Source organism: Pseudophryne corroboree, chromosome 10, assembly GCF_028390025.1.
Source record: "Pseudophryne corroboree isolate aPseCor3 chromosome 10, aPseCor3.hap2, whole genome shotgun sequence".
In the NCBI taxonomy this organism is placed as follows: Eukaryota; Metazoa; Chordata; class Amphibia; order Anura; family Myobatrachidae; genus Pseudophryne; species Pseudophryne corroboree.
In genome coordinates, this window is record NC_086453.1 from 241,423,152 (window position 1) to 241,495,240 (window position 72,089).

At 41.8% G+C, this 72,089-nt stretch overlaps 1 pseudogene; it reads left to right on the top strand.

The window, feature by feature from the left end:
* Window positions 1-40,014: 40,014 nt before the first annotated feature.
* LOC134968276 (5S ribosomal RNA) lies at window positions 40,015-40,133 on the top strand (annotated as a pseudogene).
* Window positions 40,134-72,089: the final 31,956 nt, after the last annotated feature.

Sequence of the window (72,089 nt, forward strand, 5' to 3'; positions counted from 1 at the left end):
AAATTGACAAGTGATACACCTTTTTCTCCTGCATTTGTAGCACCCTATCGGTTTTTCATATTTTTGTAGCCAAGTATTCTTACTTTTAATAGCAGTATTAGAATCCAATGATTTAAAATGACTAGGTGCCGGGGGCGTGGCCTGACCGGGAAAGGGAATAGCTGTCCTTCCAGTGAGCTCCTGACCAACTACCCTTCATATAGCCACATTTACCCACTTTCCACCCTGAAACCACCCTCTACCAGGCGACCTTGTTACCTGCTGCCGCCAGCGATTCAGTGTGGTGTGAGCTGCGGCACCGAGAGACGCTATTAAGGGTCTCTCCGGGTTGCGGCCTTCCCTGCCAGAAAAGCCGAGGACTCGAGTACCCGCTCCGGCCCGCCGGCTGAGCTCCACGGCGAGGATTGCGGAAGAACGGAGCAGCGGACACCAGCTCTGATTAGAGCTCCGCCTGCACGCTGCATACCCTCTCTCCTGGCCTGACGACATCCATGGATAGGGGCCTTAATACCCCCTTGTCTGCACAACACATGAGGTGAGAGGCACAACAGACTCTGCTGTACACAGGCTGTGTATAACTGCGGTGGCCATTTTCTCCCCAGCACATTACATGGCAGCCTAGCCTGGGAACACTTTGCTGAACTGTTAACTCTATTCATACCTGCTGGATCACCTCCCTAGCCTCTTGTTTTATTACCTACTTTACTGGGGCTTATTTCTACATGTTGCTGGAGGTCATAAGCAATCCCTCAGTATAATATTTGGGTGCACCCTCTGCTGTTCCCCTATGCTCCCGGTCTGTAGCTGCATGTGAAGCTTGTCACCTTTCACATTAACCCCCCTGGTTCCTGTGATTTGCATTACCACATTTTTTGAGTTACCTACGAATTGCCTCAGAAGCTCTCTGTATTGGATGAGGACCTCGGCAGCGCTGCTGGTCAGGCTGTTACTTTGTCCATCTGCATTGTTTGTGTATTTACATATGCTTCTGGAGGCTCTCTCACAGGAATATATACTCATGTACTCTGCAATGTGATTTTATCTGCGCAATGAGCTGATAGCCTCTCTCACCGGCCTCATCTTACTTTCTTCAGTAGAGACATTTCCACTTGTCACTGTTACTACCTACTGGGTTTTTTTTTCTGAATATTATATTGTCCTGGCTGCTGCTTATATGGAAAAATATCTTACGCCTCCTGCCTCCGCACAACCTCTTCAACCACGCCAGGAAAAGAGAAGGGCGGATCCCAACATGTCTTCTGATTCTGCTATCGTTGCACTATCTCCTGCCGCCAAAAAATCGGTAGCCCCCCAGGACTCTTATGTTACGTATAATGACGTGGTGGATGCTATTAAGGCGACCATGGGGCCGCTACTCTCACAAGCAGTTTCGGATATAACTTCTCAATTGCAGCACCTCACTCACCGGGTTGCTGAAACAGAACATACGGTCGGTACCCTGTTTCAAGACGTCTCGCATCTCACACAAGTGGTTCCCAAATTGGAAAAGGACACCTACCATCTTTGGAACAAGGTAGACGACCTTGAAAATCGGTCTATGAGAAATAACATCCGATTAGTGGGGCTCCCGGAAGCAGTCAAGGGCCCGGCTCTAGCTCACTTTGTTCGTAACACTCTCCCAACCCTCTTAGGAATTGAATCTGAATGCCGTGATCTCATCATTGAAAGAGTTCACAGAGTGGGTCAACATTCCTCATCTACGTCTACCCGTCTTCGAGTTGTCCTGTTTCGATGTCTTAATTACTTGCATAAACAGTTACTCTGGTCAGCGTCCCGCAACAAGAAATTTATTCCATGGGAGTCATCGAAGTTATACCTTTTTCAAGATTTCTCAGTAGAATTGTCTCGAGCCCGTAAGGCTTTTTCCCCAGTGTGCTCCCGCTTAGTAGCAGACCAGCGTAAATTTGCCCTGATCTACCCAGCCAGGCTCAGACTGTTTGATGGTTCATCTTACAAAGATTTCAACACTCCCGCTGATGCAGAGGCTTTCTTGGCGGAGGAGAGTCGTTCTACGCCCCAAGGAGATATTGCGGATACTCCACCGGTTACTCGCTAACCTCCTCACAGTTCATGTGGACACTGCTTTGTTCTAATTCGTTTAATTATTTTCCCACTGAAAAATGCATCTCTTCGTTAAAATTTCACTACGAATTGTTATGCAAATATGTCTTATTTTATGATATTACAGGTATACTACTGATAGTATGTTTACTGCCTGAGTTCAAGGCCTAGTTACTATTTTTTCACATTGATTCAGTTTTCAGAGGCTTTTCTCGCCCATTGTGTTTTGCTATAAGATTCATCAAACATTTTCCATGATTTCAATGGCACTGGTTTTGACTTTGCAGATTTATGTTTGTTCTCATTTCATGTCGTCCCATGTTTGTGTTTGTCTCTTCCCTTTTGTCTCCTCTCCCACCCCCTCTCCCATTTTTTATTTACTTGACAGGTCAATTGGGGATGTTCGTAACCGGTTCCAACACTACTCACCTATCACTTAAATGTCTGTTCGCATAGGCACGTGGAATGTCGGAGGAAATAACTCCCCGGCTAAAAGACGCAAGATTCTTACCTATATTTCCAAACTGAAGGTAGATATCATATGTATCCAAGAAACGCATCTGACTCCGACTGAATCCCTGAAACTACAAACACTGGGTTGGAAATTATTAGCTGCTGCACCTTATAACTCTAGGCATAGCTATATTAGCCAAAAAATCCTTATCCGTCTCTATTTCTAATTCAGTTATTGACCCGGAAGGGCGGTACCTGATCACTGACATTGTAATTAACAATTCCCCATATACCCTCTGCACGATTTATGTCCCAAACGTTTATAAAAGATCCTTCTTTAGCACCTTACTGGCCAAATTATTACAACATAGCTCAAAATCCCTGATTTTATTGGGAGATTTTAATCTTATTTCCTCCCAAATTCTTGACAGGTACTCCACCTCAAAGACTCCCATCTCGCTCCCTAAATTGGGTATACCAGCGCTTTACAAGCAACTTAGCTTGATTGATGTTTGGCGAGCTATGAACCCGATAGAAAAAGAATTCACTTGCCTCTCTGCAGCTCACCAGACCCTCTCCCGCATAGATTTTATTTTACTATCTTCCTCCTTATTCCCCAGAGTGCAAGATGTTGTTATTGAACCCATAGGTTTATCTGACCATGCGTTAGTATGGTTGTCGCTTCAAACTACAATAGACAAGGGCCTTTATAGATTATGGAAATTCCCTAACTATTTGTCCCAGTCCATTTCTTTTCGGCAAAAACTAGAGTCCGCCTGGATGGACTTTAAACATGCTAATGCTGATTGTGAAGCTTCGGACCCACTACTGTTTTGGCAAACGGACAAGGCGGTCCTCCGCGGTGTCATAATCTCTTACCTGGCGGCTGAGAATAGACGCTTAGCTGCCATGTATCTTGATTTACAGTCTTAATTGACTGAATCTTATCAGTCCTTTAAGTCGGCCCCTACCCCTTCCAATAAGTCGGTTTACTGCACTGCAAAGATTCATTTTGATGAATATTTTAAAATCAAAAGTGATCGCTCCCTTTTTTCCACTAATTATAAATTTCATAGATTTGGAAACAAGACTGGCCGTCTCCTTTCCAATCTACTAAAAGGTTCACAACCACCTATGTTGGTTCACCCGTTACGTCGAAAAGACGGTTCTGTGGCGAACTCGAGTGACCAGATCACTGATATTATGAAGAATTTCTATGAAACCATATACTCTGACCCTCAAGGTATTGATTCTCCTTTTACTGATGAGGTTCCCCCCAGTTCTTGGACGTTTCCACCCCTTCCCCAATTTCCGGAAGAATTCTCCCATCTACTGGAGGCCCCTGTCTCCATCGAAGAAGTCACTAGGGTTATTCAGCAATCAAAACCATTAAAAGCCCCGGGTCCAGATAGGCTATCAGCGGAATTTTACAAAATTTTATTGCCTAGGTTTGGGGAAAGCTTGGTTGCCTTTTATAATATTATTATTTCTTCCAATTCGGTTCCACTCTACTTTAATTCGGCGATTATTAAGTTACTCCCCAAGCAGGGCAAAGATTTATCTCTACCTGGATCCTATAGACCTATTTCTTTATTAAACTTTGATTATAAATTATTTACAAAAATTCTGGCTGACAGATTGAAATTATATTTACCCCAAATTATTCATCCGGATCAGACCGGTTTCATTTTAGGTAGGCATTCAGTAGTTAATGTTCGAAAAATTTTGGCAGCTATCCACCACTCGAGCTCTTCTACCCCTCCTAGTTTGATAGTTTCTTTTGATGCCGAAAAAGCGTTTGATTTAGTTAGTTGGAAATACCTTTTCACTGCTTTACGCCGGTTTGGTTTCCCCCCCGCTTTTATTTCTATATTACAAACACTATACCATTCCCCCTTTTCACAAATTTCCTGTAACGGATCCATATCGTCTGCCTTCGCCATTTCACACGGGACACGCCAAGGCTGCCCTTTATCCCCCCTTCTTTTTGCCATCGCCATGGAACCTCTGGCGATTGCTATACGGCTTTCTGCTACGATTGAAGGTATTACTATTCGTTCCAAATTACTCAAAGTTTCCCTATATGCAGACGATATGGTGCTTTTTCTTTCCAACCCGGCATCCTCTCTTCCAGCTGTCCTAAACCTCATCTCCTCTTTTGGTTCTGTTTCTGGCTACAAAGTCATTTAGACAAATCAGCGATTCACTATCTAATGTGGGTTTTCTTAAATGGAAGGAAAAAGGTTTAGCCTCAATAGCGAAGGTATTCGACCCTGGTGGCCGTCTATATTCATTTGCTGATCTTCAGTCCCGATATTCTATTCCTGCTCAAGATTTCTATATGTTTCTTCAAGCACATCACTATATTCAATCCCTGTGTATCCCATCATCTACTGATAATGGAACGAACACGCTCCTTTCCTTGCTTAAGCTCATTTCTTCTGTGCCTTATAAAATCAGTTTACTGTATACCTCATTGGCTTCCTTGTCAGCCTCGGCTCATTGGGAACCCACCCTGAAGAAATGGTCTTTTTTTTTTTTAAATGTATTTATTAAGGATTTTTTCACATACAGAAAAAGAAGAAAAATACTTTACAATAAAATATTAATCCAAAATATCACAAATGCAGTCGCCAATGTATATCCACATATTGTTACTGTTATATACCAGTGTATAGTGATACAGGGATACTTATATAGAAATAAAAAATTCACAAATAAAGGGGGGACAAAGACAAAGACAAGGGAGGGAGGTAAGGAAAGAGGGGAATAGGAAAGACAAATCAGATAATATTCGTCAACTATCTTAACACAGTATCTTAATTATTAAAATAAAATAAACAAAAAAGCATGAAACAAATGTCTCTCAGAGTACACCTATTTTAAAAGTCACATAGTAGAGGATACCGTATGCATATCAAAAGTAAAATTTTCAAAAGAGTTATATATATGTAATAGAGTTTCTCTATCCAGAGTACTAACAAATGGAGCCCATTTACAATAAAACCTTTGAGCCCCCAAGAGTAGATCAACATCCGCATATTTCCGCTCATAATATAATATCTGAAGTAGCTTTTGTTTGACTTCCATAAGACTAGGTACTGACTTCTTGATCCAATGGCATAATATACATTTTTTACATACCACAAGCGTTGTAATCAACAATGGAAAAATATGTCTTTTTTTTCCTGCTAAATTCCAGTTTTTAAAACTGAACCCTAAACAAGCCATAGGGTCAAGTTGTAAATCAAGATCAAACATTTTGTTAATAAAATTCAGTATCTTGTACCAAAACTTGCGCAGTTTGAAACAGTCCCAGATGCAATGGTAAAAATCCGCAACTACAGTTCTACATTTTATACAGTGTCCCAGCTCGTTTTTAACCATATACCTTCTTTGATATGGAGTAATGTACGCCCTATGAAGTGTTCGGATATGGACTTCTTGTAAATAGGCTGATTGTAATACCTTAAGTGAGTAAGAATACAACTCAGTTAAATCTTGAAAATCCACTAACAACGGAATATCCCGTGTTCATTTCCGGACCAACTCCGGCCAGTGTACATGCTCCACAGAACTGATTATAACATTGTATAAGTATTTCACTCTGTAGTCTTTTTCAAAAAGAAAATATAACATTGTGTCAATAGATTTAATCTGAGCCACAGTGACCTTTCGGGTCCCACTAATGCCTTAATAGACATTAAAAAATGCCGCATTTGGAAGTACATAAACCTATGTGAGCTTGGTAGAGAAAATTTAAGACATAACTCTTGGAAGGTAAGTAAAGAGCCACCCGGGTCAAAAACTTTGCACGATAAATCCAATCCTTTTGTTCTCCAAACATCAAACAATGAATTCGAAAGTGATGGGGGAAATGATGGGTTACCCCACAGAGGGATAAAAGGAGTAACAAAAGGATTGGACCTACATCTTTTATTTAGCCCAATCCAGGCTTTATATGTATCTGCAAACAAAATATGGTTTCTAATATTTAGTGGGATAGAAAGCCATTTAGTTTGTAATAGGGCACTAGGAGAATAAGGGGAAAAAACTGCTAAATCTAATGCTAAATCTATATATTGGTCTTTATTAAGTATCCAGGCACTTATATAACGGAAGAACACTGCTTGGGAATATGCTTCCAAATCCGGGTATCCCAATCCACCTTTGCTTTTAGAGGTAATAAGTTTTGCTCGTGATATTCTCGGACGTTTATGCTGCCAAATAAAATTAGAAAATAATGTATCCAATCTCTTAATATCTGATTTACGTATGGCAATCGGTAATTGTTGCATATAATAAAAAATTTTTGGAAAAATAATAGACCGAATTATAGCTAACCGTCCCAAAAGAGAGGTAAGTCTCTCCATGACTCAAGTTTGGTAGCAATTTTGGTAATTGTTGTAGAAAAATTTGCCGAGTATAATTGGGTCAAATCTGGACATACATGGACCCCTAAATACTTAAACCCAGATGGAGCTATAGAAAATGGCATTTGTATAGATTTCAGGAACTCTGGACTAGAACTTCCCAGCAATAATACCTCCGACTTGGATCTATTGATTTTATATCCAGAAACCACCCCGAATGAATCAAGTAAATAAAGCAAAGAAGGTAAAGATTGTTTAGGTTCAGAGAGAAATAAAAGCGTATCATCCGCGAACAATCCTATCTTCAATTCCTCCCCCCTAATTTTAATCCCATGAATCAAAGGAGAAGTACGTACAGCTACAGCAAGGGGTTCTATAGCAATGGTGAAAAAGAGAGGGGATAAAGGGCATCCTTGACGAGTCCCTCTCTCTAGTGTAAAAGCAGATGATAAAAGCCCATTACATGCTATTTGTGACTGTGGGGAAGAATATAAAGTACGAAGGATATTAATAAAATAGGAAGGAAAACCAAATTTTTCTAACGTACAAAATAAATGGGGCCATAATACTAAGTCGAACGCCTTTTCTGCATCTAATGTTACTATCATATGTGGGGCAGATCTCAAGGTGGGATTAGATGTTACATGAAACATAGATGTGAGAACCCTCCGCACATTCACCACCGAATGCCTTCCTGTTATAAAACCGGTTTGATCCTTATGTATCAAAACCGGAAGAATAGGTTTCAATCTTTCCGCTAACAATTTGGTAAAAATTTTATAATCAGTATTTAGTAGCGAAATTGGTCTATAAGACCCTGGCAAATTAAGATCACGTCCTTCTTTCGGTAAAACTTTAATGATGGCATCCGAGAAGTGAGCAGGGAGGGCTCCCCCATCCATAATCCCATTAAACATCGCAGCTAATGGATCAGCAATATGTGTAGATAAAATACGAAAAAATTCATTAGAAAACCCATCAGGGCCTGGTGTCTTAAACAATTTCAACCGTTTGATGACCCCTATAACCTCTAAGGGAGTTACAGGAGCCATCAAAGCAGGAAAAAAGGAATCCGGCAGATGAGGAAGTTGAAGTAATTCCCAATAAGTAGAGGAAGGAAAGGAAGTAGAAGAAAGAAGAAATGGTCTTTAGATGTGCCTAGTATCAAACTTTTGCCAGACCTAATATCTTCATATGATAACACGCTTAGATTCCTACACTCTTCCTATTTGCAAGAAGTTCACATTAGGATGTTACACAGAGCATATATAGCTCCTGCACAACGAAGATATATGACACCCCTTGAATCTGGTGCATGCGTTAAATGCAAAATGTCACATGCGACATTTATTCATTGTGTTTGCGAATGTGGCAAGATTAAGCGGTTTTGGAATAAAGTAATTCAGTTTATAAATGTTATGTTTTCTACTCATGTCAGCCCTGACCCTTTGGCGTGTCTCTGTGGGAATTTCAAAGCTTGGGACTTAGGTCCCGATAAGTAATTTAAACTCCAATTACTGTCTTTAGTTATCACGTTTGCCAAAAAGATTATTCTCATTCATTGGATTCATTCTTCTTCTCCCTCACTATCAGAGGTCAAACAAAAATTGTTGCAAATACTGTATTATGAGCGAAGGGCTACTATTCCTGACATTAATGTGGGCGTTGAGAAATTCTACCATAAATGGGAATTTTTTTATTAACACTTTGGAAATACAGACACAAAATCATATTCTTAAATTATTCGAAAATACTACCTGGAATTTGCTTAGGAATCTCTCTGCCGATTCTTAGATGTGATTCTGCTGTATAACTATTTTAAATGTTCTATATAACATGGTTATGAACCCATGATTTCCAATGACGATTTTTCACCCCCCTTCCCCCCTTCCGTTCCCTACCCTTCTTCCCTTTGATGTTATTTGTAGTGTTTTGTTTTGTTCGTCTTTCCCCCCCTCTTTTTTTGGGGTTTTCTATTCATACTGTACTGTAACATGAGGATTATTGTTAGGCTCTCATTTTATTCTATGTTACGTCTGCCAATAGGTTTGCGGAATTTATTCTTACATATCTCCCCCTAACCTTCCAGCTAATGTGGTACAATTGATTTTTATTGATGTTTTCATTGTCTATGCAATCAACTAGCCTAATTGTACTTGTTCATTCCTATTCGGTACTGTAATTGACTTTCTTTATTTCTATTGGAAAACCAATAAAATCTATTTACAAAAAAAAATGACTAGGTGCCAAATAGGTCTGTAGATTTGATGCTTTTTTAAAAATAATTCAAGGTTTTTCTTCCAAAACAGTAGACAAGATCCTATCAGTTTTTAGTATAGGATAATTTTTATTAAAGATATTCTTAAGTTCCCTAGAACACGTGTTAAACTTAGAAACAAATCTAGGTTGTTGTAAATATCCATTAGATGTATCCTGTAGGTTCAATTTAGGTATCAAGAGTGAGTCCCTATCTCTGGAGCGAGTATCATTAAAGCTTCCTCTATCAATTTTTCGGGATAGCCCTGATGTCTAAAGGAGGTGGTTAGTTCTGCAGATTGCTTCTCAAAATGTTCTTCCTGAGAACAATTACGGCGTATCCTAAGGTACTGGCTCTTAGGTATGTTATTGAGCCATGGACGGAAGTGGCAACTTCTATAATTTAAAAAATTATTAGTATCCACCTCCTTACGAAAAGTAGAGGTGACCAAATGATTATCTTTAATAACAATATCTACATCCAAAAAGTTAATATGTGAAGAGTGCGCAGTGCTAGTGAACCGTAAACCAAAATTATTAGAATTAAGATGTGCCAAAAATGAAACTGTGGATTGTAAATCCCCATCCCAAATGAAAAACAGATCGTCGATGCAGCGACCATACAGCACCAGGTTCGCCCCGAATGGTCCTCCCCAAATTAGGGACTCCTCCAACCAACCCATATATAGGTTGGCGAAACTCGGAGCGAACCTGGTGCCCATCGCCACACCGAGGACCTGTAAATAAAATGCACCATCAAACGTGAAGTAGTTATGTGATAGAATGAACTGAATGGCATTAATTAAGAATTGGCAAAGTGAGTCATTAATAGAATCATCCAACACTAAATAAGATTATGTCGCCACCAATCCTTTTTGATGGGGTATATTGCTGTACAAAGATTCAACATCACATGTCAGGAACATATAGTTTCTCTGCCATCTAACATTCTTAATTTTATTTAAAAAATCTGTAGAATCCCTCATGTAGGATTTTAAGGATTTTGGTCACCTCTACTTTTCGTAATTAGGTGGATACTAATAATTTTTTAAATTATAGAAGTTGCCACTTCCATCCATGGCTCAATAACATACCTAAGAGCCAGTACCCTATAATACGCCGTAATTGTTCTCAGGAAGAACATTTTGAGAAGCAAGCTGCGGAACTAACCACCTCCTTTAGACATCAGGGCTATACCGTAAAATTGATAGATGAAGCTTTAATAGATACTCGCTCGAGAGATAGGGACTCACTCTTGATACCTAAATTGAACCTACAGGATACATCTAATGGATATTTACAACAACCTAGATTTGTTTCTAAGTTTAACATGTGTTCTAGGGAACTTAAGAATATCTTTAATAAAAATTATCCTATACTAAAAACTGATAGGATCTTGTCTACTGTTTTGGAAGAAAAACCTCGAATTATTTTTTAAAAAGCATCAAATCTACAGACCTATTTGGCACCTAGTCATTTTAAATCATTGGATTCTAATACTGCTATTAAAAGTAAGAATACTTGGCTACAAAAATATGAAAAACCGATAGGGTGCTACAAATGCAGGAGAAAAAGGTGTATCACTTGTCAATTTATTATGGACAAAACACTATTGATACACTCATTCACATATGGCACTCAGTTTGGAGTACGGGGTGACATCGACTGCCAAACTAACTATGTTATTTATGTGATTAACTGCATCTGTGGCATCCAGTATGTAGGTCATACAACCCGTACATTACATGTCAGATTTCTAGAACATAAGACTAACATCCTTAGAGGTAGAGGCCAACATAGTTTGGTGAGACATGTAATTGATATCCACGATGGGGATATTAAGTCCATAAAAATACAAGGTATAGAAAACTTTTCACCTACCACTCGTGGAGGGGATAGATATAACCATCTATGTAAACGAGAGGCCTTTTGGATTTATACCTTGGGCACTCTTTTTCCCAAGGGCCTCAATGATTGTATTGAATTGAACAACATTTGAATATCCTCCCACAGTAGTATAGTAATATTATCTATATATCAATTTTTATTTCATATGTATTCTCGATGGTTGTAGGTCCATCTGAAAGACTATCTATGATGTACACCATTAATCCCCTTTAAACTCTAGTTTTTTCCTTTTCTATAGCTTCTATGTATATCTCTTTAAATATAAAATGACCATTTATATGCATATATTATGAACTATATCTATTCTAAGTACATATGTATGGTGTACATGAGTATACTTTGATTTTAATGTACTTTTTAGCTAAATAGGGATCATATTTGCACATATCCCTTTTTGACTTCAATTAGAATTTTAATGCCCATTTTAGAGCTGGATTATTCTTGGGTATTGTTAGGCTAAAAATCAGGACCAGGTGTGACCACCAAGCATAGATTCTGTAGAATAACATATAAAATGTATATTTAAATAAATTACACTATGGATATATTTAAAGCCTCATAGGGTTTTTTTTTTATAAAAAATAAATTTTCTTAGAAAAAAGTATCCTTAGGTGGGACTTGTACCCGGGTCTCGGTGCTTAGTGGCACTGGTTGTTAGTGTGCTGAGCCACAGACGCTCTGCATGCAGAGTCTATGCTGAAGGTGATACTTGGCCTTCTAAATTACTTGTTGAACTGATAATTAGTTTATCTCTCCATGGTGCCCTTATCATTCTTCTAAAGAGATGTATATGTTATAATTAATTTATTCTAATTATGAGAAGAAATTGATATGTACTTTTTAATGTATCTGGTTTATGTAAATCTGTAGGTTGAAATATACTATTGTTTAATCCTAAGAAAGATAGTAATAGTACAATGTTACCACATGGTTAAATTCAAATGCATGATAAACACCTGCAGAGTTTCTGCATGCAGGTGTGGGGAACACCTGCAGCTAATTATAATGCAAGAAATGGAATCTCCCATTGGTGGACATCTCTCTTAAATACTGGTGATTCATAAGCATTTGTTATACCTTCTGAAGAAACCGGCATTTCCCTACGCCGGAGAAACACGTTAAGGTGGGAGCCACATCATTATTGACGGATCAGCCTTACCAACTTGCAACATCTGGTATGGACCGTTAGTGCCTCACATCTTTGCCGTGTCCCAGGACTTGCAGTCCGCTTCGCGGCTGTCATCTGCTGTCCTCCACTCTCACTGCCGCCTGCAACATCACCTTCTCAGCACGGGATCTTCCGTTGCCTGTACGGCCGCCCACCGCCCCGTCTCTGCTATCCATCTACCTGCCGTTACCCTTGTGCTATAGGGTCCGGAAGTGTTCTGCAGCATTCGTCCGGATTAAGGACACAGTGGGGTATGTAAATTTACTGGTGAAAACCACTGCAAAACTCCATCGGGCTTACTTATTCTTATATGGCTCAAGAGTGGAGAGACATTGTTGCCTAATTAGGCTATATTCTGGGACAAATATATTCCATATTAAAAACGAACATCCTGTTTCTAACAGTCCACACCGCATTTATATCACACAGTATGTGAAATCTACAGTGATTTATATTCAATCAGGAATTTTGGACACAAACAGTATTCTTAGGAATATCAAGTTCCCTCCCAGTCCTTCTAATTGGGATTGCACTAGCATTTAGCAGAGTGCCGGCACATAGAATGGTTGAAGTCAATTGATGTGGTTACATTGTTATGTTTTATCAAGATACTAAAGTGTCTATATTAATACTATAATAAATTGTTTATTTTTATATATGTGCTCCCTTCTATAGTTGCATTCTATATTGTTTATTTTGTATATTTTCAGTGACTGCAGAGCACTAAGTAGGAGGTGCACAATTATTTATGTGGTTTTATTTTAATGTAATTTTCAAAGCGCCTGTATGAAATTTGTTCCTAAATAGGAATATTTCATCTATATATATATTGTAGTGCAAATGGAATAGACAACAGGTGGAAATTATAGGCATTTAGCAAGACACCCCCAATAAAGGAGTTGTTCTGCAGGTGGTGACCACAGACCACTTCTCAGCTCCTATGTTTTCTGGCTGATGTTTTGGACACTTTTGAAAGCTGGCGGTGCTTTCACTCTAGTGGTAGCATGAGACGGAGTCTACAACCCAAGTGGCTCAGGTAGCGCAGCTCATCCCGGATGGCACATCAATGCAAGCTGTGGCAAGAAGGTTTGCTGTGTCTGTCAGCGTAGTGTCCAGAGCATGGAGGTGCTACCAGGAGACAGGCCAGTACATCAGGAGATGTGGAGGAGGCCATAGGAGGGCAACAACCCAGCAGCAAGACCTCTACCTCCGCCTTTGTGCAAGGAGGAACAGGAGGAGCACTGCCAGAGCCCTGCAATTTACCTCCAGCAAGCCACAAATGTGCATGTGTCTACTCAAACAATCAGAAACAGACTCCATGAGGGTGGTAGGAGGGCCCAACGTCCACAGGTGGGGGTTGTGCTTACAGCCCAACACCGTGCAGGACGTTTGGCATTTGACAGAGAACACCAAGATTGGCAAATTCGCCACTGGCGCCCTGTGCTCTTCACAGATGAAAGCAGGTTCTCACTGAGCACATGTGACAGACATGACAGAGTCTGGAAACGCCAAGGAGAACGTTCTGCTGCCTGCAACATCCTCCAGCATGACCGGTTTGGCAGTGGGTCAGTAATGGTGTGGGGTGGCATTTCTTTGGGGGGTCGCACAGCCCTCCATGTGCTCGCCAGAGGTAGCCTGACAGCCATTAGGCACCGAGATGAGATCCTCAGACCCCTTGTGAGACCATATGCTGGTGAGGTTGGCCCTGAGTTCCTCCTAATGCAAGACAATGCTAGACCTCATGTGGCTGTAGTGTGTCAGCAGTGCCTGCAAGATGAAGGCATTGATGCTATGGACTGGCCTGCCCGTTCCCCAGACCTGAATCCAATTGAGCACATCTGGGACATCATGTCTCGCTCCATGCACCACAGACTGTCCAGGAGTTGGCAGATTCTTTAGTCCAGGTATGGGAGGAGATCCTTCAGGAGACCATCCGCCACCTCATCAGGAGCATGCCCAGGCATTGTAGGGAGGTCATACAGGCATGTGGAGGCCACACACACTACGGAGCCTCATTTTGACTTGTTTTAAGGACAATACATCAAAGTTGGATCAGCCTGTAGTGTGTTTTTCCACTTTAATTTTGAGTGTGACTCCAAATCCAGACCTCCATGGGTTAATAAATTTGATTTCCATTGATAATTTTTGTGTGATTTTGTTTTCAGCACATTCAACTATGTGAAGAACAAAGTATTTAATAATAATATTTCATTCATTCAGATCTAGGATGTGTTATTTTAGTGTTCCCTTTATTTTTTTGAGCAGTGTGTATGTGTATATATATATATATATATATATATATAAAAAAAAGAGAGAGTTATATGTATATATATACATATATATATATATATATATAGCAGCAACAGAAATCCGGCACTCCTTCATATACCCCCACTGATAGCTTGCCGGGTGCTCTCCGTAGTGTACTGTCCGGCCAACAGTCAAGAACATAGAACCACGTGTCAGTGGCACTCCGGACTCAGAACAAATTACACTGGCAACATCATGTCAGGATGTTGCCAGTGTAATTTTGTTCCTGAGTCAGGAGTGCCGCCGACACGTGGTTTTATATCTATATATATATATCTATATATCTCGCTCTCTCTATAAATATTTATATATATATATATATATCTTTTTTTGTGTAATCTATTTTTATTGAATAATACTAAGTACAATAATATTCATACAATAAACAAATAAATCCAGGCCAAATAACGGAAGAATGGAAACATACATACTTGCATATGAAACACAAGACATTTCAAGCATTCTTTAAGTTATGCTTAGAGCAAGCAGTAATCATCCATTTATAGAAAAACAATAGTAACAAAAAAGGGATAGAAAAGAAACATACAAAAGGAAAAGTTTAAAGGAGAAACTAGGGTTATTGTCTGTATCACTCAGGCAGGGTATTAGTCTGAGGTACAAAGTGGATTGAGTAATCCAATGTCTCTTTAAAACTTAGCCAGGCAGACCAGGTGGCTATATAGGAAGAAGAGACCTATATAGGAAGAAGAGGAGGAGGTAAGGTCCTCCATGGACATGTAGAAATCAATTCTCCAGAACCATTGAAAGGAAGGGGGGCAGATTATATATATATATATATATCTGAACACATATATATATAAAACAGAAAGTTCAGCACTTACCAAAGCAAGCTCACTTATTTTCACAACATCAATAAATAAATGATGGGGGTTTAGTTAGTGAATTGGCCAATGCACAGAAGCCTGCAAACCGCTCGCCAAGGTACCCCACCTTCATGCAGGTCCTACACTATCCCAGAGTCTCAAAAATTAAAACCTAGCAACTGTATCACATAATATAACTGCAAATATGCCCACTTGGTTTACTGTGTATCTGCCAAATACTCCATGGCTTTTAAAGGTACACTAGTCACCTGACACTTGCTGATAAACCACCAAAGAACAGCTGACTCGGGTTTAAGATAATTGGGCTTGCATAGGGGTGCATGAACAAAGCTTGTGGCCACAGTTAATATGAGTTAACCAAAGATTAACCCTACAATATACCAACAAATATAAAACCACAGCACTCACCACCCCAGAAGCGGGGTGCAGTGTCTGCACTCACCACTTATAGGGTGGGGTGCATGTAGCCCATGGCCACCTACTTAAAAATATACAAACAGAAAGTTCAGCACTCACCAAAGCAAGCTCACTTATTTTCACAACATCAATAAATAAATGATGGGGGTTTAGTTAGTGAATTGGCCAATGCACGGAAGCCTGCAAACCGCTCGCCAAGGTACCCCACCTTCATGCAGGTACTACACTATCCCAGAGTCTCAAAAATTAAAACCTAGCAACTGTATCACATAATATAACTGCAAATATGCCCACTTGGTTTACTGTGTATCTGCCAAATACTCCATGGCTTTTAAAGGTACACTAGTCACCTGACACTGGCTGATAAACCACCAAAGAACAGCTGACTCTGGTTTAAGATAATTGGGCTTGCATAGGGGTGCATGAACAAAGCTTGTGGCCACAGTTAATATGAGTTAACCAAAGATTAACCCTACAATATACCAAAAAATATAAAACCACAGCACTCACCACCCCAGAAGCGGGGTGCAGTGTCTGCACTCACCACTTATAGGGTGGGGTGCATGTAGCCCATGGCCACCTACTTAAAAATATACAAACAGAAAGTTCAGCACTCACCAAAGCAAGCTCACTTATTTTCACAACATCAATAAATAAATGATGGGGGTTTAGTTAGTGAATTGGCCAATGCACGGAAGCCTGCAAACCGCTCGCCAAGGTACCCCACCTTCATGCAGGTCCTACACTATCCCAGAGTCTCAAAAATTAAAACCTAGCAACTGTATCACATAATATAACTGCAAATATGCCCACTTGGTTTACTGTGTATCTGCCAAATACTCCATGGCTTTTAAAGGTACACTAGTCACCTGACACTGGCTGATAAACCACCAAAGAACAGCTGATTCAGGTTTAAGATAATTGGGCTTGCATAGGGGTGCATGACCAAAGCTTGTGGCCACAGTTAATATGAGTTAACCAAAGATTAACCCTACAATATACCAACAAATATAAAACCACAGCACTCACCACCCCAGAAGCGGGGTGCAGTGTCTGCACTCACCACTTATAGGGTGGGGTGCATGTAGCCCATGGCCACCTACTTAAAAATATACAAACAGAAAGTTCAGCACTCACCAAAGCAAGCTCACTTATTTTCACAACATCAATAAATAAATGATGGGGGTTTAGTTAGTGAATTGGCCAATGCACGGAAGCCTGCAAACCGCTCGCCAAGGTACCCCACCTTCATGCAGGTACTACACTATCCCAGAGTCTCAAAAATTAAAACCTAGCAACTGTATCACATAATATAACTGCAAATATGCCCACTTGGTTTACTGTGTATCTGCCAAATACTCCATGGCTTTTAAAGGTACACTAGTCACCTGACACTGGCTGATAAACCACCAAAGAACAGCTGAATCAGGTTTAAGATAATTGGGCTTGCATAGGGGTGCATGAACAAAGCTTGTGGCCACAGTTAATATGAGTTAACCAAAGATTAACCCTACAATATACCAAAAAATTTAAAACCACAGCACTCACCACCCCAGAAGCGGGGTGCAGTGAATGCACTCACCACTTATGGGGTGGGGTGCATGTAGCCCATGGCCACCTACTTAAAAATATACAAACAGAAAGTTCAGCACTCACCAAAGCAAGCTCACTTATTTTCACAACATCAATAAATAAATGATGGGGGTTTAGTTAGTGAATTGGCCAATGCACGGAAGCCTGCAAACCGCTCGCCAAGGTACCCCACCTTCATGCAGGTCCTACACTATCCCAGAGTCTCAAAAATTAAAACCTAGCAACTGTATCACATAATATAACTGCAAATATGCCCACTTGGTTTACTGTGTATCTGCCAAATACTCCATGGCTTTTAAAGGTACACTAGTCACCTGACACTGGCTGATAAACCACCAAAGAACAGCTGACTCAGGTTTAAGATAATTGGGCTTGTATAGGGGTGCATGAACAAAGCTTGTGGCCACAGTTAATATGAGTTAACCAAAGATTAACCCTACAATAAACCAACAAATATAAAACCACAGCACTCACCACCCCAGAAGCGGGGTGCAGTGTCTGCACTCACCACTTATAGGGTGGGGTGCATGTAGCCCATGGCCACCTACTTAAAAATATACAAACAGAAAGTTCAGCACTCACCAAAGCAAGCTCACTTATTTTCACAACATCAATAAATAAATGATGGGGGTTTAGTTAGTGAATTGGCCAATGCACGGAAGCCTGCAAACCGCTCGCCAAGGTACCCCACCTTCATGCAGGTACTACACTATCCCAGAGTCTCAAAAATTAAAACCTAGCAACTGTATCACATAATATAACTGCAAATATGCCCACTTGGTTTACTGTGTATCTGCCAAATACTCCATGGCTTTTAAAGGTACACTAGTCACCTGACACTGGCTGATAAACCACCAAAGAACAGCTGACTCTGGTTTAAGATAATTGGGCTTGCATAGGGGTGCATGAACAAAGCTTGTGGCCACAGTTAATATGAGTTAACCAAAGATTAACCCTACAATATACCAAAAAATATAAAACCACAGCACTCACCACCCCAGAAGCGGGGTGCAGTGTCTGCACTCACCACTTATAGGGTGGGGTGCATGTAGCCCATGGCCACCTACTTAAAAATATACAAACAGAAAGTTCAGCACTCACCAAAGCAAGCTCACTTATTTTCACAACATCAATAAATAAATGATGGGGGTTTAGTTAGTGAATTGGCCAATGCACGGAAGCCTGCAAACCGCTCGCCAAGGTACCCCACCTTCATGCAGGTCCTACACTATCCCAGAGTCTCAAAAATTAAAACCTAGCAACTGTATCACATAATATAACTGCAAATATGCCCACTTGGTTTACTGTGTATCTGCCAAATACTCCATGGCTTTTAAAGGTACGCTAGTCACCTGACACTGGCTGATAAACCACCAAAGAACAGCTGATTCAGGTTTAAGATAATTGGGCTTGCATAGGGGTGCATGACCAAAGCTTGTGGCCACAGTTAATATGAGTTAACCAAAGATTAACCCTACAATATACCAACAAATATAAAACCACAGCACTCACCACCCCAGAAGCGGGGTGCAGTGTCTGCACTCACCACTTATAGGGTGGGGTGCATGTAGCCCATGGCCACCTACTTAAAAATATACAAACAGAAAGTTCAGCACTCACCAAAGCAAGCTCACTTATTTTCACAACATCAATAAATAAATGATGGGGGTTTAGTTAGTGAATTGGCCAATGCACGGAAGCCTGCAAACCGCTCGCCAAGGTACCCCACCTTCATGCAGGTACTACACTATCCCAGAGTCTCAAAAATTAAAACCTAGCAACTGTATCACATAATATAACTGCAAATATGCCCACTTGGTTTACTGTGTATCTGCCAAATACTCCATGGCTTTTAAAGGTACACTAGTCACCTGACACTGGCTGATAAACCACCAAAGAACAGCTGACTCAGGTTTAAGATAATTGGGCTTGTATAGGGGTGCATGAACAAAGCTTGTGGCCACAGTTAATATGAGTTAACCAAAGATTAACCCTACAATAAACCAACAAATATAAAACCACAGCACTCACCACCCCAGAAGCGGGGTGCAGTGTCTGCACTCACCACTTATAGGGTGGGGTGCATGTAGCCCATGGCCACCTACTTAAAAATATACAAACAGAAAGTTCAGCACTCACCAAAGCAAGCTCACTTATTTTCACAACATCAATAAATAAATGATGGGGGTTTAGTTAGTGAATTGGCCAATGCACGGAAGCCTGCAAACCGCTCGCCAAGGTACCCCACCTTCATGCAGGTACTACACTATCCCAGAGTCTCAAAAATTAAAACCTAGCAACTGTATCACATAATATAACTGCAAATATGCCCACTTGGTTTACTGTGTATCTGCCAAATACTCCATGGCTTTTAAAGGTACACTAGTCACCTGACACTGGCTGATAAACCACCAAAGAACAGCTGACTCTGGTTTAAGATAATTGGGCTTGCATAGGGGTGCATGAACAAAGCTTGTGGCCACAGTTAATATGAGTTAACCAAAGATTAACCCTACAATATACCAAAAAATATAAAACCACAGCACTCACCACCCCAGAAGCGGGGTGCAGTGTCTGCACTCACCACTTATAGGGTGGGGTGCATGTAGCCCATGGCCACCTACTTAAAAATATACAAACAGAAAGTTCAGCACTCACCAAAGCAAGCTCACTTATTTTCACAACATCAATAAATAAATGATGGGGGTTTAGTTAGTGAATTGGCCAATGCACGGAAGCCTGCAAACCGCTCGCCAAGGTACCCCACCTTCATGCAGGTCCTACACTATCCCAGAGTCTCAAAAATTAAAACCTAGCAACTGTATCACATAATATAACTGCAAATATGCCCACTTGGTTTACTGTGTATCTGCCAAATACTCCATGGCTTTTAAAGGTACGCTAGTCACCTGACACTGGCTGATAAACCACCAAAGAACAGCTGATTCAGGTTTAAGATAATTGGGCTTGCATAGGGGTGCATGACCAAAGCTTGTGGCCACAGTTAATATGAGTTAACCAAAGATTAACCCTACAATATACCAACAAATATAAAACCACAGCACTCACCACCCCAGAAGCGGGGTGCAGTGTCTGCACTCACCACTTATAGGGTGGGGTGCATGTAGCCCATGGCCACCTACTTAAAAATATACAAACAGAAAGTTCAGCACTCACCAAAGCAAGCTCACTTATTTTCACAACATCAATAAATAAATGATGGGGGTTTAGTTAGTGAATTGGCCAATGCACGGAAGCCTGCAAACCGCTCGCCAAGGTACCCCACCTTCATGCAGGTACTACACTATCCCAGAGTCTCAAAAATTAAAACCTAGCAACTGTATCACATAATATAACTGCAAATATGCCCACTTGGTTTACTGTGTATCTGCCAAATACTCCATGGCTTTTAAAGGTACACTAGTCACCTGACACTGGCTGATAAACCACCAAAGAACAGCTGAATCAGGTTTAAGATAATTGGGCTTGCATAGGGGTGCATGAACAAAGCTTGTGGCCACAGTTAATATGAGTTAACCAAAGATTAACCCTACAATATACCAAAAAATTTAAAACCACAGCACTCACCACCCCAGAAGCGGGGTGCAGTGTCTGCACTCACCACTTATGGGGTGGGGTGCATGTAGCCCATGGCCACCTACTTAAAAATATACAAACAGAAAGTTCAGCACTCACCAAAGCAAGCTCACTTATTTTCACAACATCAATAAATAAATGATGGGGGTTTAGTTAGTGAATTGGCCAATGCACGGAAGCCTGCAAACCGCTCGCCAAGGTACCCCACCTTCATGCAGGTCCTACACTATCCCAGAGTCTCAAAAATTAAAACCTAGCAACTGTATCACATAATATAACTGCAAATATGCCCACTTGGTTTACTGTGTATCTGCCAAATACTCCATGGCTTTTAAAGGTACACTAGTCACCTGACACTGGCTGATAAACCACCAAAGAACAGCTGACTCAGGTTTAAGATAATTGGGCTTGTATAGGGGTGCATGAACAAAGCTTGTGGCCACAGTTAATATGAGTTAACCAAAGATTAACCCTACAATAAACCAACAAATATAAAACCACAGCACTCACCACCCCAGAAGCGGGGTGCAGTGTCTGCACTCACCACTTATAGGGTGGGGTGCATGTAGCCCATGGCCACCTACTTAAAAATATACAAACAGAAAGTTCAGCACTCACCAAAGCAAGCTCACTTATTTTCACAACATCAATAAATAAATGATGGGGGTTTAGTTAGTGAATTGGCCAATGCACGGAAGCCTGCAAACCGCTCGCCAAGGTACCCCACCTTCATGCAGGTCCTACACTATCCCAGAGTCTCAAAAATTAAAACCTAGCAACTGTATCACATAATATAACTGCAAATATGCCCACTTGGTTTACTGTGTATCTGCCAAATACTCCATGGCTTTTAAAGGTACACTAGTCACCTGACACTGGCTGATAAACCACCAAAGAACAGCTGACTCAGGTTTAAGATAATTGGGCTTGCATAGGAGTGCATGAACAAAGCTTGTGGCCACAGTTAATATGAGTTAACCAAAGATTAACCCTACAATATACCAACAAATATAAAACCACAGCACTCACCACCCCAGAAGCGGGGTGCAGTGTCTGCACTCACCACTTATAGGGTGGGGTGCATGTAGCCCATGGCCACCTACTTAAAAATATACAAACAGAAAGTTCAGCACTCACCAAAGCAAGCTCACTTATTTTCACAACATCAATAAATAAATGATGGGGGTTTAGTTAGTGAATTGGCCAATGCACGGAAGCCTGCAAACCGCTCGCCAAGGTACCCCACCTTCATGCAGGTACTACACTATCCCAGAGTTTCAAAAAATAAAACCTAGCAACTGTATCACATAATATAACTGCAAATATGCCCACTTGGTTTACTGTTTATCTGCCAAATACTCCATGGCTTTTAAAGGTACACTAGTCACCTGACACTGGCTGATAAACCACCAAAGAACAGCTGACTCAGGTTTAAGATAATTGGGCTTGCATAGGGGTGCATGAACAAAGCTTGTGGCCACAGTTAATATGAGTTAACCAAAGATAAACCCTACAATATACCAACAAATATAAAACCACAGCACTCACCACCCCAGAAGCGGGGTGCAGTGTCTGCACTCACCACTCATAGGGTGGGGTGCATGTAGCCCATGGCCACCTACTTAAAAATATACAAACAGAAAGTTCAGCACTTACCAAAGCAAGCTCACTTATTTTCACAACATCAATAAATAAATGATGGGGGTTTAGTTAGTGAATTGGCCAATGCACGGAAGCCTGCAAACCGCTCGCCAAGGTACCCCACCTTCATGCAGGTACTACACTATCCCAGAGTCTCAAAAATTAAACCTAGCAACTGTATCACATAATATAACTGCAAATATGCCCACTTGGTTTACTGTGTATCTGCCAAATACTCCATGGCTTTTAAAGGTACACTAGTCACCTGACACTGGCTGATAAACCACCAAAGAACAGCTGACTCTGGTTTAAGATAATTGGGCTTGCATAGGGGTGCATGAACAAAGCTTGTGGCCACAGTTAATATGAGTTAACCAAAGATTAACCCTACAATATACCAAAAAATATAAAACCACAGCACTCACCACCCCAGAAGCGGGGTGCAGTGTCTGCACTCACCACTCATAGGGTGGGGTGCATGTAGCCCATGGCCACCTACTTAAAAATATACAAACAGAAAGTTCAGCACTCACCAAAGCAAGCTCACTTATTTTCACAACATCAATAAATAAATGATGGGGGTTTAGTTAGTGAATTGGCCAATGCACGGAAGCCTGCAAACCGCTCGCCAAGGTACCCCACCTTCATGCAGGTCCTACACTATCCCAGAGTCTCAAAAATTAAAACTTAGCAACTGTATCACATAATATAACTGCAAATATGCCCACTTGGTTTACTGTGTATCTGCCAAATAATCCATGGCTTTTAAAGGTACACTAGTCACCTGACACTGGCTGATAAACCACCAAAGAACAGCTGACTCAGGTTTAAGATAATTGGGCTGGCATAGGGGTGCATGAACAAAGCTTGTGGCCACAGTTAATATGAGTTAACCAAAGATTAACCCTACAATATACCAAAAAATATAAAACCACAGCACTCACCACCCCAGAAGCGGGGTGCAGTGTCTGCACTCACCACTCATAGGGTGGGGTGCATGTAGCCCTTGGCCACCTACTTAAAAATATACAAACAGAAAGTTCAGCACTCACCAAAGCAAGCTCACTTATTTTCACAACATCAATAAATAAATGATGGGGGTTTAGTTAGTGAATTGGCCAATGCACGGAAGCCTGCAAACCGCTCGCCAAGGTACCCCACCTTCATGCAGGTACTACACTATCCCAGAGTCTCAAAAATTAAAACCTAGCAACTGTATCACATAATATAACTGCAAATATGCCCACTTGGTTTACTGTGTATCTGCCAAATACTCCATGGCTTTTAAAGGTACACTAGTCACCTGACACTGGCTGATAAACCACCAAAGAACAGCTGACTCGGGTTTAAGATAATTGGGCTTGCATAGGGGTGCATGAACAAAGCTTGTGGCCACAGTTAATATGAGTTAACCAAAGATAAACCCTACAATATACCAACAAATATAAAACCACAGCACTCACCACCCCAGAAGCGGGGTGCAGTGTCTGCACTCACCATTCATAGGGTGGGGTGCATGTAGCCCATGGCCACCTACTTAAAAATATACAAACAGAAAGTTCAGCACTTACCAAAGCAAGCTCACTTATTTTCACAACATTAATAAATAAATGATGGGGGTTTAGTTTGTGAATTGGCCAATGCACGGAAGCCTGCAAACCGCTCGCCAAGGTACCCCACCTTCATGCAGGTCCTACACTATCCCAGAGTCTAAAAAATTAAAACCTTTCAACTGTATCACATAATATAACTGCAAATATGCCCACTTGGTTTACTGTGTATCTGCCAAATACGCCATGGCTTTTAAAGGTACACTAGTCACCTGACACTGGCTGATAAACCACCAAAGAACAGCTGACTCAGGTTTAAGATAATTGGGCTTGCATAGGGGTGCATGAACAAAGCTTGTGGCCACAGTTAATATGAGTTAACCAAAGATTAACCCTACAATATACCAACAAATATAAAACCACAGCACTCACCACCCCAGAAGCAGGGTGCAGTGTCTGCACTCACCACTCATAGGGTGGGGTGCATGTAGCCCATGGCCACCTACTTAAAAATATACAAACAGAAAGTACAGCACTCACCAAAGCAAGCTCACTTATTTTCACAACATCAATAAATAAATGATGGGGGTTTAGTTAGTGAATTGGCCAATGCACGGAAGCCTGCAAACCGCTCGCCAAGGTACCCCACCTTCATGCAGGTCCTACACTATCCCAGAGTCTCAAAAATTAAAACCTAGCAACTGTATCACATAATATAACTGCAAATATGCCCACTTGGTTTACTGTGTATCTGCCAAATACTCCATGGCTTTTAAAGGTACACTAGTCACCTGACACTGGCTGATAAACCACCAAAGAACAGCTGACTCAGGTTTAAGATAATTGGGCTTGCATAGGGGTGCATGAACAAAGCTTGTGGCCACAGTTAATATGAGTTAACCAAAGATTAACCCTACAATATACCAACAAATATAAAACCACAGCACTCACCACCCCAGAAGCGGGGTGCAGTGTCTGCACTCACCACTCATAGGGTGGGGTGCATGTAGCCCATGGCCACCTACTTAACAATATACAAACAGAAAGTTCAGCACTCACCAAAGCAAGCTCACTTATTTTCACAACATCAATTAATAAATAATGGGGGTTTAGTTAGTGAATTGGCCAATGCACGGAAGCCTGCAAACAGCTCGCCAAGGTACCCCACCTTCATGCAGGTCCTACACTATCCCAGAGTCTCAAAAATTAAAACCTAGCAACTGTATCACATAATATAACTGCAAATATGCCCACTTGGTTTACTGTGTATCTGCCAAATACTCCATGGCTTTTAAAGGTACACTAGTCACCTGACACTGGCTGATAAACCACCAAAGAACAGCTGACTCAGGTTTAAGATAATTGGGCTTGCATAGGGGTGCATGAACAAAGCTTGTGGCCACAGTTAATATGAGTTAACCAAAGATTAACCCTACAATATACCAAAAAATATAAAACCACAGCACTCACCACCCCAGAAGAGGGGTGCAGTGTCAGCACTCACCACTCATAGGGTGGGGTGCATGTAGCCCATGGCCACCTACTTAAAAATATACAAACAGAAAGTTCAGCACTCACCAAAGCAAGCTCACTTATTTTCACAACATTTATTCATTTATTTATTGATGTTGTGAAAATAAGTGAGCTTGCTTTGGTGAGTGCTGAACTTTCTGTTTGTATATTTTTAAGTAGTGTGGCCATGGGCTACATGCACCCCACCCTATGAGTGGTGAGTGCAGACACTGCACTCCGCTTCTGGGGTGGTGAGTGCTGTGGTTTTATATTTGTTGGTATATTGTAGGGTTTTATCTTTGGTTAACTCATATTAACTGTGGCCACAAGCTTTGTTCATGCACCCCTATGCAAGCCCAATTATCTTAGACCTGAGTCAGCTGTTCTTTGGTGGTTTATCAGCCAGTGTCAGGTGACTAGTGTACCTTTAAAAGCCATGGAGTATTTGGCAGATGCACAGTAAACCAAGTGGGCATATTTGCAGTTATATTATGTGATACAGTTGCTAGGTTTTAATTTTTGAGACTTTGGGATAGTGTAGGACCTGCATGAAGGTGGGGTACCTTGGTGAGCGGTTTGCAGGCTTCCGTGCATTGACCAATTCACTAACTAAACCCCCATCATTTATTTATTGATGTTGTGAAAATAAGTGAGCTTGCTTTGGTGAGTGCTGAACTTTCTGTTTGTTTATTTTTAAGTAGGTGGCCATGGGCTACATGCACCCCACCCTATGAGTGGTGAGTGCAGACACTGCACCCCGCTTCTGGGGTGGTGAGTGCTGTGGTTTTATATTTGTTGGTATGTATATATATATATATATATATATATATAAGAGAGTCCGATTTGCACTGAAATGCCACAATTTTTCAGAAATAATTAGCCAACGTCCTTAAGAGGATAGGCTGTTGTCCCCAAAAAGTACGCTGTAAGGACCAATAAAATCAGAATGAAAGATGGTGTTTGGTGAGCGCCTAGAATTATATCCTGCTTATAACCACAGGTTTCTTTTACTAGTGACTTAGATCTTTTGAAGATCAAGGTTAAGTAGTTAAGTCTAAAATGGAACCCTTATATCGTATCGCATCTTAACATTGTGCACCCATAACAGAAAATTTTACTTTTCACAGATTAAAAATGTATAAAAAACAAGTCTTAAATCACATTACACACATAAAACATGCCCTTCTTGACCTTTGCAGACCTGATGCTAAGGAACTCCCAGCCGGGGAGAGCTCACAGACAGTGAATTAGACAATTCATGTCAAGATGGTAACACCTAATGCCTTTCTTGTGACTTCCTCAGGGGGTGTCTATGAAGTGTGAGCAAGGATCTCCTATAGTAAATAAATAATAAATCAATGCCTGGTTCAACTACAGATGCACTATGACCAAAGGGGTGTGATACATAATACCGGTGGTCACTTGACTGACTCCCCAACAATTAGAGTGCCGACAGGGAACGGGGTTAATTATTTTACCCTTCCCTGCCCCCTATCCGAACCCAGCTAGGGGTGGCAGTTAGGACTAACACCCACCACTCGTGCCTAACTCTATTCCCCAGGCTCCAAACCTAACCCCTATACTTACCTTTGGGATATCATTAGTCAGTATTCTGGTGCCAGGATTCTGAGTGGTGTCAGGATTGCTAACTGCATCCTGACCAAAGTATATAGAATTATATAGAAATAATTCCCATGTTAATACAAAATGCATGACTCATAAGCAGCATTTAAAAAAATGAAACAAATTGTACAGGATCAAACTTCTAAACAGCATTTGCTATTTGACATGATACTGTACATTAAGTACTATACTCACACCTGCATAACAATAGCATAAAACAATTACTAAAATACTAGGCCTATAACTTTTCTGTAGGTGTTTTGCACATTAGCAACAGGCAACAATAATACTTTTAGGCTTTTAATGCTTCCAAAGTGTTAGTTTATAGCACAAACTCTGGAATTAGTAGATGGTTAAAATGTCATCTCTAATCAGATAAGCATTTTAGATTACAGGGTCCAGAAGAAATGTGTAGGAAGCAGTTTATAAAGAACTAAACATTAAGATTAGGTAAATGGCATTCTTAGAATCACAGTATCGAGCTGTATATAAAAAGGAATAAGCTTTTTTGTATTAAAGGCAACATGAAGATATAATTATATATTACAACTTGTTTATTCACATATGTAATCTGGTTTTACTCCCTAATAGCTAAACGTGTTTCAATATGGAAATGACAAGATCTTATATGTTTGAAATATTGTTCTTGAATTCATTTATGCATTAAATTAAATAAAATATAATGATTTAAATAAAAATTTGGGACCTTGCAAACCAAATAATCTTGATACAATTTGAATTAATTCCTTAAAATAATGATAATGATATTATCACATAAAATGAATAATTATGTTAATTATGTCTTGTAAATTACTGTTTTAATAACATAATGACAACTAACAAAAATGTTGCATTTCAAGAAATTAAACAGAAAATCATTATTTAGTAGTAATAAAAGGAATGCTCTACACATACTCATGTAATTGTCAGCTCTCAAACTTCCATCATGTTATATGTAGAGTAAAGGGGGGTACACGCGGAGAGATCTGTGCTTAAATTCTAAGCAATCTGACTAGACTGCTTAGAAATTAAGCATGGATTTATCCGTGTGTATTTCCATTGCGATAGCAATCGCTGACTCTAGATTTGGCATGCATGCATGCCAAATCTAGAAGATTGCTCACTTCACTGCTGTGTGAAGTGAGCGACTCCCCCCTCCTTTGCTCAGAACACATTGCGCTGAGTGCTGAGCGGGGGAAGAGATGTGTGCTGAGTAGTCTGTGCTAGATCGCTCAGCACACATCTCCCTGTGTGTACGGGGCTGTCAGGAAGTAGAGTTTAATACACTGCATGTGTCAGTCAAGGATTTGAGAAAAGTGTTTTACTGGAGATGTACCTTCCTTTAAAGAAGCATGACTGAGGGAGCATGGTTTGTAAGGAACTCCTGTGACCAAGATACAGGAGTTCCTTATAAATCATGCTCGTTCAGCTATGCTTCTTTATAAGAAGGTAATGGCACAATCAGTGGCACTGATAATGGCACAATCAATGTTGACTTGGGGCAGAAAGGAAATATAAAGAATAAAAACTTGCAGTTGTCAAAGCAAAAACTGTAAAAAATGTACACTCTCCAGCATAAGGACAGAAGCTACAGCTAAAACTTCAACCAGGAGGCAACATCTACTCCCTATGCATAAGCTTGTGGAGGCAGGCAGCATGTGAACCAGACTACTAAGGTGGCAGACTAAGACCTGAGTCCCTGATGGGGACCTCACACACACTTGTCTCCTTGGGGTGAACACTTTCAGTGGCTTCTAGTGCACCCTATACTACTGCACAGGAATTAACAATTCAGCTTGTCCTCAAGCGAGTGATTATATATAAATTGGTCCAAGTCAACTAATATTCTAATAAAGTTGTTTCTTTTGTTTATCCACTTGCCATTTAACTACAGTGATGGCTAAGTCTAAGCTAAAACCTTTCGTGAAATGTTGTGTTTAATTGTAATATCAGTATTAAAAGGTATAAAAGTAAAACAGTTTCTTTAATACATAAAGATTTTTCACAAAATGCATATGTGAAAAATGGGAAAATAGACTACTTGTATTGGTGAAATGTTAATTTTATTACCTAAATTAAAATTATATTCTTATGTACAGTACTGCACAAAATAATCTAACAAAGAACTATTTTACAATGCTACTTACATTTACAAGTCCTTTTACTGCCTTTTTATTTTCCCTTCAAATCTTTTGTACTTTTTTTATATACTATGCACTGTTTATCAGTCTTCTCTGTGCATTAATTCACAGTAGTCTCCCATTGTGTTAATGTTATGTCTTCCCTGACATCACCGTTAAATCTCCTTTATGTCTTGGTGGAATCTTTTTACTTGCTGTGATTGTTCAGAATGTGCACTTTCAATTTAATTGAACAACCTATTGCTTTGCATTTTTCTAGCATGTTTTCCACTATTTGCTTATAGTTGTGATGTTTGAAGTTATCCAAGAATTTCTTTATGATCTTTCAAAGCATTTCAAGACTCTCTTTCAACAGTTTCCTTTTTTCCCAAGTTCATTGTTTGTTAGGAGTTTTCTAATGTCTTGTCCAAAAAAATACATTCTATCAATTTTGCATCTAACAGTCCCAGAAATATTTTACACAGATGCTTAAATCAGTCTCTTTCCAGCAACATAATCATATACACAATTTCTGACATATTGTTTAAAATGACCTAAATCTCTTGCAAAATTATTCAATTAACTTTGTGAAAAAAAGCTGTGCCACTTGAAGCACCCTAAAAGTACTCATTAGAGGTTCTGTCTCTTTTTCAGAATCAGTTGGTATTCCTGAGCCATGTAGCACAGTAGAGGTTTGGGAAGAACATGTTACACCTATTTTTGAGAAAGCAGCCTTTATATTACAATAACAAAGTATCAGTTATCCCTATCATTTCTGTGTTGCCTTGAGATATCAGGGACCCAAAAATGGAAAGATTTTTTTCTTACTTTTTGACCACTGTTGAAGTTCTTCTACCTTATGTGGGGTCCATGACTTATCCTGGTCACCAACTTTCACACCAAAACATAAATAATATACTTTCCTTATTAAAAAAAATCAGTAATATTATTCTGATGATTTTTTTCTGAAAATTCCCAACATATATCACCACATACTGTACAGTAACTTGTGTTACATAATACTCCCCAATACATCACCAAGTCAATTAATTCACTCTGATAATGGTACAAATACAGTTTCAAAATAAAATCATAATGCCAAATCTATGCCACTAAGAAAAGGAAATAACCCTTGGTATGAATGAACTGTTACACCAGGGCCCAAGGTACCTGAAGCAGCTTCTGACTCCATGCTGCCTCACTCGATTACTGGGATCTGTAGATGAAGGACTATTAGCAGTACCTAGAATCTCCTGTAATTCCTCTGGGGGCCGAACTTTTAGCCATGTGGCTCCAACTCTATTGATCTCGCTTGCTTGTACAGTTCGAGAGGTTCCCACTCTAGAATCATTCAAAAATGAATTCAATACTTTCCTGTTTACTCAAACATTTCCATAGTTGTCCCTTTAATATATCCATGCTCTCTGTATTTTATGAAAAGCTTTTCTGTTCTTCATTGTTTCTGTACTGTATCATGTTAATTCTGTTTAGTGCCGTGATTCCTATTGGAGAAAGAGCGCTATATAAATAAAATTATTTTACTCTATATATTTCAAACAATGCTATATTATACAAACAAATAAGAGACTTATATGCAAAAATTACCACATTAATGTATAGAAAAATCGCATTTTAATTTTGTTGAAAAATGGTTTGTGATGTCATTTCTTTTAGTATTTTTCTGAAATCAGCACCCAAAAATCAATGGAAAATTGGGATTATTTCCCCCCCCCCCCCCATCCCAGCCCTGTGTTATCTGTTTGCTTGGTCCATGCTGTGTGATTATGTTACCTTTTTTGTTTTGCTTCACAATCTAAAAGGTGACTATTTTATTTTCTAATGTTCTAAAAATGTTCTTTCATCATAAAACTTGTGTGTTTCGGAATATGTGTGCACTATATAAAAAACTGGTAATGAATGGTAATGAAAATTATATATAGCTTGTTTATAAACACTACATGTTACACCAAATTAAATCAATAAATGCAATGGTTATTATTCACACCATTACTGAATATTGTATAAAAAGTGCCCCAATGCCTGCTTTATTTGCATATGTTTGTATTCAGACTTTATAATTGACTGCACATATAAGTCAAAAGTTAAATCATTCAGGGAAATGACTGTTTATTGTCATGCTTAAAGCCCGATACCAGGACTAAGCAGAAAATACAAATAACTTGGGTGTTATTTAAATATGTGTGTACAACTGCCTATAGATTGTAAGCTTGCGAGCAGGGCCTTCCTACCTCTATGTCTGTCTGTTTTTACCCAATTTTGTTCTATTACTGTTGTCCTAATTGTAAAGCGCAATGGAATATGCTGCGCTATATAAGAAACTGTTGATAAATAATAAAATAACTGTTGGTGGTATAGATGAGTGTAAGCACACACCAGCAGTTGCCCTGAGACAACAAACAGTCCAGTACATAACCAGTGAAGTGGTATATCCAGTTATTAATTTGTTTTGTACAGATGCACTCACAGTTTTGCTTATATAGACTCTTAGCTTGAGTGGATCTTGAGCGGAGCATACAGGTCATCAGCCTGTGACTATATCAGAGTAATGGTGCAAGATGCAAGTCATGTCAGCATTTCTGAAGGTGTCCTGGAATGTGGTAATCGCAGGGTCTGACTGAGCTACGTGGAAGATGCCTATCTACCACTGTGGCGCTCTAACACAGTGACAAGACGGCGCCACACATGTGCAGAAGTATGGTTGGTGACCATTTTGGTTAGGGACTGAAGCCTCCCAAAAGAATCCAATATGGATTGTGCGCAGTAGTGCTCATCAGTTTCAACATGTATAAGAAGTCTTAGTGGCACAGATCCAATACTAAACACATTTAATTTATGTACAGCATGTTAACATTTATATAACACAAACCACAAATTCATTACTTTGTAGATTACTTTCTGGTGATAAAAACACTTACAGGTCAATGTAATTATGGGCAATGTTTTGGCCCCTGCCAGCTACTGCACTAATAGCTGCACTTTACAGCAGCTCAGACTGGCACAATACTGTTCTCAGATCTCTACAAAATTGTGTGAATTCTGGGGGAAATTGAGATGCTGTGCCATTACCAGCAATTCTACGCCATTGCAAAGGTGCCTCACACCCTTTGCCTGAAATTTGATTGGCAGAGATGTAACTAAGGGTTTTGGTGCTCAGCGCAAATTGGCAACAGTGCCCCCAACAGGACAACACCACATCCCACTCCTCAACCCCACGTCAGCAAAAAAAAAAAAATTTACTCAACCGCATCCTGGTTGCCTGGTACTCCTGCCCTCAAGTTGTTCTCTTGAGCGCAGGGGGGACAGGGGCACTGGCAGCTGAACTGGCAGTGGCCGTGCTGACTCAACGCTATGGGAGACCAGAGTGCTGTGTCCCTGATGTCTGCAGGCATGTAAATGCCATGGACTGCATGCTTGTGGCCCTCCTAGAAAAACCCTACTGGCCAAGCCTGCCACTGGGAGGAGAGGAGGAGTGGAGATGGAAGGGAGGGGGAGGAGCACCCTTCTTCTCCTTTAGTCGGACCGCTTCTTGCTGCCTCTGACTGCTGGGTGGGATATTGTCTTGGCCTGAAGCACCCCCCCCTCTGCCATGGCACCAGGGCACATGTCCCACTTGCACCCCCTTTGTTACACCACTGCCCTTTAGAATAAATGAAGAAAGGACCAAACAAAATCTTTAGTATCTGACTTATTGATAAAATCATGTGGGTGCATCCCTGCTTCATGGTGTCAGAGATAGTTTCTGTACAAACACAGAAAAGAATATCATGTTAAATATTTTTTTTTTATTATTGCTGTTACTTTTCTCAGTTTACAAGACACTATAAAGTTGTAATCTAATTCATTTACAGTAAAAGAGACTTTAGGGTTATATCCATTTATGTTATCTTTCCAGGGTCCTTTCAGTTCTTGAAATGTTAAATAAAGTGCAAGTAATATGTACATCTAAAAATAACCATCGAAGGAAAAGATTATTCAAGTACATTCAGCATATACATAATTCATGATGTCTGAACTTTAGAGCGCAACATGAATTGAATTGTTTATTTCTATATTAGTCTTGCTACACTCACTGTGCCAACTACCATCCTATTGTGTGAGATCTGGCAGTAGTCGAACTTGCAGGCACATTGCTCCCTGCTGACTTGAGTCCAAGTACTTGCATCTGATTAGTTGGCAGGTGCTACTAAACACCAGGCGCTGGAAGCAGTTTGCCAACTCTCTACAGACATCAGTTCAGTTACAACTGCTAAATCTTTGGAAGCAAGAAAATGTGTAGCCTAGGAAGAGGATTATTATGTGGTATCTGTCGGTTGTGTGTAGATAAAATGTACCTAATACTGTTTGGTGATAGAAAGCATGTACTGCATTGTGACAGTTTTAAAGTTACAGCATATCACATAATCCTCATATAGCTGTACAACTGATTTTATAGAACATACAGTAACTGAGTTATATCACAGTCATATATTTTGACAGCAAAGCAGATTTGATAGACCCATCTATTCTACAGTAAATTACTCTTTTAAATACCTTTGACTATTGTAAATCACTTATTGCACTATGTTCATTCTGCAAAACTAGTTACACAAAGTTGTCTTGAAGATTCATTGAAGGGGTTACAATAACATCTGGCCATTTAGAGTTTTATATTATTGGCTGCAGCAGAGGCTATCTCAGTTTGTGCGGCCATGTGTAGATAGGTTTCATGTGAGCATCTAAATGGTGTCAACAGCATAAAGTGTTGCTGTGAGGCTGTGACTGAAACACTGTTGGAAGATAATGATGATGAAATACAGTATGCACGTCTATATGATAAAAAGTTTACACATCCCACTTTAAAAATGCACCTATACTTTTATCACAATAGATATTATTACATAGGGTGCTACAATTTTTTTATTAAGGAAATCATATTAAAAATAAAAATAAAAGGTAAAACATATATTTTCCAAACTAGTGATGTCTAATAAACTACAAACCATCAATTTGATTCAGACATAGGGCTACAGCACTTAAATAAAGCAAAGTTCCAAAAAGAGATGCACTATAACTGAAGCCACAATTCAAAACACTAAGATCAAGTCAATGAGGTCTGGTGCTAACCCTCCAAAACACTTTAGCTTGAAGATAAGTTTGGTATAAGTTACTCATAAAAACAGTTGTTGAAAAAAAATGGCCATACAAAATGACAGTAAGGGAGATAGTTAACAAAGTTTGGAGAGCGATAAAGTGGAGAAAGAAAAAGTATCAACCAATCAACTCCTAACTGTAATTTTTCAAACACAACCTGTAAAATGGCAGATAGAAGCTGATTGGTTAGTACTTTATATATCTCCTCACTCTTATTCTCTCACTCTCTCTCTCTCTCTCTCTCTCTCTCTCTCTCTCTCTCTCTCTCTCTCCAAACTTTGATAAATCTTCCCCCCCTACTGGTCCTCTGTCTCAGGTACTCTGATTCATTATTCAGAGTACAAAAATTCTAAGTTTGTAAGGGCAAAAGGATAATGGGTGAATGCTCTTTTGAGCTTACTAGACATATTATTTAGAGTGCAATCTTTAAAGAAACAAAAAAAATAGGCAATTACAATCTAAAAAGAATCCTTTCAAAAATGAAAACTACATTACAGAAGTAAATATAATAAGGAAGGAAATTATTGTAATATAATTGTAGAAATTCATGAGAGATAAGAAGGATTTATTAAAAAATAAGGTTTGAGGACAACATAGTAATGAACAGAGGAGTCCATCGCAGAGAGCAACAAATAAAAACAACCAGTGCAAAAATTTAGTCTATGAGCCTTGCATTAATAAATAATACATTACGCAATCAATGCCATATGAGGAACCAGGTTTCATTTAGCAGAGACACAAAACAGCCACCAGGAATGCATACCCTAAAGGATGTAGGGAAAATTATGATTCTGTTATTTACTTTGTAGAAACAGTTTAATGTGTTTAAATCCTCCAGCACTCTGGTTCTCCTTTTTTTATAGTAAGCTTTACAAAATATCCCCCAATGAATAAGTATGTGAATTTCAAGAAAGATATAAAGTAATAAAAGCATTTCCAGTGGGATAAACTAAATAGTCTATAAGAAATATTAAAAGAGCAGCAAAAAAGTGTTCTATTAATTATAACTAATAAAGTTTTATTTAATATATAATACAGTATGTAATTATGGCACTGTATTTACTAGGAAGTACTCACTAATGATGATGAGAAATAACCTGAACTCGAACAACTGCGCAATAAAAATAGCAGCCTATGGGATTCAATTGGTGCCAAGCGTCACCCACACTTCAGTGAAACATAATACACAACCAATATCACCAATATAGAGTCCCTCAGCGCTTTATTACTGAATGATACACTGAAGTAACTCAATCAGATGTCAGACCCTGACATGGATTCCTCAGTTTTCAAGATATTCCTATGGAGAAATCTACCAAATGAGTAGACAAAACAGTATATGCATTGAGAGGGTTTAACCCACAAGCCTATTCATAATCCACACGTCCTCAAAAAGAAAAATGGTCCAAAATAGCATAATACAGTAATTTAATGTATAGACAATAAATGACAAAAAATGGGTAGTAGTGCTGGACTCTCACCCAGTCAAATGGTCTACTCAGCATAAGCAGACATATGAGCGTTTCAGACAACGGATATTTCTTAGATGTGGCAAATTTTATATTGGGAGGACCAGTAGACCACTGAAGGTTAAGATCGGTGAGCATCTAAGAAACATCCATAAAGAGTTAGATACACATGCCCTGTCTGCACACTTTAAAACCTTATATTGTTGTGATGTATCGAAAATAAAAAACTTCTATGGTCTGAAGAAAGTCAGTCTGAGTCCCAGAGAAACAGATATTATGATGAAACTGGCAAAGGAAGAAATTAATTTCATTTATAGATATAAAACTCTTATCCCTTTAGGACTGAATAAGGATTTTAAGTTAAAATGTTTCCTTTAATCTATAGTTTTTATTATCTGTAATTTTTCTAATGTAATGTTTTTTTTTTTTTTTTTATGTATTCTGGACGAAGGAATTTCATTCTTTCGATATTGATATATGATCTTTCGGCCACCACTATTGAAATCTACGTTATACGAAAAACCAGATGTTTATCATGTTCATCTATATAATGAAGTAGTTCAGCGATGTGGAACGCAGAATAAACCACACATGACTTCCAGGTATGGCAATCAGAGAATCAAAGCACTATGTAACTTGTTGACTCTTCCGGGTGCAGTTGGTTTTAGCGGTGGAATGCATAATGTCATTTCCGGTGGAAACGGAAAGCACAGACCCATTTCTGTTTACGCGGCTTGTTACAGCTGTTGTAAATAATGCTTTAACCCATATAAATATCAGACTGGCAACAATCAGAATAGATTGTGCATTTGGAATTATAGAAGCATTTTAGCTGTTAGCGATCCATGTATGGAATTAGGCTTAGCTTTTAGACCCATCATTGGCGGTGTAAATACCTTGTATAGCACTACCTCCTTATGCCTTCATAAAGATACCAGAAATATTGTAAAGCGTTGGAAAGGAGGATCGGGGAAGGAATACTGGATTCCTTCGGTTGAATATTGAGCACTAAGGGACGCATGTTTTCACACACTTACAGTACACTCGTATGTCTGCTTATGCTAAATAGACCATTTGACCAGGTGAGAGTCAAGCACTACTACCCCTTTTTAAAGTCATTTTTATTGTCTGTATATTTAATTACTGTATTACTTTATTTTGGACCACTTTTCTTCTTTTTGAGGATGTGTGGATTATGAATAGGCTTGTGGGTTAAACCCTCTCAACGCATATGCTGTTTTGTCTACTCATTCGGTAGACTTCTCCATAGGAATATCTTGAAAACTGAGGAATCCATGTCGGGGTCTGACATCTGATTGAGTTACTTCAGTGTATCATTTAGTAATAAAGCGCAGCGGTACTCTATATTGGTGATATTGGCACACTGTTGTATGCTGTAAAATATAGGGGAGCTGCTTGACCTGAATGTTGTAAAAATTCAGGGTTGTAGTTAAAATTCAAAGCACACTTCTGTATGCTTTAAAATATAGAGGTGTTGCTGTTCAAATAACATTACACTGACCCTGTATGCTATAAAAATTCAGGGGTGCAGTTGTTAAAAATTAAAAGCACACTGCTGTGTGCTGTAAAATATAGCGGTGTTGCTGTTCAAATAACATTACCCTGACCCTGTATGCTATAAAAATTCAGGGGTGCAGTTGTTAAAAATTAAAAGCACACTGCTGTATGCTGTAAAATATAGGGGTGTTGCTGGACCTGTATTCTGTAAAAATTCAGAGGTGCAGTTGTTAAAAGTTGAAAGCCCACTGCTGAATGCTGTAAAAATATAGGGGTGTTGCTACATGGAAAAGGGGGTGTGCTCTCTCTACAATGGCGCTGGTCTCTCTTACGGTCACCTATGTATGTGGATAATACCCAGGTGTGAAAGTGTATGTTGAAACACACTGGTATGGTAAATAAAATTGAATTTAATACAATACTAACATGCGATGTCTAAAAACAAGCAATACTTAAAAAAACACAAGTGGACTGGGAACAGGCCATGGGGGGAATGTGATCCTACCGATGCTGGTGGAGGAGCCGCAGGTGTCAAATAAAGGCAGGGCACCCCGGGAAATACCCTGCTGGTGGCTCCTCTGATCGAATTCCCTTCCAGGCAATCAGGAAAACAGTCCGCCATACATCCAGGGGGTGGGCAGCGCCACAAGGTATCTCCAACGCGTTTTGGGACAGCCTGGTCACTTCTTCAAGGCAAGATCTTGCTGTTGCTTTTCAAATAAGATTACACTGGCCCTGTATGTTGTAAAAATTCAGGGGAGCAGTTAAAAATTAAAAGCACACTGCTGTATGCTATAATATATAGGAGTGCTGCTGGCCCTGTATGTTGTAAAAATTAAGAGGTGCCATTGTTAAAAATTAAAAGCATACTGCTCTTGTATGATGTAAAATATAGGGGTGTTGCTATTCAAATAACATCACACTGGCCCAGTATGTTGTAAAAACTCAGGGGTGCAGTGAAAATCAATGCACACTGGCCCTGTCTTGTATGCTGTAATTATTCTAGGGTGCAGTGAAAATCAATGTACACTGGCCCTGTCTTGTATGCTGTAAAATTACAGGGGTGTTGTGAAAATACAAGGGTGATGGCACTGTCTGTGGTTGTGATGTCTAGGCCTGACTTTCACAAAACTGTATGGGAAGAGGAGGCTCCTACCACCATTTGCATGCCCCCTGCAATGCTGGAGGAGCACCGCCAGTCCAGTTGCTGATATTGAGATTGAGGATGTCACTGTAGAAGTATATGAAGATCAGGAGGAAAATAGGTGTAGCTGGCACTGCGGAGAAAGTTGATGAGGAGGATTCTGATGGTGATGTGGTTTGTTTGAATAAAGCACCAGTGGAGACAGTTGTTGGTCATGGGATGAAAAAGTCCATTGTCATGCCAGGGCAAAATACCAAAAAAGCCACCTCTTTGGCGTAGAATTATTTATCCACAAATCAGGACAACAGGTGTCAAGCCATCTGTTGCCTTTGTCAATCCATAATAAAGTCAGAGTAAGGACGTTAATCACCTAGGAACATCCTCCCTTATACAACACCTGCAGCGCATTCATCATAAGTCATTGTCAAGTTCAGAAACTTTGGGTAATAGCGTAAGCAGTACACTGACACCTGAGTGATATGCTTTGTTTGAATATTATTTCTCTGTGAGGATAAGAATGTAAACACTGAAGGGGGATCTGAGAATGAGGATGACATTTGGCAAATGTAGAGACAGTTTGTGCGAGGAGAGATTAATTGCTTCGGTTTTGGTGGGGGCCCAAACAAACCAATCATTTCACCCATACCCTTGTCACTGAAATGATTGGTTTGTTAAAGTGTGCATGTCCTGTTTATACAACATAAGGGTGGGTGGGACAATTCCATCTTACACCTCTTTTTTTCTTTGCATTATGTGCTCTTTGGGGCCTAGTTGTAAAACTGCCATCCTGTCTGCCACTGCAGTGCCACTCCTAGATGGGCCAGGTGTTTGTGCCGCCTACTTGTGTCGCTTAGCTTAATCATCCAGCTATCTCATTGCACTTCTTTTTTTTCTTTGCAATATGTTCTCCTAGGGGCCTAGTTTTTAAAACTGCCATCCTGTCTGACACTGCAGTGCCTCTCCTAGATGGGCCAGGTGTTTGTGCCGCTCACTTGTGTCGCTTAGCTTAGTCATCAAGGTACCTCGTTGCACCTCTTTTTTTCTTTGCATTATGTGCTCTTTGTGGTCTAGTTTTTTTTTTTTACCTATCAGTATCGTTTCCTTTTCCTCACTTTATACTATCTTCAGGACTCTCACCACTGATTCAGGGGTAATTATCCCGGTCTAACGGTGGCAGCAGATCCCCTATTTTCCTCCTCCACTCATTCTCTTGTCTTTTCTTTTATTTCTCCATTTTCGTGAACTCTCATCAGTGATTCTCGAGCCCTCGATATCTAATATTTTTTCTACTATCATACCACACTGGTAACGCCCGAATCCTTCCGATCTTGGAAGCTAAGCAGTGTAGGGCTGGGTCAGTACTCGAGTGGGAGACTCTCGAGGAATACTCAGTTTAGTAGAAATTCCTGGACGGTTTTGCTCAGCGTCTAACACTGACAGCAGATTCATCTTGCTCATTCCATCTTTAATCATCCCATCTGTCTCCTCATCATCGCTCATGAGAGAATAAAAACGCTTCAATTTTCAGGGTCTCCAGCTGTTATTATCGCACCCAGGCATTCCAGAACAATATTCAGTATTTACACTGTAATTAATTCGTTCTGTGTTCCCCCTTTCTTTTCCCCAACTCCCCCCCACCCTTCCCCCCACCCCTACCTCCAATTTTTGACAGTAAACTCTACTATTTTATCAATTATTGTTAATAAAAGTTATATTTAAAAATTCATTTATAATATTTACTTATTGTCTCTTCTGAGACCTCTTAAACATACAAGAGTGCACCCACAAAAGAGTCTTCTTCTCTCCCTTTTGTTGTATGTCTTACCACTGACTCAGGGTGCACCACCAAACTCAAGATAACATTAGAAAACTCAGATTTTCTCGTTGTATTATGTATTTTGGTTCTAACAATATCTATTAGATACCTTACCATTCTCCAGTGCGGTATACCCCCAATACATTCAAAACTACCATCCTGTCTGACACTGCAGTGCCACTCCTAGATAGGACAGGTGTTTGTGCCACCCACTTGTGTTGCTTAGCTTAGTCATCCAGGTACCTCGTTGCACCTCTTTTTTTTCTTTGCATTATGTGCTCTTTGTGGCCTAGTTTTTATAACTTCCATCATGTCTGACACTGCAGTGCCACTCCTAGATGGGCCAGATGTTTGTGCTGCCCACTTGTGTTGCTTAGCTTAGTTATCCAGCGACCTCGGTCCACCTCTTTTTATTTCTTTGCATTATGTGCCCTTTAGGGCCTAGTTTTTAAAACTGCCATCCTGTCTGACACTGCAGTGCCACTCCTAGATAGGACAGGTGTTTGTGCCACCCACTTGTGTTGCTTAGCTTAGTCATCCAGGTACCTCGTTGCACCTCTTTTTTTTCTTTGCATTATGTGCTCTTTGTGGCCTAGTTTTTAAAACTTCCATCATGTCTGACACTGCAGTGCCACTCCTAGATGGGCCAGGTGTTTGTGCTTCCCACTTGTGTTGCTTAGCTTAGTCATCCAGCTACCTCATTGCACATTTTTTTCATTTGCATTATGTGCTCTTTGGGATATAAGTATATATACTGGTGCCGGCTGTTAGTCCAGTGAGGGATGATAAACCAAACTCAAATATAATTGTCATTAATTTATTAAACAAGCAGTAAAATATATATATTAAAATGTTTTAAAAAAAATTAGCCACAGTTCTCTATCTGAACTAAATTGTCACAGTTCTCTATCTGAACTGAGTTAATAACAGAGAGATATATATGCAAATGACAACTTGGTTCTGTCTCAAATTGATATGCACAACTTCTGGTTAGGGCTCATTCTTCATCATAGCCATTGGTTTGCTTTAAAGTATAGTGTTACCCAGTCCTTGCAGGTGTAGTCCCCAAAGAATCTCAATTGCAGCTGTAAATCCAAATGGCAGTAGGGGAGAATTCCGGGTCCCAGAGCTGAAACACTTTTGGAAGTCCAATGGAGGTAAAGAGTCCAATTGTTACCAGAGGGAGCAAAAGTAGAGATTGTTCTGGTGATCAGATGATGTAAACTCAACGCGTTTCGCTGGACTAATGGCTGCCAGCTTCCTCAGGAGCATATCTCACAGGCTATCTAGGTCTGTTTATATACGCTCTTAATTAGGGTTAGATCACAGTCACCTGTTGTTATCAAAATATATTTAAAAAATGTCCCAAAAAACTAATAAAAATTTATTATGGAAGGCATTCCCAGTAGGTCACTTAGCTATTAATCATTGTATATCTTAAAAACGAGTATTTATTACTTTTATTCAGTGCATAGATTACTAAATCATTTGTAATACTTCCTGGTCACGTGACCATCCTCCGATCACTTGACTAGGAGTGAGCCTATCAGAGTATCTCCTCTAGTCTATCACTCTTATGTTAAGGCGATTTTACAATCAAATTAAAGGCACAGCAATGGGCACTTCATTCGCCCCATGCTACACAAACTTATTTGTTTCTAACTGGGAAAAGGAAAAAATCTGGAATAATAATCCATACAGAACGAACATCGAACAGTGGTTTAGATATATTTATGATCTGCTTTTTGTATAGGAAGGGTCAGAAGTCCAATAACAGGGTTTTTTTAAATATATGAACAAAAATTAATATGGACTGGAATTTAATTCTGTATAAAGCAAAGAACGTATAGTTTATTTGGATTTGGAGATATACATTTCAAATAACACCATCCAAACCAGTACACATACAAAAGAGGTAACTGAGAACACAGCATTGGACATCAAAAGTAACCATCATTGTCCATGGTTACAAAACATCCCAGGAGGACAGCTTAGAAGAGTATGCCGTAACTGTTGGGAAATAACATCTTTCCAGTTGCAAGCACGTGAAATGAAACAATAAATTGAGGAAAAGGGATACAGTAAAGAAATGCTACAGAAAGAAATAAAAAGGACAGAAGAAATGGATAGAGAAACCATGATCCAATACAAACAAAAAGACAAAAAACTGAACATCAACTGTCATTCATTACACAATACAGTAGTGACCATTACCTCATAGAGAAAATGCTTAAAAAACACGGGCACATTTTAAGCCTCGATGAACAACTGATAAAAATCCTTCCAGAAAAAAACAAAAATTATCTACAGAAGGGCAAAAAATCTGAAGCAAGACCTTACCAGAAGTTTTATTCCATCAGAAGAAAACCAAGAAAACAATGGGAGAAAAGGATTTTTCAATTGTTTGAAATGCAATGCATGTAGAACGACAAATAAGAAAGGAACAAAACTAATAAAAAAAATCAAATCGAACAGAACAGGTAAAGAATATGATCTGAAAGATCTAATCACTTGTGACACAGAAGGCGTAATTTATTTGATTGAACGCCCTTGTGGCTACCAATACGTGGGACAAATGAAAAGGAAACTAAGTGTATGAATCACAGAACATCTCTACTATAATAAAAGAGGACTGCAAACACACAGCATCTCACAGCATTATTTATAACATCATAAGAAGGATGCCTCCAAGTTATTCATCATGGGAATACAAAAAGTATGAAAAAACTGGAGGGGAGGCAGCATCGTAACTGAGTTAATAAAAAATGAGACAAAATGGATTTATTATTTGAAAACCCTACAACTAAATGGTCTTAATATAGACATAAACTCAAAAACCTTTTTAGAATAAAAAATTTACTCCATCGAATTAGCTAAATTACATCCTTTATATTTTTAACATATAACAATTGTTTTAAAAAAAAATGCATTCCGTTAAAACATTTTAGGAAATACATAATTTATATTTTTAATTAATTTTTTACATCACATTATTTCATATACATTTGCACTAGAAGGTAATACCAGTCTCTCAATAGAGAAAAGCATGAGGTTACCGCCAAACAATAGGATTACTTCCTGTTTGAGATGATGAATTTCCATTTTTAAACTTCAATGACAAATAAAGTTTTTTAAAATTTTAACCTATAAATAAAGTGCCCCATGCTACCAGTACTATCCATGATTAAGTGCTATTGCATGAAACGCAATGGACCACGTGATCGGAAGTGCCAAGCCGCTACGAACGGAAACACTCGCACAGAAGCATGAACTTGGAGACCAGCCACGGGACTGCGCGACAAGGTACAGATAGCGATAGTAAGCTAACCAGTACCTACTGTGGTCACCCCATGAGGCATACCATTGGAACCCAACAATATACTGCATTGCTTCTTAAACAAATTCCGGACTCTAATTCAAAAAAGAGCTGTAAACATAAACATACTGGTATTACTAACTTGTTCATACTTTTCACAGCGCTCCATTATTTTTGTATACATTAGCCACTTTTTTAGTTGGAGCAGCTTACATATACAGAGCAATCTGGGAATTTTAGTCATTTTATTCCTGCTTCATATAATATCACAGACTCCATACCCCTCTGTATAAAAGAGCCCTCCCTTTTATAAAAGTGCACCCCATAAAAGTTATTCCCATCCCATCTATACAGTATAAAAGAGCATTCCCATTCCCCTTTGTATAAAAGAGTAATCACTCTCCTATCTATGTTAAAGAGCACATCCCCACCCCTCCTCTCTATATAAAAAGAGCTTTTCCCCTCATCTCTGTATAGAAGAGCATTCCTTATCCCCTCTGTACACATCAGTATGTCCCCACCTCTCTGTATAAAAGAGCATTCACCCACCCTCTGTATAAAATAGCACTCCCACTCCCCTCTGTCTAAAAGAAACCCACCTTACAGTACCTCGGTATAAAAAACAACTCCCCACCTAATTATACTTTTACTAACAGGCCAATGCAACTTAATTTACTTAATTGCGTTGCATGTGTGATCACACTATCCATCCTTTCTTCTTTAAGGTGCAGGGAACCGGATGCCTCACAATATTAAGCAATACTGTATTGCACGATGTGGGTTCTCCCACCACACTAATATACTGTAGAGGCACAGAGAGAAGATATGGACAGCATCAGGATCTCCAGCCACTAACTAGCATGGAAGGTTTGCCCACTCCTTTCCACCCTCATATCCTCTCTGCCCAAGAGGTGCTCACAGCCTCACACACACTTCTATCAGTGCTAGATAGAGCCACCTGACTGACAATTTGTACCAGATGAATCAGTGCCTTGTGCCTCTTGTGCTCCAGATGCTCTGCCCACACTACACACTGCTGCTTCCAGGACTCAATAAACACTACCTGCACAGGAGTATACAGTTGAACAATCAGTAGTATGGTTATGTGGCCACTGCACAGTATAAACCAGCATCCTGGGTGCTAAGTGACAGAAGTATAAAATCTGGAAGTGGATGACAGCAGTTTTCTGCTCATGAGTCGCTTTGTTCTAGCAAACAGATTGGCTGCCAGCAAATTGAAATTACAGGAAAACCTGTTCATTTAGCAACAGTCACCTATCCTGTTCCAGTGGGTTATTTATGAGAGTTTTTTTTTTCATCTTAAAGACAAAAGAATAAATAAATATTATTTCATAATAAATAATGTGGTCAACATTAGAATTTTACAGTGGGCAACATTTATTGGGTAGTTGGTACAAGACCAGGAAGCTAGAAGGGCCCAAGAAGTTCACTGAGCTGCCAGTCCTTTTGTTGATTACATTTAGGCTACTAAGGACCCTGCTACCCTATGCCATCGACTCTCAACAATGCACCCAATAGCATGGTGTCTGAAGTTTGCAAGGGTTTTATTCAGCAGGGGGCACCCACAATGCAAGGCATTTGAAGCACCACAATTCTGCTATTCTACGATGCCAAAATGAAATTCTGCATTGGAAGGGAATTCTAATAAGTGCAAAGCATCATACAACATAGCAGGACAATAAGTGGGCACACTGTCTAATAAGGAAGAAAAGTAATAAAGAGCCCTCTAAATAAATCTCCTGTTTGGCCATGTGGACTCTGAATCTATATCAGTTCTATCACTGAGAAAAGTAGTTATCTTGAACTGCAGAGTGATGTTGGATTGTTGAAAATCCCCTTCATACGAGGATACAGTTAGTTGGCTTAAGCCCTTTCATTCTCACTTTCTAGTTTGTAATAGGGTCACTTGAATAGCCTCACAATTACTCTCATGGAGACTATATGGACTTTCCTGTGAGGGAAATATCCCTATAGCTTATGAAATTATTCAAGCTAGAAAGAGTGGAAACTGTGTCATATTGTCCCCTGAGTATGTATACACCAGGGACCTGCGGAGAGGCAAATAGCTGAGGAGTCACTGGCTAGTACCAGTGCCAGATTCCCACACAATATATGAGCCAAAGGGTTCATTTGGGCATTATGCAAAGGTGCAGCAGTATAAACTCCTGGAAATTTGGTGAGTGTTGATGAGAGATGTGCAGAAAAGATAGAGAGGTGAGGCACTGCCTCACCTGCCATAGACTTTTTACTCCAGAGTTTGACTATAAAAATTATTAGAATAATACAAAGAAGAGATATCTACATATCCTTCATATTTTTCATATGCTTTATACAATCAAAACTCTGGCACAAATGTAAGTATAACAGGAAAGGCTCTTACTCACCTGCCTCACCCCACCGGACGTCACTGGTATACACTAACAGGCAAGCCTGTGTCTGGATGGCTGCTTTTGTGGCTTTGGAGGTTTACATCAGTTTCTCATGTAACTTTTTCCTTTTGTTGCAGCATCTGCCCCACTGATTGGTACTACCTGTCAGCTGCCGTGCCTTCTCATAAAATTCTCTGCGGGGTCTCCCGGACACTGGCACTTTCATCTGATCCTGGCAGCTATCTCTAATATACCTCAGTGCCACTGCTTCAGGTCATCTCTCAGCAGCAGCTACTGCTTGTCAGATTCTCCCAGCTTTAACTCGCTACTCCCTATGACTGACACATTTTTTGTCAGTAGGTATATATATATATTTTCAGTGCTTCTAAAAATGTACTCTCTCACCACAATCACCAAGAAAAAGGCCCAATGGCCAATCAGTGTTGAATCTCAAGATTTTTTTTTAAATGATACACAAGTTTTAACAATGCTTTCACTTTCAGAAAAAGTTGTCACACTGTCTAATGTTACTGACAGAGAAGAAGATGGTACTTCCTTGCCCACAGCCTCAAGGGTGTGAGCTCACTGGCAGGTTCTTCACTTGTAGCACATGGACCCTACATGTGTCATCCTTTACCATTGACTTCCTCAGGGGTAAAGTCTTTATAACAGGGTGATACACAAATATATGAAAAAAAGCAACATAAATACTGCTCCAATGATTGGTTAACTCGCATGCATTCCCAGACTAGAACAAAATGGCCTCCAAAATACAGCAATGAATTTGGACGCTCTATTGGAAACAATAAACATGGGCAATCCATGAAATCTAAATATATGATGAATGAACAAGTTGGCTAGTTCCTTGGCAGAAGGTAACTTTCAAAAAGCCACAAAATGAGCTATCTTGCTAAACTGGTCTACCGTATCCCAGATGATAGTAGTCTGTGAAGAGGGAGGAAGATTCACAACAAAATCCATGGAGATAAGTGTCCATGGTTTACATGGAATGGATAGTGGAAACAGTTGACCCATGGGAGCTTTATGAGAAGTTTTATTCTAGACACATACCTCACAAGAAAGCACAAATTGTCTGACATATTGAGCCTTGGAAGGCAACTACACTGCTCGTATCAACTGCTCCAATGTCCTAGCAACTCCAGGATGTCCAGAAGTCTTGTCAGAATGAATTTGCAGTGATACAGCTTTACAGAGAACCTTTGGAATAAATAAATGGCCAGATGGAGTTTCTGCAGGAGCTTGGCTTTGCATGGATAACACACAAGAGGCCAGGGCTTGTGTTATACCCACAGGAATAGTAGAGATGGGAACAATGGGAGAATCAGATCCCCTAACCAAGGCAGTCTGAAGACCACTGTATTCAAATGTGTCAATTTTTTTGCTGTCCAGTAATGAGTATTTTTAATGTTTTATTGTGTGTAAAATAAATATATTAATTTGGAAACCACCTGCATCTTTGTGAATAATTGGCTCTCTGGCGCGACCCCTTACCATTTTTTTTAGCTTCTTATTTATTGAAACTTGTACAGATAAGTTTCTAGGGTCTGTTGCAATTGAACCAATAATAATCTGATCACCGATTATATTTACATCCACCTTATTTATATTTATATTTATTTAATTTATCCATCTGCTCTATTAGGTATCTGAATTGTGTAGGAGCTTGGCTTTGCATGGATAACACACGAGAGGCCAGGTCTTGTGTTATACCCACAAGAATAGTAGAGATGGTCACAATGGGAGAATCGGATCCCCTAACCAAGGCAGTCCGAGGGACCACTGGAGCAAGGGGACAACGGATATGAAAAAAATCCTCAACTTTTCAGAATGAAGAAACCTAACCGAAAGAAGCAGAGTCAGAGTCTGAAACAAGATTTGCCCAAGGGTTAAGGAGTTGCCATCAAAGCCAAAAACTGATACAGAATACTCCAGGGACTCAAAAGGAATATTTAGGGATGAAGCAAATGTAGAGTACATAACATTCCCTGCCACTCTACAATCCAGAAAAGAGAATACAGGGAACCTCTTACCAGCTGAAGTAGGTTCCACTGGCACTAAAATAGAGTTTGAGAAGGTAATGGTAACCCCTCTTACTTCACTCAGGCTCTGTCTTTTTCAGGTCTTTTTTGGCAAACCTCAACAAAATGGCCTTGTACCCCACAATAGAGACCTTTTGCCTACCTTAGCTTCTTCTCATCAGAAGTTAGCCAAATGACTCCAAGCTGCATAGGTTCGGGGTGTTCCTCCTGAGCTTCAGCATCGGTAGGACGGGCAGGGAGTACCTGAATGGCCAATTTCATGAGAGCATACAAAGACATAGCTGGTGAGTACTGCACAAAACAGTTCTTAATCTGCTCTGGACAGCCAGTTCGAAAAACTGACAACGAAGAACTGCAATACTCAAAAATCTTCAGCTCATCTTCTGAATTCCGCACAGTAGGACTCTGCAGTCCCATAGCCCTGTCTGAGGGTACAAAGATGAGCCCCAGCCAAGGCTGCTCGATCAGGATCATCATACAAAAGGCCCATGGCTGAAAAAAATGCATCAACAGAAGATAATGCCTCAGACCCTGAAAGCAAACCAAAAGCCCAAGTTTGAGGATTCCCTGGAGTAAAGAAGTAAATATCTTAACTTTATATATATATATATATATATAAAATACCATTTCATTGGAACATAAAAACTCACAGAACAAGCTAACCTTATAAACCCATCATCATGTAGACACCGACCGGAAAGAGAGCCGGACTTCCAGTATTCGGCTCCGCCTAAATGACATCATCACAGAGGGTCTCAGTCCATCTGCATTCCAGGGCCATCCAGGCACACCCCATCACTGTGACAACTAAAATATACAAAGCTAAACACTTATACAGTTGCAAATCGCTTAAGTCACACAATGGATCTGTTACTAACTGACATTAAGATTATAATAGATTACTCAATTTGTAAATGACATATTTGTGTCACAGACTGTTGCAGCCCGATACTCCCACAGCATCTGATCGTTGCTAAGCAACCAGATGCTTGCAAGCTTCCACTCCTCGGCCGCCGCTTCCTTAGTAACTGGAGACACCGGTAGCTTCCCAGCCGCTGCTTCCCTAGCAAACAGGGATGCTGGCAGAAGGGGGGGTGCTCTGCAGACCTTTGGACGTGCAGGGGGACAGCTGCATGGGATTACGCAATCTAGGTAGGCTTGACTGCCTGTTAGCTTATTAACGCATGCTTGATTTATATTCTGTATATTCCTCTCGTTCCCTGCTGGTCATAGTTTCTGGGTGAAGCAGGAGCCCATGACAGTTTATTCTAGTACTAGCTTGTTGATTCATCTGCCTGGTTACATAGCTAAAGTCTCCTGTGGAGTTTTTTTGTCAAGCCCTGTGCCTGTAGCACACTCTGTCAGGACTTATAGTTTGTTATCCTTGCCTATTCTACCTCCCATCTATTTATTGTAGTGTTCTGTGTCTTTCTGGTGTTTTCCTCCCCTATGCTACCATTTCCAGTATTCCACCTGCTGGTTCTGAGCTCTCCCTGTCATGCGCTCTCATATTCCTATTACATTCTAGACCTGATTACTCCTGTCCCATCCTCGACCTCACATTGTAGTCTTATTTCTTTGGATCTCCCTGCTTTTCCCTGGCACAATAGTACCACCCTCTGTCTCTTGTCTTTGAGCAGCTCTTATCTTCTCTGGGTCTTTCGCTGTATCGACATTGACTCAGGTCACTCTGAGTTTGAGCATGTACTACCACAATTGGCATCCCAGTACTGGTAGGCACTTTGCGCCTTATGGGAAAAGTGGCTATCATAGGCAAGTAGACCTGCTGGTGAGTTCTGCGAGTCTCAACCCGGGATGTACAAGGGTCACTGCCCAGAAGATCTTTAGAAGCTACGGAACTTTCAGAAAGAAGATTCTTTAATTGTAACAATTATACATAGGGTCAGATGTAATGCCGTCCAAGTTGGGCAGCCGTGCAAGATGCTGGCTGAACTCTGATGGGTTTTTTTAAAGAGTCAATCACTGACAAAGCATGGTTTTGCCTCATAAGTGATTGACCATTTAAAAAAAATCTGAGTTTGGCCGGCATCCCCTACGGCCGCCAAACTCAGTCAGCATAACATCCGGCGCATAGTATTCACATATATAAGTATATAGAGGTACTAGTACATAGAATCTGACTATACCTATCATAATGATACAATAAATATATATTGCAGTATATCTAGGATCTAGATTTACATCTCATAATAATACCGTAAATATATAAAAGTATAAAGTGGAGATAAATATAATTAATGTATGACATATCTATATATACAACAGGATCATCTATATGTTAGTCCATCATCATATCTATTCCTCAAGGGAAAGAAATGGGTATTGTTTTTTCCTTTATGAACCAATTAAGACCCATTTTGTCATTCAAACCCTTAGGGACTAAAGTATTGAGCTGGAATATACATTTAGGCTCCCGTTGTTATAATTTTAAGAATCTGTTACCACCATGAATGAAAGCAGGAATATGGTCGATTGTTCTGTATTTTGCTGTAGAGATATTAAAGAGTTTCTGGCTTTACAAAACATGCTATGTGACAGGTTGAATGCTATTTCCTGTCAATAATGGCGCTCTAATGGCAGACCTATGGTCCACTATTCATTTGCGGAATGTTCTCTTGGTCTTTCCTTTGTAGGAAAGACCGCAAGGGCACACCATCTGATGATTGACAAATTTAGATAGACAGGTTAACCTACTGTATGTCATATTTTAAAAAAAATTGCCTGAATGAGGGTGATAAAATTTATCACCAGGAATCAGGTAATTACATGTAGTACAACTGCATTTGACATATGCTTTCTTGTTGCTGTGGTTAAGGAAATTGCTAGTGACAGCCTTACCTGTAATGTCAGTTTTAACAAGGATGTTTATATTTATATTTATATATATATATATATATATATATATATTATAATATTGTAATATTGTGATAAAAGCACTGCGCATATATATTTGTCCTAGGTTTCTGTCTTATAAAAGTCCAGGAAAGTGTTGTAAATGGTTAGTAAGAGCTATTTCAGCTTCTGTAGAAGTTGGTTAAGGGTTCCTGGCGTTATGAAGTGTGAGGGAGGGCTTCATCCATAGGGCCCAGTCCAGGTCTTTAGGCCTTAGTCTCAAGAAAGTTAATCAGTGCTTGGGTGTTTTAGCCAGTCAGTCTGGACAGGACTTGTCGCTTTACCTGGGGAGGGAGTTGCTGGCTTGCAGAGAGACACCATTACTGCCTGAAGGGAGAGATGCATTGGATTGCTGTTTTGGTGCATTGGACAGTAGGTTCTTCTCATTAGATGGATTCTGGAAATCTAGTTAGAAGCAGACTAGCTAGGATTTATGTATTATTTTTAATTTTGCTGCAAATAAAAATAGCTGAGGTTTTTTGTACCAAATACCCTGGAGTGGCATCCTTACCCTGACCTGCTCACTATATATATAAGAAAATAAATAAACAAATTTGGCACTACAGTATGTCAGTGTGTACCATAAATACACAATAATCTAAAGTTCCATAGGCAGTGAAATATACAGAGGAAAATCCACTTGTAAAGGACAGCCAAGCTCCTTATCTTATTCACACCAACTCCTCCAATGATTCATTACCCCTGAGGAAGTCAGTAGGATGGAATACAGCTTCTCCTTAATGAAATGCATTGGATACATTTTGCCGTATGCTGCTGTTCAGATAAGCTGTCTTTACTCTATTACTATGTAAGGGCATTCAATTATGTTCCTGTGTTTTTACATGTAAACTGAATTACACTATGCTTATCCTTTTTTATATTTTTATAAGCAATGGATCTGTATTTAAACCTTTTGAAATCTTCACTTGGTTAATGACTTTATGTGGATCATTACAAGACTTGAGATAAGCTGTTTAAAAATGTTCTAATTGGGGACGTGGCTTAGCTGCTGAGGAGAGTGGAGGTCCATGAGGCAAGCTCCTGCAGCATAAGCAAATAAAATACCCCTTTCCTGTACTTTTCTGATCCCAGAGGGTGTCTGGAGACCCTCTACCCCCTCTGAGCTGCTCGGGTGCGTGCTGCGGAATCGGGCAGCAAATTTGGAGCTCCTGCGGATTGCGGCCCACTCGCTCCTCCCAGCCCGGGGACTCAATTTATATCCGCTGCCGACGCCGATCCCCGGAGAAGTGGACATACCCTCCGACCGTTAGTGACACCTGCTGGACTCCCCGCTGCCGCGGGCACTACCTGGGAGCGCTACTGACACCCCAGCCCTGAATACTGACCCGGAGGAAGACGATTCCCGGCCGGCAGGCCCGACGGAGCGGACGCGCGGTGGCCATCTTGCTGGATCCCCTCGAGGTCCCCAGTCGCCTCCTCTGCCTTCCGACTGCCGGAGCCACTGCTGGGCGCCTTCACATCTAGCGGGTGAGTCCTCACGCGGCCCGCTGCCTATCGCGGGACCCGCGCTCCCCACACTCTACCCCCGAGAGCTGCGGCCTAGTGGAGCTGGCGGCCGGTGACTCCCGGGCCTACCGCGACACGGCGCCCTGGGCCGGACGCCTGGGAAACCCTCGCGACCTGACGGCACGGAGTCGACTGCCCTCCCTTCCTCCCCTCGCATTACATCCCGGGCCCTCTGCTCCCATTGGGATCCCGCTACACGCAGCAACAGACTCTCCTTGCTTAATTACAACTGAGGCTGGGGGAAAGGAGGTCTCCACTGCTGAGACACATACATAACCTCTCCCTGCCATCGCTGTTATCCAGCCTGTCGCAAAGGTCCCTATCAACCACAGATACCCCCGTTGCCCGGGATACATTGCCCGGGTCCCTGCGGGCCATCGAGACGAGTTAGGGGCCCGACCCGCCTCACACACACCTGGCTGCCTTCCGCACCCACTACGGTGCCTACTCCTCAGGAGCCTGCGCCCACTCGACTGCCCCGGGCTCAGCGGATGGCGGCGGAGACAGCTGCAGACCCACATCACCGGTGCGAGGATCGCCCCTACCCTGCCAGTCCACTGCTGGGGTGACCTGCATGCTATTACCAATCCATTCCTCTCTCGCCGCTCGGTGAGCCACATGGAGCTTATGGCTCCCTAAGCATAACGACCACGAAGTGACGGGGGGCCCTGCCTTCTATATTGCATTATTCTACTACTTTGATACGAAGCGCTGTATCTACAATGTCACAAAAGAATCGCAAGAACTCTCAGACACCTAAACCTAGTATCCTGCGAGCTTGGGAGAAGGCTGGATCCTCCACCCGGAACTCGCCGTCAACGGAACATTCCTTTGACCCCACTGACGTCGCCACCTCCAACAGTCCACTATCCACCCAGGACGTAGTGGCTATCGTTACGAAAACGATCCAGTCAGAAATGAGATCGGTTTTAACTGAGTTCAGGTCCGAAATAGCCGACTTGGGCTCCCGCACGGATGCACTGGAACGCAAAGTTGATGACGTCTGCCAATTTCAAACGGTGGTTGAACAGGAACTTCTGGATATTCGGGCAGATATGGAAGCGTACAAGGATCACTTAGAAGATATGGACAACCGCAATCGTCGGAACAATATCCGAGTCCGCAACATCCCTGAAAGTGTGTCCTCTAGCTCTCTCCCCGAGTATCTGGAGAACCTTTTCTTACAACTGACTCCGGATGTCCCCGAAGCTCTTCTCCAGCTGGATCGAGCCCACAGGGCCCTCCGACCTAGACCGCCCCCGACTCAACCGCCACGTGACGTAATTATTCGCTTCCACTACTACGCCACCAAAGAGCGAATCATGCTGGCGACCAGAGGGCTACCGGTGGTCTCTTATGCCGGCTCCCAGTTACAGCTGTTCCAGGACTTGGCTCCCTCCACCCTCAAAAAGCGCAGGGATCTCGCTCACGTAACCAAGGTGCTCCGAGCCCATTCCATTAAATACAAGTGGGGCTTCCCTTTCCAACTGCAGATTACGCGAAACGGGAAGACCTTCACAGTCAAGACCCCATCACAAGGAGCTGATTTACTTAAAACTTTTGGCATTTTTGAAGATCTCCCTGAGTCGATTCGAGACCAGGCAGCATCCCCAATTTCAAGCCCAAGGGCCCCTGCCCCGGAATGGTCCTCCACCTGAACGTCCTCAGACACTACATGACATGACCCTTGTTACGTGTGATCTTTGTGGTTTCTGAGTACTTTAATATTTTGGTTTACTATATGTTCACACTTGTTCTTCAGGCTCTCCACGTGGCCTACTGGCTGTGCCGCCATGGGCGATGCGGTCCACTTGGTTACGCGTGAGGGTCAAGTAGCTTTTTATTTCTAAAGATTGTTTTTATGTTTGTCCATGATTAACATGGGGTTTATTTGTTATTAACCATAATTTCCTGGTAAGACTGATGCCTGTTTAGTGTCTGCTTCCTTACATGCTCTCTCTCGTCCCCTCATTCTGTTTCTATCATTCACACTATTCTTATCTCTCAATAATGCAATTCTGCTAGCCTCCTTTATTCCCCCTGTCACTTGGTCGCTTCCATTATACCCTCTCTCCCCCTATGCTTTCCTTCACCCTACTTTTTGTTCTATCACAAGTCCACGTCCCCCACCGAAGGATGCGCCCGGACGGCGTCTATCCTTTTTGTGTTAAACCTGGCCCTACTATAGGAAAGGGTTTTTCCCCTCTGTATCCTTATACAGACATCTTTTCCCACCTTCTCTCTCTCTTTCCATCCTTTTCTCCCCTCCATCCCCATGGTCGGTCTGGTCCCGTCCTGCCCCTCACTTTGCGTTGCTCACATTTCACCCCACCATGACCTTGAAAGTTATCTCGGTTAATGTCAACGGCCTTAACTCTCCCACTAAACAAGCCATGGCCATCCAATTTTTCAATAGACAAAAGTCTGATATAGTATTGATCCAGGAGACCCACTTTAAACCCCCGCACCCCTCCATGTCCTGCAAACAATTCCCACACGTCTACTATTCAAACATGCCTGCCAAACGCAGGGGAACCGCTATTATGATCCGCCGAGGCCTCCCTTTAATTGTTCACGATACTGTCTCGGATCCTCAGGGTCGCTACGTTATCCTCTCATGCTCCTATAACCAAGCTCCTCTGATTCTGGCTTCCATTTATGCCCCTAATGCGCAGCAGGGTTCTCTTTTTACAGCCTTCTTTGACAGCCTTTCCCGCCTCCCCACGGGCATGACTATAATTGGTGGAGATTGCAATGTCACCTTGGACACGCTCCACGACAGGTCTCGCCCCGGCCCTACGGCTTCTACTCCCGCCAAACTGGCCAAGCGTCTACAAGTACATTTATCACTGTATAACCTGTATGACGGCTGGAGAACGTTGTATCCCTCAGCGAGAGGATTTACTCACTACTCCCCGCCTCACGACCTCTATACCCGTATAGACTATGTGTTCATCGACCGGGATACTACCGCAAACTCCTTAGCGCCCAGACGATCCCCATCTCCTGGTCAGACCACTCAGCTGTTTTGCTTGAGATTTCATCTTCCTCACCCCCCACCACCCGATTCTGGCGCCTAAATGAATCTCTCCTACTTAAGAAATGCACTATTGCTGACATTGCCACCGCACTAGCTAATTATTATGCTGACAATGCGACCCCAGACATTCCTCCCTCCCTGATATGGGAAGCACACAAGGCCACCATTCGTGGCTACCTTATAAGCCTCTCGGCTGCCCAAAAGAAAATCGAAGCACAACGGATCCAAGTCTTAGAATCAGAACTTGCCGCCCTGACCCTCCTGCATCAACGCCGCCCCAGAAAGAAAACGTATTCCAAACTCCTAGCAGTTAAGGGTCAACTGTCCCATATTCTTACCAAAAAGGCAGTTAAGGCGCTCTTGTGGGCGCGTCAGAGGTTCTATGAGAAGTCAGACAAGGCTGACACTTTGCTAGCCCAGAAACTCAGAGCAAAACGTACTCAAAATCGCATTGTTTCGCTACGCTGTGCGGATGGTTCCACTACATTTGACCCGACACGAATGGCTTCCCAATTTCGGGATTATTATACATCACTGTACAACCTCCCCTCCACCTTGGATACCGATTCCTGCCACGTCTCTAAGATTCAAGAATATCTATCCACTTGCAAACTCCCTAAACTTTCCGACGTGGACGTGTCGACACTTAATGCCCCCATTTCCGCAGAAGAAATCTCAGTGGCAATTCAACAGCTACGTCGCACCGCAGCCCCTGGCCCCGATGGCTTTACTGCTTTGTATTATAAAAAATTTACAACCCCTTTACTCCCCATGCTTCAATCTCTGTTTAACTCAGTCCTGGACGGAGGTTCATTCGATGCAGCCACCACTAGGGCCAACCTCATCCTCATCCCAAAGCCAGATAGAGACCCACTGGAGATGAAGAACTACCGACCTATTTCGCTCCTAAATGTCGACCTAAAGCTCTTTGCCAAAATTCTGGCAAACAGACTGGCTCACTTTTTGCCCTCCCTCATTCACCCCGACCAGGTCGGCTTTATTCCCTCTAGACAGGCCGCAGATAACACCAGGCGTCTCATCGACCTCATCCAGCTGGCACAAGATAAGTCTCTTCCGACTCTAGTCGTGGCCCTCGACGCAGAAAAGGCCTTCGATAGGGTAGCTTGGCCATTCCTACAGCAGACGCTTCTCAATATGGGCTTGCATGGCGCCTTTTATAAAGGCGTTACATCACTGTATCAGAATCCCTCAGCCTCAATCTTAATTAATGGCCTCTCCTCTGATCCCCTGCCCATACGTAACGGCACCCGACAGGGCTGTCCCCTTTCCCCCCTGCTTTTTGCCCTCATTATGGAACCATTGGCAGCTAAGATCAGGTTGAACCGTAACATATCTGGTATCATATCGGGAACCCAAAATAACAAAATTGCACTATATGCCGATGACGTCATCCTCACCCTGACCGACCCGTCTGCCTCCCTCCCACACGTGATGGAGGAGATAGCTACGTACAGTCGGTTTTCAAACTACAACATTAACTCGGACAAAACCGAAATCCTAGCCTTGCATGTCGCGGATCCGGATCTTCGGCTCTTACAGGCTTCCTTCCCATGTACCTGGCAAGCTGATAAACTCAAATACCTGGGCATCTATTTAACTAAGTCCTACTCTAGTCTTTATGCTGCCAATTTTCCCAGATTAATATCCTCTATTAAACATGATATGACCAAGTGGAACAAATATATTCTGTCCTGGTTTGGACGAATGACGGCCGTCAAGATGACCCTATTACCCCGCCTGTTATATCAATGGCAAACTCTCCCCGTACACGTTCCCACCTCCATCCTCAAAAATCTCCAGGCAGACCTTACCAGATTCATTTGGGCGGGGCAGAAGCCCAGAGTAAAGATGCGAATCCTTCAAAAACACCGCTTAGAAGGGGGCCTGGGAGTTCCTGACCTCCTTAAATACTATAGAGCTGCCCACTTAACCACGTGTGTCCTTTGGCACGATAACCCTGGACACAGAGTCTGGACACATCTGGAAGCCACCACACTACAGAGATATTCCCCCTATAGCCTGCTCTGGTGTCGACCGAATAGTCGCCCCCCCCGTCTCCTCACTGTTGCCCACAGTGCGATTTACTCTTTCCATCTGGGACCTTTGTTCACGGCTCTATCAGTTACGTTCCTCCCACCCTCTGCTCACCCCTCTGTGGAACAATCCCGACTTCCCACCAGGGGAGAATCATCTGGCTTTTGAGTCATGGACCAGTCATAATGCACTCTTCCTTCTGGACATCGCCCCGCTACACACGTTCCCCACATATGCTGATTTGCAATCCCGTTTCTCCCTCCCGCGCTCAACCTTTTATCAATTCTTACAGATACGCCACTTTTTTAACTCTATCCCCAGATCGCCACCCACGGGAGGTAAGTCGAGCTTTGAATCCCTGTGTTGCACTTGTCGATCAACTAAAGGCTTGCTCTCAGCCATATATCAAATTTTGCTGGCTCACAATTCGCCCCCGAAAGAATCCCATGAAGCAGCTTGGGAGCGGGAAGTAGGTGAAAACCTGACGCCAGATGAGTGGTCTGAGATTAGGCAAGAAATCTCCACGAGCTCCATTTCGGTCCGAATTAAGGAAAATGCCTATAAATTATATTATCGTTGGTACCTGGTGCCATCGCGTCTCCATTCAATCTACCCTTCCTGCTCGGCTGGATGTTGGCGTCAATGTGGCCAACGCGGAACCCTGCTGCACATTTGGTGGAACTGCCCGCAGATTAGGGGATACTGGACTAGGGTCCATAGACTTATTTTTAACGTCCTTGGTCTGACGGTCCCGAGGTCACCTCTCTATTCCCTGCTCTTTCGCCCAATTCCTCACACCCCTCGCCACCAACAGAAACTAACTAAGCATATTCTAAATACGGCCAAATGCCAAATTGCGGCCAACTGGAAATCCATGTCATCCCCCACAATCCCTGCCACCATAAATGCTATCTGGCAAACCTATAGACTAGAACGCATTACTGCGGTTCTCCGTGACACCCAAGACAACTTTACCGCCACGTGGTCACCCTGGACGACATTTTTTGGTGCTGAACCCCCGTTGGCTACCATATAAGATAAGATAATATAAGTCATCATGATACCCGATTCAACTACGGCTAACCTGACGCATTGCCCAGGCGGCTGGGACCGGCCGACCATCCCCCCCCCCAACTCCCCCCCCCTTCTTTCGCTCCCTTTTCTATCGTTATGTTTACTTCTTGTTCTTCTTTTATAAGCTATATTGTTTCACTAAGAGATATTCCTTCACCCTTGGCTACGGTACATAACTGATGCGCAACGCCACCTACTGGTGGTTCTCCGTACATAGGCATACATATTTGTTTGGCCTACCGCACACCAGCTGTCATACCTAAGTTGATATTTTGCTACTGTCATTTAACTATTGACTGCGTTATGTGCCATTATGTGATACCTGTACTTCATACTTTATGAATATCTTGTTAAAAGTTAAAACTCAATAAGAAACTTTTTCTCAAAAAAAAAAAATGTTCTAATTGGCATGGGCTAGACTATACTTTCTTATAATACACCCTGCTGGTATTTATATAACATTGCACAAGGTGGTGTTCTTGTAATTTCATATATATATATATATATATATATATATATATATAAATCCAACAGTGGACAATAAAGGCACTCCAGAGGCTCAGTAATAGTAGAAAAAGATATATTGATGTGACGTTTCGGGGCAGAGCCCCTTCCTCAAGACATACCAACACAGAATGAAGAACAACTAACCCACTAAAGTACCTCTGTGCCAGCAGCACAATCCTTCACGTCTACCGCCACCTCTCCTTTCTCCGGACACCACCGCATAGCACTTCCAAGTCCTGGCTTGACCTGGTTGCCATGGCAACACAGGCAGCTTGCGTTCCACACCGGAAGGCATATTGTCGGGTCCCCGCCCAGGAAGGCTGCTGGAGAGTGAAGATGCACACATCATGATGGCCCTAAACATAAACAAAACAAAACAAATACATACATAAACAGAGCATGTGCAGTAATACATACAGATTTGCTTCAGAGTATCAAAATAATAATTCAATATACAGTAAGGACATGATAAAGCATTAAGATATCAAAGAAAAGAGGGTTACCCATTATAACCTGACAAGATAAATACTACATTAAACTATTCCAGTTAATCTTTTCATTAAGCCCCATAGGGAACATAGTATTTAGCCGAAAAATCCATCTTGATTCAGCCAAAAGAAGAGCCTTATGACGATCACCACCCCTTAAGGATAAAGGGATGTGATCAATCATAAAGTACTTGAGCATAGATAGCATATGACCCTTTTCCTTAAAGTGGCGTGCCACCAGTTGATCCAGATTTCTGCCAGATAGATGAATGGCAGAGCGATGTAAGGCCATACGATCCCTGAATGGTCTAGAGGTTTGTCCTTCGTAATACAGCCCACAAGGGCAACATATTACATAAACCACAAAGTCTGATTAACACATCAGGATGTTTCTGATGTCATACAGTTTATCGAGGTGTGGATGCTTAAACTTTTTACAAGGCTGCATATATTTGCATGTGGTGCAACTAAAGCAGCTGTAGCATCCAGGGGGTTTATAGTAAACATTTGGTATGGCCGTTCTACCCATTCCTGAAATGTCAGATTTCACCAATCTAACACGAAGGTTGTGGCCCCGCTTAAATTCCACCATTGGTCTAGTGTCACTAAAACATGGCAGTTCACTATCTGATTTGATTATAGGCCACAAGGCCTGAGTTGCTTGTTTAATAATAGGGCTTGCTGTAGTGAAATTACTCACCCATGGTATGATGTTATCTGTGACTCGTGTATTAGGCTGCAGGAGTCTTGAACGGGGCATTTGTAACACCTGCTCTTTTTGCAACATTAGGATTTTGGGGTCATATCCTCGGGCAATAAATTTCAATATCAGGTTATCTAATCTGTCTGGTAGCATGGTAGGATCACTGACTATTCTAGCTATTCTCATCATCTGAGACAATGGCAATCCCTGTTTAAGGGCTAAAGGTTGATGGATATCAGCTCTGAGGAAAGTATTACGATCAACCTCCTTATAGTAGATGTCAGTACTAATACTACCTCCATTGATCATAACTTTAACGTCTAAAAAATGTATTGCTCGAGGATATGTACCCAAAATCCCAATGTTGCAAAAAGAGCAGGTGTTACAAATGCCCCATTCACGACTCCTGCAGCCTAATACACGAGTCACAGATATCATCATACCGTGGGTGAGTAATTTCACTACAGCAAGCCCTATTATTAAACAAGCGACTCAGGCCTTGTGGCCTATAATCAAATCAGATAGTGAACTACCATGTTTTAGTGACACTAGACCAATGGCGGCGTTTAAGCGGGGCCACAACCTTCGTGATAAATTGGTGAAATCTGACATTTCAGGAATGGGTAGAACGGCCATACCAAATGTTTACTATAAACCCCCTGGATGCTACAGCTGCTTTAGTTGCACCACATGCAAATATATGCAGCCTTGTAAAAAGTTTAAGCATCCACACCTCAATAAACTGTATGACATCAGACACATCCTGATGTGTTAATCAGACTTTGTGGTTTATGTAATATGTTGCCCTTGTGGGCTGTATTATGAAGGACAAACCTCTAGACCATTCAGGGATCGTATGGCCTTACATCGCTCTGCCATTCATCTATCTGGCAGAATTCTGGATCAACCAGTGGCACGCCACTTTAAGGAAAAGGGTCATATGCTATCTATGCTCACGTACTTTATGATTGATCACATCCCTTTATCCTTAAGGGGTGGTGATCGTCATAAGGCTCTTCTTTTGGCCGAATCAAGATGGATTTTTCAGCTAAATACTATGTTCCCTATGGGGCTTAATGACAAGATTAACTGGAATAGTTTAATGTAGTATTTATCTTGTCAGGTTATAATGGGTAACCCTCTTTTCTTTGATACCTTAATGCTTTATCATGTCCTTACTGTATATTGAATTATTATTCTGATGCTCTGAAGCAAATTTGTATGTATTATTGCACATGCTCTGTTTATGTATGTATTTGTTTTGTTTTGTCTATGTTTGGGGCCATTATGATGTGTGCATCTTCACTCTCCAGCTGCCTTCCTGGGTGGGGACCCGACAATATGCCTTCCGGTGTGGAACGCAAGCTGCCTGTGTTGCCACGGCAACCAGGTCAAGCCAGGACCCGAAGTACAAAAGGACATGCTACGCCCACTGATGCCAGTCTTTGTCAGGCCATACCTCCAGGCGGGCCTTCCACAGATTGATGCTGTCAAAAGGATGGCACTGAGGAGAATAATCTGCCTCCTTCTCTGCCCCATCCTGCCTCTGTGTTATCCCGTATGTTGATGGGGACTGAACTTGAACTTAAACGGCATCGGGAGTGTCACTATTCATCTCCGCGACCCTGAAAACTATGGATTTTTACATGTCAACTGCTTCCCACCCCTAGGGGTGCTAGTGGTGTCTTGCCCCCACAGTATTTTTTACAGATTGTAAGTCATATGTGTACCAAGTTTGGTGTATATTGCTCCAGGCATTCCAGAGTTATGCTGGAACATACATACACACATACTGTACATACATCCATTTTTCATTTTTATATACTGTATATAGATAGATAGATAAAATGAAGGATAGCCCTACAGAAACAATGCTGCATGTAATACTAATATTAAGGATCATAGTTGGAAAAAATGGCTTTATGTTCCAGCTCATGGACCATCTTAGGAGGCATAAAATACAGAATATTAGGGTAGAAGGACCTCCTGTCCAGGGACCCTCCCACTATACCAAGGTTACCACCTTGGCAGCAGCCCAGGGGATATAAATACAATATGGTACGTACCAGGCTCGAAATCAGGGATCTGGGCCTGGAAGTCTGCTCCCATCCTCACGCCCACAACTTCAAAGGAAAACAGGAGACCGCTATAGCAGAGAAGGTCAGCCAGACCCAGCCACACACTCACAATCAGGTGGGAGAAGTGGAATGGGGGAGGCTCATTCATCTGGTCCGAAGCTACCACCATGAACGTCGTCGCTGCCACTTTCCTCTGAACAGTGTCCGCTAGACGGGCTCTTGGTGCCGTTGGAGTGGCTCCTGGTCAGGAAGTTGGTGCTCCTGTGCATCATGCCCGGCATGGCAGCTCCCAGAGTTGTCGTCTGGGACTTGATAGTAGGTAGATGGAGGCTCCAGGCTGCCAAAAGCACACTCACATGCAGCCTCAGCACTCCGCCAGGCGAGGAGTATCACTACACTGGCAGAGCAAGTCATGCCTACACCTCACACGGGCAGCCCGGCGGCATATGAGTGGGAATTGGGATTACAGGAGGCATGGCCGTGTGACAGGCAGCAATGCTGGCTGTGCCTGGGCTTATTTATCCCTGTGACCCCGAATACTATGGATTTTTACATGTCTGCCCCTTCCCAGCCCCACCCCTAGGTGAGCTAGGGGTGTCTTACCCTCACAGTATTTTTTTCCAGGTTGAAAGCCATGTGAGTACCAAGTTTGGTGTAAATTGTTACAAGCATTCCAGAGTTATGCTGGAATATATACACATACACACACGCAGGGCCGGTTCAAGGGCGCTCTGCGCCCCGGGCAGGAAATGGGGCATGGCCTAATACAGGGGGCGTGGTCAATTACGCCCCCTGTACATTAAAAGCGCCGCTTGAATGCTGAGCGGTGCGCGATGACGTCATCGCGCACCGCACAGCAAAAGGTCCTCTCCACGAAGGGAAACTAGACGCTATGAGTCTAGTTCCCTTCGTAGAGAGGACCTTTGCTGTGCGGTGCGCGATGACGTCATCGCGCACCGCTCAGCAAAGTTACTCTCCAGGAAGGGAAACTAGACGCCCCCTGTACATTAAAAGCGCCGCTTGAATGCTGAGCGGTGCGCGATGACGTCATCGCGCACCGCACAGCAAAAGGTCCTCTCCACGAAGGGAAACTAGACGCTATGAGTCTAGTTCCCTTCGTAGAGAGGACCTTTGCTGTGCGGTGCGCGATGACGTCATCGCGCACCGCTCAGCAAAGTTACTCTCCAGGAAGGGAAACTAGACGCATAGCGTCTGGTTCCCTTCAGGAGGCGGACGGGGACGGGGATGGGGACGGGGACGGCAGCGGAGGCGGACAGGGACACAGCGGGCAGCAGTGGCGGATCTTGCCACGGTGCGGCGCCCTCCGGATGGACAGCCACCAATTGTGCAACTTGACCCACTTAAAAAGATGAGAGAGGTCTGTAATTTCCATCATATGTACACTTCAACTGTGATAGACAGAATCTGAAATAAATAAAAAAACCTACAGTAGGAAATCACATTGTATGATTTTTAACCAATTTATTTGTATATACTTGCGGAAAATAAATATTTGGACAATCAAAAAGTTTAACTCAATACTTTGCAATATAACCTCAGTTGGCAATTACAGAGGTCAAATGTTTCCTGTAGTTCTTGACCTGGTTTGCACACACTGTAGCAGGTATTTTGGCCCACTCTGCCATGTAGATCTTCTCTAGATCTGTCATGTTTTGGGGCTGTCACCGGGCAACACGGACTTTCAACTCCCTCCAAAGATTTTCTATTGGGTTGAGGTCTGGAGACTGGCTAGGCTACTCCAGGACCTTGAAATGCTTCTTACGGAGCCATTCCTTAGTTGCCCAGACGGTGTGTTTGGAGTCATTGTCATGCTGGAAGACCCAGCCACGTTCCATCTTCAATGCTCTTACTGAGGGTAGGAGGTTTTTGCCCAAAATCTCACGATACATGGCCCCATTCATCCTCTCCTTAATACGGATCAGTCGTACTGTCCCATTTGCAGAAAAGCAGCCCCAAAGCATGATGTTTTCACCCCCATGTTTCACTGTGGGTATGGTGTTCTTGGGATGCCATTCATCATTCTTCTCCCTCCAAACATGTCGAGTGAAGTTTATACCAAAACATTCAATCTTGCTCTCATCTGACCACATTACATTCTCCCAATCCTCCTCTGGATCATCCAGATGGTCACTGGCAAACTTTAGATGGCCTGGATATGTGCTTGCTTAAGCAGTAGGTCCTTTCGGGCACTGCAGGATTTCAATCCATGACGACGTAGTGTGTTACTAATGGTAACCTTTGTGACTGTGGTCCCAGCTCTCTTGAGGTCATTAACCAGGTCCCCACGTGTAGCTCTGGGCTGATTCCTCACCGTTCTCAAGATCATTGATACTCAACAAGGTGAGATCTTGCATTGAGACCCAGGTTGAGGGAGATTGTCAGTGATCTTTTATTTCTTCCATTTTTTAATAATTGCGCCAACAGTTGATCTCTTCTCACCAAGCTGCTTGCCTATTGTCGAGTAGCTCATCCCAGCATGGTGCAGCTCTACAATTTTGTCCCTGGTGTCCTTAGACAGCTCTCTGGTCTGGGCAATGGTGGAGAGGTAGCAGTCTGACTGTTTGAGGGTCTGGATAGGTGTCTTTTATACAAATAACCAGTTCAAACAGGTGCCATTAATACAGGTAACAAGTGGAGGATAGAAGAGCTTCTTAAAGAAGAAGTAACAGGTCTGTGAGAGCCAGAAATCTTGCTGCTTGGTAGGTGTCCAAATATTTATTTTCCACCAGAATAAACAAGTCAATTGTTTAAAAATCATACAATGTGATTTCCTATTTTTTTCAGATTCTGTCTCTTACAGTTGAAGTGTACCTATGATGGAAATTACATACCTCTCTCATCTTTTTAAGTGGGTCAACTTGCAGTCGTTGGCTGTCCAAATCCTTTTTTGCCTCACTGTGTATATATATATTGTGACAAGAATACTGGAACAGTGTTTGAGGGCAGGTATGTTTGTCCCAGGTTCTTGTCTTACATGTATTAGAAAAAGGAAAATTTCAAGGAAAATGTTTTGTTTTGTCAGAACCTTTTCAGTTTGTTGGAAAAGCTGGATAAGGGCCCTGAAAGAGAGATACGGAAAGTTCCAGACATTGGGCCCAGTTCGGGTCTTTGGCCTCACAGAGGGCTAATCAGGGTTTCAGCTGTGTAAGAGTGTTATAGGGCTGCTAGCCTGATTAGTGTGTGCAGACTGCCTGGGAAGACTGCAGGATCTCTGTGAGACAAATGGGCTTCCTTATACAAGTGAGCCATACAGTGTTGACTGGAAAACTCTGTGTTTTTTTGTTTAGAGACAGTTAGGAACGTCTTGTGTTTAGTTAGTGCAGGACAGGCAAGGTATTTTCTTTTCATGTTTGTTTTATTTTCTGTTTAATAAAACTGGTTGAGGCCAGTTGCACCATAAAAACTGGACTTGTATGATTTCTAAGCTGCTGCCTGCTGCCATCTACCCCAAGAAACGGGGTCCGGTTCCCCTACAATGTTACAACTTGGTGGAGAATGCAAGCATTACGTTCTGCGCATAAGTGAAAGCAGCATCTTTATGAGGCCTGCAGAAAACAGTGGTTTATGCAGATACAGCCCAGTGTGAAGTTGCTGAGACTCACCACTGAGGATTTGGTATATGTCCTGGGTGAAAGCAGCTACAAAGCCACCTGAAAAATCTGTTGAAATGGAGAAACTGCTTAAAGCCTTGCTGCAAGCTACAGCGGCTCAGCAGGAGGCCAACAGACAGCAGCAAGTGGCAATGGAGGAAAATAGGAGACAGCAGCAGGTGGCTATTGACAAACTTTACAGGCAACAGCGTGAAGATAGAGAGGCCTTGGCAGAAGTGGTGCAAAGCCTTGCAGCCCGGATTGGAGATGTCGCTGTCAGTGCTCCGACCAGCTCTAGTTCTATACGGGCCAGTCACTTCCTGCAGAAAATGACAGAGGCTGATGATGTGGAGACCTATCTGACCACGTTTGAAAGGACTGCCGAGCGTGAGAACTGGCCGAAAGCACAGTGGTCCAGTCTGCTAGCACCTTTTCTTTCAGGTGAGCCCCAAAAAGCGTACTTTAATTTAAGCCCTGCCGAGGCTCGGGATTATGACAAATTAAAAACTGAGATCCTGACCCGCCTGGGAGTCACGCTGTCAGTACGAGCACAACGGGTGCACCGTTGGGTGTATGCCATGGAGAAGCCTCCTCGCTCCCAGATGCACAACCTTATTCAGCTAACAAAAAAATGGTTACAGCCAGAGACATTAACTGGTCCCCAGATGGTTGAAAGAGTCGTCATGGACCGCTATTTGAGATCTTTACCCGTGTTCCTGCGCAAGTGGGTGAGCCATGGAAACCTGGATACTGCTGACCAATTAGTGGACATGGTAGAGAGGTATTTGGCGGCAGAGAAACTACTGATGATCACCCAGCAACCCATAGATCCTCGACAGCGCCCTTCAGTAAAGACTGGTTAGACTGTTCTGTGGGAAAACGTTGCTGGGCAGTTAAGAGAACGCAAGGCTGGAAAGACTGTAAACCCTGGCCATGGAGACAGGCCAATGGGGCTAGAAAGGTGTATGCTGCCCAAACGGGTTTATAATCGTGTGGTTAAATGTTTTAGGTGTGGTATGCCAGGTCATGTTATTGCCAATTGCCCAGTCACGCAAAAACCCATGCAATGTGATGCTGCCTTTGAATGTCGCAGAATGTCTTTGTTTGCTAGGTTAGCCTGTACTGTGGTACCTTCAGCTGAGCTGGAAAAACAAATGTGAGATGTGTTCTTAGAGGGTAACCCGGTAGAGGCCTTGCTAGATTCAGGAAGTTTAGTTACCCTCATGAAAGCTGGGTTAGTGAACCCCTTAAAGGTCCAGAAAATACCTATTGGGGTAACTTGCATACATGGGGATACCCAACATTATGTCACTGCTGAAGTGAATATAAAAACTTGTTGTGGGTCAGCAATTGTTAAAGTTGGACTGGTCCCCACCTTGGTGCATGAGGCCATAATAGGGAGGGATTTTCCTCATTTTTGGAAACTGTGGGAATCACGTTTATCAACAGATGTGAGAAGTAAAGAGCCAGTTGATAATACCGGTGATTTTATGGATGTACGTGTGTCTTCGGAACTTTCTGACTCTTTAACTTTTGCTAGTTTGGCGGGGGAAGTGACAGATGGGGAGTCCAGTGAGGACCCTCTTGCTGGGAATAGAGACATAGTAGTTAGAACTGAAAGCATGCCTGACCTGGAGGTAAAGAAGGATCTGTTTGCATCTGAACAGTTAAAGGATCCTACCTTAATAAAGGCTAGAGAAAATGTTCCGATTGTTAATGGGGAACCTGTGGTACCAGGTGACAGGGTTACGTATCCCCACATGGCCAACTGTAATGAGCTCTTGTACCACATTGTCAAAAGGGGTGAGGATGTGGTGGAACAGCTGGTAGTTCCCCTGCCTTATCGGAGAACGGTACTAGATTTAGCTCATAGTCACATTACAGCAGGACATTTAGGGGCAGAAAAAACCACTGAAAGAGTTTTACAAAGGTTCTTTTGGCCAGGGGTTTATAAAGAAGTGTCCGAATATTGTTCTTCCTGTCCTGAATGCCAGTATCATGCCCCTAGACCTCATTTCAGGAGCCCACTAGTTCCCATGCCTATTATAGAGGTCCTGTTTGACAGAATAGCCATGGATCTCGTGGGGCCCTTGTTAAAGTCTGCTCGGGGCCATCAGTATATCCTGGTAATAATGGACTATGCCACTCGATATCCTGAGGCTGTCCCTTTACGCACTATCACAACCAAGGCGATAGCTAGGGAGCTGGTGCAGGTTTTTAGTAGAGTGGGAATACCAAAAGAAATTTTGACTGACCAAGGTACTCCATTTATGTCAAGGATCATGAAAGAATTGTGCAAGTTATTTAAGATCACTCACCTCAGGACATCCATCTACCATCCGCAAACTGATGGGTTGGTGGAAAGGTTTAATAAAACATTAAAAAGTATGTTAAAAAAGGTTGTTGATAGAGATGGGAAAACTGGGATTGTTTGTTGCCCTACTTGTTAATGGCCATCAGAGAAGTTCCTCAGTCCTCTACAGGGTTTTCTCCATTTGATTTGTTGTATGGTAGACACCCCAGAGGGCTGTTGGACATTGCCAAAGAGACGTGAGAAGGACAGCCCACTCCTTATAGAAGTGTTATTGAACATGTAACACAAATGCAGGATAGGATTGCAGCCGTTGTACCTATTGTCAGAGAGCACATGGAACAGGCCCAAAGTGCTCAACAGAGGGTATATAACCGGAGTGCCAAGATACGGGAATTTGCTCCTGGAGATAGAGTTCTTGTTTTGGTACCCACTGTGGAAAGCAAGTTCCTAGCTAAATGGCAGGGTCCATTTGAGATTAGGAAAAAAGTGAATGAGGTTAATTACAAAGTATACCAACCGGGAAACAGAAAACCCAAACAAATCTACCATGTTAACTTAATCAAACCCTGGAAAGATAGGTTGTTTCTGTCAGCGTAGCCTTGCCCTTCGGTGTCTTCACATCGGTTGATTCCCGCAGTAAAGGTGTCAGAGACATTATTAGCTGATCAGAACAATCAGGTTAAAGAATTTCTCATCCAAAATAGGGAGACATTTTCAGAGCTGCCTGGCCGAACGACCATAATAAAACATGACATTGTCACAGAACCAGGGGTCAGGGTTCATTTAAAGCCATATAGGATTCCTGAAGCTCAGCAAGAAACTGTTTCTAAAGAAGTTAAAACCATGTTAGAACTTGAAGTCATAAAGGAATCTAACAGTGAGTGGTCCAGTCCCATAGTTCTCATCCCGAAGCCAGACGGTAGCATACGCTTCTGTAATGACTTATATAAGTTAAATAAGGTGTCCAAATTTGACGCATACCCCATGCCCCGTGTGGATGAGCTTATAGAAAGGCTGGGAACAGCCAGGTTTCTCACCACGTTGGACCTGACCAAAGGTTACTGGCAAATACCTTTAACTGATAGCGCAAAAGAAAAAACAGCCTTTTCGGTTCCGGAGGGGTTATACCAGTATAAGATGTTACCCTTTGGGTTGCATGGAGCTCCAGCAACCTTTCAATGGGTGATGGATATAATTTTGAGGCCCCATAGAAAATATGCAGCTGCCTATTTGGATGATGTGGTAATGCACAGTACAGGCTGGGGGTCTCATTTGGTTAAAGAACAAGCAGTACTGGACTCAATCAGAGAAGCAGGGTTAACTGCTAACCCAAAGAAGTGCTGCCTTGCAATGGAGGAGGTCAAATACTTGGGCTTCATCATAGGCAGAGGTCTGATTAGGACCCAATTGAATAAAATTGATGCTATTCAAAACTGGCCTCGCCCAGTGAATAAAAAACAGGTAAGGGCTTTTTTGGGAATAACTGGGTACTATAGACGGTTTATTCCCAATTTTGCGACCACAGTAGTGCCGTTGTCAGACCGACCAAAGGGAAGCAGTCAAATATGATGAAATGGAACCCTGATGCAGAAAAAGCGTTCCAAGGTTAAAAGTGGCTTTGTGTTCACAACCTGTATTGATAACACCAGATTTTTCAAAAGAATTTGTTGTACAGATGGATGCCTCAGAGGTAGGCATAGGGGCCGTGTTGTCCCAAACCAGAGATGGGAACGAACACCCTATAATTTATTTGAACAGGAAACTCAATGAGCATGAAAAAGGTATGCCATTGTAGAAAAGGAGGCTTTGGCCATTAGGTGGGCATTAGATACCTTGAGATATTACCTCTTGGGTAGACAGTTCAGACTAGTGTCAGATCACGCCCCTTTAAAATGGATGTATGTTAATAGAGGTCGGAATGCTCGTGTAACTAGATGGTTTCTAGCGTTGCAAGATTTTAAGCTTACTGTCGAACATAGACCGGGTACACAATTGGCCAACGCAGATGTATTGTCCCGAATCTTCTGCTTGGGGGCTACAAGTGTTCCGGCCCCTAGGTCGAAACAGGGGAGGGGGATATGTGACAAGAACACTGGAATAGTGTTTGATGGCAGGTATGTTTGTCCCAGGTTCTTGTCTTACATGTATTAGAAAAAGGAAAACTTCAAGGAAAATGTTTTGTTTTGTCAGAACCTTTTCAGTTTGTTGGAAAAGCTGGATAAGGGCCCTGAAAGAGAGATACGGCAAGTTCCAGACATTGGGCCCAGTTCGGGTGTTTGGCCTCACAGAGGGCTAATCAGGGTTTCAGCTGTGTAAGAGTGTTATAGGGCTGCTAGCCTGATTAGTGTGTGCAGACTGCCTGGGAAGACTGCAGGATCTCTGTGAGAGAAATACGCTTCCTTATACAAGTGAGCCATACAATGTTGACTGGAAAACTCTGTGTTTTTTTGTTTAGAGACAGTTAGGAACGTCCTGTGTTTAGTTAGTGCCGGACAGGCAAGGTATTTTCTTTTGATGTTTGTTTTATTTTCTGTTTAATAAAACTGGTTGTGGCCAGTTGCACCATAAAAACTGGACTTGTATGATTTCTCAGCTGCTGCCTGCTGCCATCTACCCCAAGAAACGGGGTCCGGTTCCCCTACAGTGTTACAATATATATAAAGATAGATAGATAGATAGATAGATAGATAGATAGATAGATAGATAGATAGATAGATAGATAGATTAGAGATGAGCTGGTTCGGTTTTCAGAGAACCGAACTCTACCGGATTTTGCCTTCCGAGTTCGGTTCCGAGCCAGGCTTGGGTTTTTCCGCCTGACTCTGAAACCCGAACGCGGCAAAACGTCATCATCCCGCTGTCGGATTTTCGCGGGATTTGTAATCCATATAAGGAGCCGCGCATCGCGCCCATTTTCACTCCAGTCTCAGAGAGTGTATTTAGAGGACATGTCCACAGTGTTCAGTGTCTGTGTGGGGGCAAGAAAGTGGGGTGGCGAGTCTTGGGCTGTTTTGTGCTGCTCTGTCCAGTCCAGTGTAGTCAGTGTATTCTGCTGCATCAGTTCAGCCAGTCACAGTGCTGGTGTCCTCTCCTGCCAGTGTAGCTGTTTAAAATGGTGCTGTGTTGTGCTGTACAGTCCAGTGTAGTCAGTGTATTGTGCTGCATCAGTTCAGCCAGTCACAGTTTTGGTGATCTCTGCTGCCATATATCCAGTGTAGCTGTATAAAGTGGTGCTGTGTTGTGCTATCCAGTCCAGTGTAGTCAGTGTATTGTGCTGCATCAGTCCAGCCAGTCACAGTGTTGGTGTTCTCTGCTGCCATATATCCAGTGTAGCTGTATGAAGTGTTGTTGTGTTGTGCTGCATCAGATCAGTGGTAGTGTCCTGTTCATCAGTCATTCCAGTGATGATATATTCTGCTGCTATATGTCCACTGCTGCCATATAATAATTATAACAACAACAACAAC